This window comes from Lotus japonicus, chromosome 6 (genome assembly GCF_012489685.1).
Source record: "Lotus japonicus ecotype B-129 chromosome 6, LjGifu_v1.2".
NCBI lineage: Eukaryota > Viridiplantae > Streptophyta > Magnoliopsida > Fabales > Fabaceae > Lotus > Lotus japonicus.
In genome coordinates this window covers 46,381,804-46,453,892 of record NC_080046.1, presented here as the reverse complement: position 1 = coordinate 46,453,892, position 72,089 = coordinate 46,381,804, and the positions used below count along the sequence as shown (strand labels likewise).

General features: G+C 35.8%; 1 protein-coding gene, 2 long non-coding RNA genes and 1 pseudogene across 10 annotated transcripts; 2 read left to right on the top strand and 2 right to left on the bottom strand.

Moving 5' to 3' along the window:
• Positions 1–17,235: 17,235 nt before the first annotated feature.
• Positions 17,236–24,159, top strand: LOC130724498 (uncharacterized). Of its 8 annotated transcripts, none has more exons than XR_009014538.1 (8): positions 17,236–17,759; positions 18,265–18,349; positions 18,642–18,704; positions 18,800–18,889; positions 19,086–19,232; positions 19,330–19,441; positions 21,163–21,234; positions 23,432–24,159. It is a non-coding gene; the product is annotated as an uncharacterized LOC130724498 (long non-coding RNA). The 8 variants fall into 8 exon arrangements; XR_009014534.1 differs by having other exon boundaries at positions 17,236–17,776; XR_009014533.1 differs by having other exon boundaries at positions 17,236–17,780.
• An 875-nt stretch (positions 24,160–25,034) lies between these two features.
• Positions 25,035–35,844, bottom strand: LOC130725422 (disease resistance protein RPV1-like; annotated as a pseudogene).
• Positions 35,845–49,252: 13,408 nt separating this feature from the next.
• LOC130726737 (uncharacterized) lies at positions 49,253–51,348 on the top strand. Its single transcript, XR_009014970.1, has 3 exons — positions 49,253–49,357; positions 49,590–49,696; positions 51,129–51,348. It is a non-coding gene; the product is annotated as an uncharacterized LOC130726737 (long non-coding RNA).
• Positions 51,349–57,239: 5,891 nt separating this feature from the next.
• On the bottom strand, positions 57,240–61,486 carry LOC130725421 (uncharacterized). Its single transcript, XM_057576651.1, has 5 exons — positions 61,187–61,486; positions 58,804–59,792; positions 58,663–58,722; positions 58,493–58,549; positions 57,240–58,416 (listed from the first exon to the last, which is right to left on the bottom strand). The coding sequence occupies exons 1-5, from the start codon at positions 61,484–61,486 to the stop codon at positions 57,240–57,242; spliced, it is 2,583 nt and encodes an 860-aa protein (XP_057432634.1).
• Positions 61,487–72,089: the final 10,603 nt, after the last annotated feature.

The window sequence follows — 72,089 nt, the reverse complement described above, 5'->3', positions numbered from 1 at the left end:
GAGAGACAATCTGATTCGAATATGGCCTGTTCACAGCCAAGGTTTGCTGCAAGAAAAACCGCTTCCCTCAAGGCTAGTGCCTCAGCCATCAAGGGGGAGGTTGCTTGGAAGTGGGCTGTAAAGCCGTGGACCATGTTTCCCTGTGAATCGCGAATGATGATCCCAGCTGCTCCTTTCTTTGTAGCTGCAGTAAAGGCCGCGTCAGTGTTAATCTTGAGGTGTGTTGGTAAAGGCTTTCTCCAACCTTTTCTATGGGTGTTTCCCCCTGCTTCTTGGGAGCTCTGTTCCTGTGTACTTGTAGCGCTGGTGAATTCATGATGGTTCAGCATAATTCGGTTCCTAATCACAGAAGGATTGAGACCTACTCCTTGGAAAACAAACAGATTCATGGCCTTCCAAATTTCCCATAGAGTGAACCCCAGGTTGGTTAAGGCATATTGGAAGAAATCTCCCTGTGTCTCAAGTATCTCCAGGGTCTCTGCAAACCAATTCCCAAAGCTGAGGTGAGATTGGATGCCCGGAACTAATTGGATTTTGCCTCCAAACCATATAGGTTTGGTCCAATTGCACTTCAAGAAAGTATGAGTGATGGTCTCGGCATCAACTTGGCAAATTGGGCACAACTCCACATAGACTCATGTATATATAATAGCTAGCTAACAGTAGACAAGACAACTCGAAGCATAGGTGAGCAGCACCAGTCTTTGATGGTGAGTGGATTGTTATTGGGGGCATTGTGAGGCCTCCCTTTGTATAATAGCCAAAATGCCATGTGGGGGGTTTATGACCCATAAAAAAAAGTCCGGCAACCTTTTGATGTCAGCGATGATGGTCTTTAAAGCTCCAATGTCCTTCCTCCCACAGAATGCTTCGATGAGTGACTTGTTATCAAACTCAAAAATGACTCTTATGCAGTTGAGATTATTTGCTAAAACAACACCTAAACAAACAACTATCCTAAGCTAAAAATGAAATGGGCCGAGAGGCCCATAAACTACACACATCACTAAAAAAAAAAGTAACAAAACACTAAGTTAAGGTAAAAAGTTGCTTTGCTCAAAGAAAAAAAAGATAAAAAGTTGTCATTGACAAAAACAAAGGCAAAAAGTTCCCAACAACTCAACAAACATACACTCCTTTCTTTTCCCTATTTTTGTTAGTCTGATAATAAGAAAAAGAATTAACCTTGAGTTAAGCAGATTGGTTTTCTCAGCCCATTACAAACATACATACTAATTACTAACCTTAACACTGTTGTACCCTTCTCTATATCTTCTATCTTTTTTATACATCTATCTTTTATATTGAGTTGATGTACCATTTATACTTCCATTCAATAAATATTGGCTTATAAAAAAAAAACTAACCATAAATTACCCACATAAGCATACACTAAAACAAACACATTGACACTTATGAAGCACAAATTCAGACACGAACACAACATACACTAACAAGATAAAGTTTCTACATTTATCGATCAGGTTTTCTTCATCTATTATATATTAGATTATGTACAATGGTTTTGTTTTTCAACACCATCATTTCTCACTTTTTACACTCCACATCATCTTTTCTCTTTTTTAAAAAATGACAGTATGAAACCCAAAAAACAACAAAATCAATCCATATTCCAAACCCCACAAAATAACAAACTTAAAAAATGAATCAAACATTTAGTAGTTGATTTGATAGTTACAACACAAGTTAAGCATGTACCTGTTCTCCCCTGATGATCCTTGGAATCAAGAGGAACACCATTGGATGCTAAGCTCACAACATCATCCATGTCATCATACCTTGCAGCCTGTCAAAACACACCAACAAAACTTTAAATTTCAATAGCATTCAGTGCTTCAAAATTCAAGCACAGACACCACAACAAGAGTGGGTTACCTCAAGCAAGGCCTCAACGTTCATGAAGGGAACGAAGAGAAGGATGGAGAGTGAACGTGGTATCATGGAAGAATAAAAGGAAAAGTCCACGTTGCAGCTCCGTTAGTTTTTAAACGCCTAGCTGATGGAAGGGTAAACTTGTTGGAAATTGAGAGAAAAATTGTTGTGCCGTGGCAAGCCACTGCCCTGAAGCAAAATTTCCGGCGGACCACGGTGCAAATCCTAACTGCCGGTTTTGCCCCCAAGGGTTTACACAACTACGATCTAACCCGTGCACTCGAGGCCGACCGTATAGAGCCTTCACAAAATATTTCCCAGAATAGAGAATGATGTAGGAGAAGAGAAAGAGAAGAACACGTAAAACACAAGGAAGAAGATGATTGAATTTCTCCACCATCTCAAACTCACGCTGCACCTCTTCATATAGATCTCCTGGACAGTGTAACTGACGCAAGAGTAATAGGCAACTCACTAAATGGCAATAAAAGGATTTTATTGACCATTTAATTTCATTTTGAATGCTGAATCAATGGCCAATTGACTCTTGGAAAATGGAAACCATTGACAGAAATGCTATGCAAAATCAGTGGCGGAATCAGTGAATGATTTCACCAAAATAGGCAATAGGGAAAATTAATAAATGGCTCTTGAAGGCCATTATCCAACAATCCCTCACTAATGGCAGTCAAGTGATAGTGTATTTTCTAGGTAATGAAGAGAAGAAATTCTGGGCAATAAAAGGGTTTGAGCTTAAGTGTTAATGTCCATAGGATTGAATTAACACGTAGTGAAATGAGGCAATACCACATGTCCAGTAAGTGAATTTCTCTTAAACTTAATGGACTCGAGACAAGACCCCCACAACACACCCCTAACCTTCAAATTCTCAAAGGCTCCGCGATAATATATTTTTCAAATTTAGGCCTTTCATTCACCTTGGGTCGCTCATGAGTGCTCTAGAAAGATTGCCAAAGTCTTTCATAGAAGGTGGCCTAAACCTTCACACTCACGTGGATATATTAAGTGCGTCTCTATAGCACCACCCAAACAATGGGTTATGTATCAATCATCAGATGTGTAGATACATCAAGTGCGTCTCTTAGCACCACCCAAACACTGGGCTATGTATATGTTATGAGCTCTGCAGATACATCATGTATCAAATGAAATTTTAGCTCATAACCTCACATCAAGCACTACCGCACGCCATAGGGATGAGATGTAGTGCATAGGAGTCTTCGCATGACTTCGTTTGACCACAAATGGGTATCCACCACACGTTCCTCCACTCAAGGCGCTCATACCCCTCGACGCATCAATTTCCTGGTCAATCCATTTAAAGAGTCCACAAGATTCTTCTCACTTCTCACTCATTCAAGTGAGATTACATCATCTTTTATTAGGTGTCTAGCATGATCATGTCTCATCTGTGTGTCTCCCCTTGCCATTATAGGACCTTAGCTCCACTAGTTGCTGCTCAATCACATTAAATATTTATGATGAGTTCACCCCCACAATGGTAAGTCTGCCATTGATCCTCTCAGCCATTCAACTTCTTGACCTGCAATTTCAAGAGCTACAAATTTCTAATTCAATCTTAGTTTTGCCTACTTCCAAGACAATACGCCACAATCCAATGTAAATACATACTCACAGGTGAAACTCACCTCATCATACATGACACTTAGTATACGTCACAACAACTTCCAAAAATCAAGGAAAGTTTTTGAGAAATTTAAACTCCATCGTGTAATACATTTTAAACATCATACAAAATGAATGAGAGCATCATACGAAGGTTTAGCTTGCTTCACATCAAAGCTCTTGGTCTTCTTTATCGCAAATCAATTTCTATTTCCTTATTTTCATTTCAATGATCAAATAAGCTTCTCATGAAGCTTTCATTTCAAATTTAAAAAACATGAACACATCAACCACATGGAAACACATAACACACAGTACTCATTTCCAAATAGTTTTATGTACTCACAAGTTTAAGAAGGATCTACAACAAAATTGTGTTTCATCCAAGCACCATCAAACTTTTCATCACATGTTTAAAAGCACACTAGCACAAACACAAAAATACATTATTCACTTTAATTAACATCTCAAGGTTCAAAAATTATATTATACTTCATGATCAAGGATCTATAGGCAACACTGACATAAGCATAGTCAGTAAAGACAATAACAATGGTCTCTGCATATATATTTTCAGATTATCCAAACACCGTTGAATTTCTCATGTCATTGCTTTAGTACACACAAGCACATACACAAAAATGAATAATTTACATATATAACACATCATCTCTAGATTCAGTAATAGATTATCTGTTTGGACCGAGAATATATATGCACTTTCGTGAGTGTAGTAAAATAACATTAATAGTATGAACATCAATTCATTACCTTTAAATCTAGCTCTTCTACTTCAGGGAAACCACATTGCACTTTTAAGAATTTCAAGTTCTCATATGTCCAACGTGTGCACACAGCTAAACCATGATCTTTAGAATCATTTATCAAATCAAGACAAAGTCACAAATATAAGGCACTAATACTTGTAATTCCTTTATGTATTGTGATGGACAAATGGATGCAAATCTGATACTGATATTCTTGAATACCTCTTACATATACATTTATTTGTTAGATATCCAAGTCAAGTCATTGTTTACAAGAACTTTCTGCCACAGAGGCATATTAGATACTACAAGAAAGAGTTCTTAATATGACTATATGAGTTAGATACTCTTCAACTTCTCAAGCATATGATGTCAGTTTCATTGCATTTCTTTTCCTGCTTAAGTCCATCTCGCACACACAATACCCAATCAAAGCTATATAATAATTTCATAAAAGGTAAGTTTGAAAACATGTTTAGTAGGGTTGGGGAATGAGTATGCTCAAAGTATCCTTGACAAACTACATATGTGGAAATGTCTAGATTCACCTCAATTCAAAATTAATGCTTCCATTTCCAGTTTCCCTGTTAAAATACATCTGGTAGGGAAAAGTATTTCCCAGTCCTTGGAATAGTAAAAAAAACTTTATTCCATAAGTGGAAAACCTGATCACTGAAAATAAAACTCAACCAACATATTAATATCAATAACAATTGATAAAAGCCAAGAACTTTTCAAAGGAAAAGAATTGCACGGACGTAACATATGGGATTTAATTTATCAAGGGCAAAGTTTCATCTAATACAAGTGAAAATTTCCATCCATTTCCTATAACACGTAAGCCATAAATTAAAGGGTGTGCAAATATCAAAATAATGTCATCTATAATATTCCATGATACTATAAAATTCAGCAAGGTTAGTATACTCATAATATTATAGAATAAAATGGTACTTATCTTTCATATGATTTGCATCATTCTCACTTTTGTTGAGCAGTAGCTTCATCAGCACAAGAATAGAAATTTTGCTTCAGATTGTTGGAAATTGAGAGAGAATTTGTTGTCCTGTGGCAAGCCACTGCCCTGAAGCAAAATTTCCGGCGGACCACTGTGCAAACCCTAACTGCCGGTTTTGCCCCCAAGGGTTTACACAATTACGATCTAACTCGTGCACTCGAGGCAGACCGTATAAAGCCTTCACAAAATATTGCCTAGAATAGAGAATGATGTAAGAGAAGAGAAAAAGAAGAACACGTAAAACACAAGGAAGAAGATGATTGAATTTCTCCACCATCTCAAACTCACGCTGCACCTCTTCATATAGATCTCCTGGACAATGTAACTGACGCAAGAGTAATAGGCAACTCACTAAATGGCAATAAAAGGATTTTATTGACCATTTAATTTCATTTTGAATGTTGAATCAATGGCCAATTGACTCTTGGAAAATGAAAACCATTGGCAGAAATGCCATGCAAAATCAGTGGCGGAATCAGTGAATGATTTCACTGAAATAGGCAATATGGAAAATTAATAAATGGCTTTTGAATGCCATTATCCAACAATACTTTGGACTTTTGAAGAACACGAGGGGTACAAACGTCGAGAAAAATAGAGTAGAGGTACAATTTGCATAAACTTGAAACATCAGGGGCCAAAAGTGCTTTTAAGCCTTGATTTTTTAATTAAAAATTGTTAAATATTGACTGAAAGTTGAAGGGAAACCAAAACTGCAACAATTAGTAAATGTGAGGGATGTTGTAGGCAAATAAATTCCTTGAGGGACCAAAATTGTCAAATCGTGATAAGTGAGGGACTAAAAATGTTATTTTATTAAAATTGTGTAACATGTTATTCTATGGTTACAATATTACTCAGACACTCTTTGAATATCGACGATTTTAACTTTCGAATTTGGTCACCGTTAAAACTTTTCGTCCTTCCCATAATGTATTATGTGAAAATCGAACACAAAAATTCTTCCCAAAAACACTAAATTAACATTACAAAATGAGTTACCTCTCCTACATAAAACTTCAAAAATAAAACTAGGAAATTAAATTAACTAATCCTATGTACTAAAAAAATAATACTCCCTCCGTCCCTAATTATAAGCTAAAGTTGTAAAAATCACACTTATTAAGAAAGCCTTAATTGATGCATTGGTTTTCAAAAAAAATGTACAACTTTCTATGTTTACCCCTATTTATGATAACACTTTTTCATCATTGTACTACTAATGGTGGTGCTCCACTACCAATAAATGCAAGGGTGAATATGGAAAGAAATATTAACTTTTGCAAGGTTAGCTTATATTTAGTGACACAAAAAAAGTCTCAATGTTAGCTTATAATTAGGGACGGAGGGAGTAAAAATTAAGGCCTAGAACATGTGTGAGGTGTGTGTATTGACTTTCATAAAAGCAATTGGTGATAACTGAATTGTCCAGTCACGCACAAGGCACATAGCTCCTTGCAATTGGGGATTTCGCTTTGGCTCTGCCCCAAACAGCAGGGAGGCCAAGGTAGAGACCTGGTTCATCCCATGTTGGAATTTGGAAGATGCTTGGCATTTGATTTTTTAATTGTGCAGGGATGAATTTGCTCGTGGAGATGCCAGATTTTGCTGTGTTGATTCGCTGCCCTGAAACTTTGGAAAAAGGTGTTCAGCAATTCCACAAAGTGGTAAGCTTCTTGGTGTGTTGCCTTTGCAAAGACTAGAGAGTCATCAACAAAGAATAAATGTGCGAGACATGGGTCATTTGGGCTAAGGCGGATCCCTTGGATGAGGTTCTGATCTCTTGCACGAAGGAGCATATGAGAAAGAACATCCATAACAAGCACAAAAAGGTAAGGGATAAGGGATCACCCTCTCTTAAGCCTCTTTGTAGTTTGAAGCATATTTGTAGGATGCATTTCTGCCATGTGAGGGGTTTATTACCCATAAAAAAAAAGTCCGACAACTTTTTAATGTCAGCGATGATGGTCTTTAAAGCTCCAATGTCCTTCCTCCCACATAATGCTTCGATGAGTGACTTGTTATCAAACTCAAAAATGGCTCTTCTGCAGTTGAGATTATTATTTGCTAAAACAGCACCTAAACAAACAACTATCCTAAACTAAAAATGAAATGGGCCGAAAGGCCCATAAACTACACACATCACTAAAAAAAGTAACAAAACACTAATTTAAACTTCCATCTTAACACTGTTGTACCGTTCTCTATATCTTCTATCTTTTTTATACATCTTTCTTTTGTATTGGATTGATGTATCATTTATACTTTCATTCAATAAATATTGACTTATAAAAAAACACACTAACCATAAATTACCCACATAAGCATACACTAAAACAAACACACAAACACCTATGAAGCACAAAATCAGACACAAACACAACATACACTAACAAGATAAGGTTTCTACATTTATCGATAAGGTTCTCTTCATCCATTATATATTAGATTATGTACAATGGTTTTGATTTTCAACACCATCATTTCTCACTTTTTACACTCCACATCATCTTTTATCTCTCTTCCAGTCTTCCATCTAATAATTCAACACATTCAACTTTTACTCACTGCAATTAAAAAACATAACCCTATTTTTTGATACATCCAAAAAGGAAAAACATAATCATATTAAATTAAATGATACTCCCTCTGTTTCAAAACTATTGTAGTTTTAGTTTTTTCACAAAGTTTAAGAGTTCATTAATTGATGTTATAATTTGACTGAAACGCCCTTATTTAATATGAGTTATATGAAAGAGAGAGAATGGAAATCATTGATCAACTAATTTGTGAGAATTGTGATTGGTGGAAACAAGAGGTCGTACTTAGGAGATACAATATTAAATGAGGGCATGAATGGAAGAAAATGAGATAAAGTGCTTTGGATATTTAAAACAACAATAATTTTGGAACAAAACAAAAAAGCTTAAACTCCAATAGTTTTGGAACGGAGGGAGTACCGAGTATAATTCTGGAACATCAAAAAAAAAGTGAAACGCACACAACCTAGCAAGACGTGACCGTTAGTACTCTCTTGTGTTTGTTTGATAAACGCACCATATATATAACATTTATTACATATAAAGTGAATGCATTGCCATTAATGAAGAACTAATTTGTCTCTTGACAATAGTCATTTCATAGTGCTTCTTAAAACAGAATTGGTCTAAACCGTAATTTCAATTCCGGGATTTTATTCCCTCACTCTGACACACACAACACAAATCTCTCATTCTCTCTCTCCGTAACAAATTCAGGTCTCTCTCTCTGTTGTGTCGTGCGAAGCAAGAGTCATGCTTCACCAACTAATGGATTGCACAATACGCTTGATGTAACTTAGTTGTTATATTTTTTCATACATATTATATTGGGTTGAAGTACCCCTTGTACTTCATTTCACTATTTATATATTATATGGCTTATAAAAAAAAAAACCAACTAATGAATTGCAAAACCAATAGCCCCTAAATTATCCAACGTAAACTATGTGGAATGTGTGAGTTAAAAAATCAAGTGTGGGTAGATTTTTTAAGATAAATTATCATTACAGAGCGAGTAGTTAAATTTAGTAAAAAGTTGTTAAAATGTAGTAATCAAAAGAAATGAGTTTTTACTTTTTTTTTTTTATCATGAACCCCAAATTTAATGAACTATATCACCAAAATTGACTGTGAATTGGGGTCTTGCACACAACGCTAGGCTTTCAGCTTTCTAGCTACCTCAATTTCCAGCTATACCTTGTGGTTAGCTACTTCCTCGCATGAAATAATTACTTTCATTTTCCTTCTTAATTTTCTCCATTGAACCACTTAATTATATAGGCACTCATAAATACTTTATTTTCATTTTGCTTCTTACACCATCAGGTCACAAAATTATATTCCTTACTTATTTCTCTTCTCATTTTTCTATATATGGGTGTCTACACACAATATATAAATGTCTATGAATCAAAAGCAGAATAATAATATCCACCTAAAGATGAGAGTCATTGTGGAGATTACTACGTTTGGGTTCCCCGCCTCGTGAATTTTTCTCAGCATGGATGGGATGGGATGTGGAGCATTGCCTCTACCTTGCGAGGTCAACACTTGTAAATATAGTTGAAAATACAATAATACTCTCACGAATAATGGGTTTTATTAAAGACTTCACATTTTAAATGGGGTGAACGATTGATATAATATGTGAAGTGTAGAATTTCACAATTTTTATGAGTTGAATGTTGATATTTACATTTTAAATTGCTTATTTGTAGACGTTACATATTGTGTGATGAATTTAATTTAGTATTATTTAAACTTTATAATATATTTGTATTGAATTTGATTTAGTTGCGTTATCACTTCTACTTTTTAAATTTCTCTTGGATAAATTTAGGTATTTAACTTATTTTTGAATGACATGTTCAGTTCTTATGGAGACTCGTGAGGAATAGGGATGAGATACGAATTCACCCCGATGCGGGATGATGAGCGAGGAAGCACTCCCAACACCTGTCCAGCGCGAGTACCATCCCAAATTTGGATTGGGCATCACTTTTGCCGAGTAAAAGATCTACAAAAGAAGGAACCAAAGCTACCCTCACATGTATTATTAAATGCAATAGTATTATTATCTTTTTTTTATATCGAAAAGATAAATTGCACTCGCCAAGATTCGACCCCTGGACCTCTACTACCCAACCCATATGTCATCAGCTCCTGCAACTTGAGTTATCCTACGGGAACAGTATTATTATCTTTTACAAACATATTATTTACACTCTTATTTTTTAATTGAAGTGTATATTTTATTTCCTCGTTTATTTTTTAACAAGTGTTATTTAAAAAAACATCAATTTAAAAAAAAAATCAATTAATGTTCCCATAATTTTCTTTTAAGTGCACAGTTAATTAATATGAAGCGCGAGGATGGAGAATCTCTTAAGACCAACTCAAGATAGTAACGTGTGAGCATTTTCTTTAAATAATGTAGTTCTAACTTCTAAGGGTATAATGACCATTTGGTTGAGGGGAAGGTTGTCTAAATGACGCATGATAAAGTTTGGGTTAAATAACTTACCATCTAATCACATTGGAGATAAATAAGATGGAAATAAATTAATAAATAAAATATATAAATTCCAACTCACTTATCTCCAATGTGATTGGATAGTGGGTTATTTAACCCAAACCTTATTATGAGTCATTTAGACAACCCCGGAAAGAATATATTACGAATCAATCTTTAGTATTTATAGCAATAAATTATACAAAATAGATAAATTTTAAACTTGTCCAAATTTAGAAAATATATCATTTAATGTTACCTCCTTCGTTGAGGAGATGATACTATAATTATTAATTATTATAAAAGCATGCAGATATATTATGATCGGCGTAAAAGCATGCAGACAATTCTGGTTTTTGGCACTATGACATGTAGTTCATATTAACAAGCAGGGTGTATTTTCCGGCCGAAAATATGGGTGGAGCTAAGAAAGGATCCAAGTTATGTTTGGACTAGTATTTTGAAAACAATAAATATGGCTAAAAAAGGGAGTTTGTGGAGAGTTGGGAAGGGTATGAATGTCCGTATTTGAGATGATAATTGGCTCCCACATGGTCCATCAATTAATTGAAGGCATGATGTGGTGAAAGAGCTCAAACTTTAAATGGTAGCTGATCTTATCCAATTGGGTGGTGGGTTTTGGAACAAAGAGCTTGTTGAATGACTTTTTATCCAGCCACTGCATCAACGATTTTGGCGGTCCCTTTCCCTACAACCGACGAAAGACTTGCTTTTCTGGGCAGGCACGACTGATGGGTGCTACACGGTGCAATTTGGCTATGTTTTTCTGCAAAATTCGGATAGCCAAGCTTCTCCTTTTTCGTCAACCTTTGATGCCTCTAGTTTTGATGCGGTTCTGTGGCATAAATTCTGGAAGGCACTGTCGCTACCACGAGTAAAGGAGGCATGGCGGGTTTGTGTTGGAGCGATTCCGACGCGGCCTAGTCTTCGACGTTGGGGCATGGATTTGGATCCTAGCTGCCCGGTGTGTGGCCATGAGGAGGAGAACATTGATCATCTCTTCCTTAATTGTCTGATAGCTCGAGGATGCTGGTTTGGTAAGCTAAGCTGGAGGTGCGGGTGGAACCATAGGAGTTGGGCTTCATGGACTTCATGAGGGTTGTGTTGTGTGAGAAATTAAAGATGGTTGAGTTACTGCAAAGATTCATAGCATGACTTACTGCTTGTGGGAGCTGGCTGTGCAACGATTTTAGATCGGGTCTGCTCCTTGGATGTTTCCTCGTCGCCGGTAGTACGTGGGAGTGATGGGGTGAGGCTTGTGGATGGAAAAGGCGGATAGCTGGGATGATCAAGGTAAATGTGGATGCTTCTCTTTGAAGGGATATGTTTGCTAGTTTTGCAATGGTGGCTCGGGATGAGGAGAGGGAGATTCTAGCTGCAACTTCTTATTACTCGACGATGGCGGAGACTCTTTGTCTCCGATGGGCTATGGAGATATCTTCTCAACTGGGATTCAAGCGAGTGCAATTTGAGACTGATTGCCTGCAGTTATTCCATGCTTGGAAGAAGGGTGTAGGTCGTTCTTCTCTATTTTCAATAATCCAGGATTGTATGAGTTTTTTGAGTTTGTGTAATTGTGTTGAGTTTACTTTTATTCGTAAGCAGAGAAATATTTGTGCTGATTTTATGGCTCGAAACACCTCTACCCTTTTTTATTTTGCCGCAATAAAAAAAATACCTGATCGATTCGAACCCTCAGTGAATAATATAAGTAGTTTAAACAAAAAATTGTGAATTCAGCACAAATATGCTAATGCCTAATAGTTAATATTCTTACAATTTCAAAATAAAAATTCTTACCATTTGTTTAGAAATGCAGACTTGTACAGCAAATTTGGATTTAATTAGGATGAAAGGAAAAAAGTTGAGAAGAAAGTGGTTGTTACGAAGCCGTGGAACGCGCGTGTTATCACGTCCCTTGCAACGTGTGGATTTTGTGAATTGCCTAAGCAAGATAAATGCTGATACCTAGTAACCATGTGCAGCGTGTGGAAATTTCGTGGAAACTTCTCAATATGTAAATACCTCCTTTTTTTTTAAATTAAAAAAAAAAAGTAAATACCTCCTTTTTACTACATATACTAAATTGGATAGGCTTTTCAATGTAATTAAACTAATAAAGCATGTGTGAGTGGATGTGCTACGATTAGTTAATTACGTTCCAATTCTTGATTTACTATGAAAGAAACGTGACATACCATAACCATATGATGCATGGTGCTTTTTCAATTAAATGAATGTTGGTTTGTTAATAAATTTAAGTCTAGCGATAATTGTATGTATGAATTAACAAATCAACTAATAATTATTTAAACAAGTGATAATTCGAGAAAGAGTTTTTTTTTTCAAAAGGTATATGAGCATTTCCTTACTTGTTCCAGTGAAATCTATCCCGCTTGAGCGAGTTCCATATTAAAATGAGTTTCTCTCTAGAACTAGCTCGCTTATACTTCCTCCGTTCTTATTTAACTGTCCACTTTGAAGCAATTGTTTTGTTCTTATTTAACTGTCCATTTAGCATTTCAAGAGAACATTAAATGATGTTTTTACAACAAATGTCCTTGTCAGTACAATAAATGAGGAGAGATAACACATTCTATAAATGGTAAAATAGAAAAATAATCGTCATTTTTTTTCTAAAAATCAACAAAATTAATATACCCTTAATATGTGTGCGTCCACTCAAAGTGGGCAGTTAAATAGGAACGGAGGGAGTATGTGATTTGAAAATACTCTAACAAGTTTTGCTCCTTCCTGGGACCTCCGTCCTCACTTTGTGTTACCATTATGAGTTGGTTAAGCCGAGGCTAAATGTAAAATTAAGACAGTGTCGGTCGGAGCCGACACTAGATTCTTACTCTAAAGCAAGTCTTTCTTGTAGTGACACCTCACTCAAACATGTACTTAAATTAAACATTTATTAGAGTGTGAAGAATTACCACTCTTGAATTTTATAGTATGCTTGAATGTACTTCTTCTTCATTTGAATCAATTATAAAACACAAAATTACCTAAAATTGATTTTGACTTTAATTAGAATTGTAAGTGCTTTCAAAAAATAGTATTTTTTTAATATTTAATGTTAGCTATTTCAAATCAATGCTTCAATAATATCGAACATGGTTGTAGAAAGACAAAGCGTCCATTCTAATAACAATAAAGGAGACATCGAGCTCTTTGTTGACCGGAGTCGACAAAGTCAAAATAAACAAGGAGTAGAGATGACAATATCCTCCCGAAGATGGGATCCTCGCGAGAGTTGACCTGTTTGAGGCTCCGACCTTGAAGAGTTTTTCTATGCACCTACGAAAAAGGGGATAGAACAAAATTTCTCCAATAAATTTTTTGAAATGAGATGGGATCAATGTCTGTGCCTCATGGAATCCCAACTTGTGTATATAGTTGAAAAAACAACAATCCCCTTGTGAATATTGAGTAGGTTATAATAAAGACTTCACATTTTGAATGAGTTGAATGAATGATATAGGGCTTGTTTGTTTCTTGTTTTTAAAACAGTTTTTAGTTTCTAAAAACTGAAAACATGTTTGGTATGACCTGTTTTCAAAAACTGTTTTTGAAAACAGTTCTCATTTTCAGTTTTTAAAACTAAAAAACCAAAGCAGGTAAAAGATGTTTTTAGTTTTCAGATATCAGTTTTCTAAATGTTTGAAAACAAGTCATTCAACCCGCTTTCTTCTTATGAAAACTGTTTTTAAAAATTGTTTCTGAAAATTGTTTTAAGAACTGAAAAAAAAATATGCAACCAAACATGATGTTAGACTCCACACTTTTTTGGGTTAAATGTTGGATTGTACGTTTAAAATTGGTTATTTTATAGACTTTACGTATTGTGTATTGTGTGATGAATTATAAAACACAAAATTACCCAAAATTGATTCTGACTTTAATTAGAATCGAAAGTGCTTTCAAAAAATAGTATTTTTTAATATTTAATGGTAGCTATTTCAAATCAATGCTTCATTAATATCGAACATGGTTGTCGAAAGACAAAGCGTCCATTCTAGTAACAACAAAGGAGACATCGAGCTCTTTGTTGACTGGATTCGACAAAGCCAAGATAAATAAGGAGTAGAGATGACAATATCCTCCCAAAGATGGGATCTTGCGAGAGTTTCCCTTTTTGAGGCTCCGACCTTGAAGAGGTTTTCTCTACACCTACGGAAAAGGGGATACAACAATCCCCTTGTGAATATTGAGTAGCTTATAATAAAGATTTCACATTTTGAATGAGTTGAACGAATGGTATAATATTTTAAATGTTAGACTCACACTTTTTTGGGTTAAATGTTGTATTGTACGTTTAAAATTGGTTATTTTGTAGACGTTACGTATTGTGTATTGTGTGATGAATTTAGCTAGTGTTATTTGAACTTTATTAAATATTTGTATTGAATTTGATGTAGTTGCATTATCACTTATAATTTTTAAATTTATTGCACAAATTTATGCATTTTATATATTCTTTAATGACTAGTTCGATGTCCACGCAAGGACTCGTGGAGAGGGGATGTATGTGGATGAGAACAAATTCACCCCACAGAAAGGCTTGAGAATGGAGATCGAGATAGATGAGGGGTTTGGGGACAATGAGCAGAGAAACATTCTCCGCCTCTGGAGATAGATGAAGATTTCTTAAGAAAGAGTCATGAAATGGTAACGTGTGAGTATTTTCCTTAAAAATGGAGTTCCAAGGGTATATGAGGATTTGGTCGAGGACTCGAGGTGGAGAAAAAATATATTATGAGTCGATTTTTAGTATTTTTGGTTTATATATTAGAGTGGGTAGTCGTGTGGGTCTGCTATGAAACCGGCGTAATGATCTCATAATTAAGTAGTTACTTGAGGAGAAGACCTTGTTCATGAATGCAGGTTTTTAAAACACTCAAAAAAGTTTTTAGTGATTTCTATTAAGAAGTTGCAATAGGAATAAAACTATTGGACTATGGGAATGACTAAGATGTATGATTTTTAGATTGTTTGGTTAAATGAAAGTTTAATGAAAAGAAAAAAGTATGTTTAATGACATAAATATAAATATTTTTAACTAAAAATTAGATATAAAATATTTGTTTAAATCTCATTCTTAAATTTTTTAAAACTAACAAATATTAATGAAGCTATTAAATGTTCTCTCATCTTCGTTCCCCAGAAAAGTAAGAAACAGTGCCACTCCCAAAGTCTCTGCTTACTCACGATTCTCAAGAAGTTTAGCTCAAGCCAAATCACAATTCAGAATCTGTTGCAATTTCAGTTTGGCTGGAACTTAGCTCAGAACCGAGGTCTGCTTTCTGTTTGGATGGCCACAATTTGGTCACTTTGGTTGGCGAGGAACGAGGTGTTTTTTAGAGGGGGAACTCTGGATGATTCAACAGTGTTAGAGCTGATCAAGTGGAGATCTTGGTTTTGGAATAAATCAAGTTTGAATGAATTCGGGAACTCTCTGTTTGAGTGGTATAATAATCATGTGCCTTGCATTCAAGGGCTCTAAATTTGGCAGTGGGGATTATGGTTACGCTTTGCTATAGGTGTGGGCTTGGAGTTCCTCTTCAGAATTACTTATATTGTACCTTTGGTGGGGGTAGCTTTAGGTGGTTGGGCTTCATGCTGTTAGCATGTTCTTCCCTTTATCATGTATCTTCTATTTTCTCTTGGTTGTAGTCTTCTGGCTACTCTACCTCTCTCTCTTGTATTTGGGTTTAGCACCCCTTGTGCTAAAATTGAATACATTTTGGCTTATCTAAAAAAAAATTAAGAGTGTTTTTTATTACTTTACTTCTTTTTCTCTCTCATTCTTCATCGTTCTTTTCTTTCTTCTTCACCTCTCTTCCCTTTCCCTTCCCTCACTCTTGTGCTTGCGCATGGCCGCAGATTCCATGTTCCGCAGCCCAACGGAACCACCGGAGAACCCGTCGCACCGACGGAGTTCCCATTGGTCAGAGGGTCGCTGTCAGACCTTGGGATTGCACCGGCTGTCACCGGTCCTTCGAGACCAAGGCAAGCCGTGATGCTTGCCGCACCCGCCATGCGATTCAAGGCAAATCAAGGCTTCTTCTGTGGTGGAGGAGAGGCGATTCAAGTGTCTGCGGTGCATGAAACCGTTTGCCACGGCGGAGCAAGCGGAATCTTGCCACCGCAAGAAGGCAAATGCACGTCGTCGTTGAGGTAATTTACATCGATCTTTTCCATTTTTTATTTTGATTTTGGGATGAAGGGAAGGAAGGGTGAAGGGGTTTGGAGTTCCTTAATCTTGAAAATGAAATCAGTGAGCTCGTGATTTTGGAATCGATTTTGGAAATTGCTACAGTTTCTCAATGAATTAACATATTGACACTGAATTGACTCTTTTTTGAAACAATATATCATAGAATTGCTGGAAAATTATGAAATGTCTACTTTATCATGCTTAGTAATTAGCTTATTTATAATGCTGAAAAATAATTGTTTGTACTTGCACAATGTGTATGTAGTCATTGAATCAATTATATTTTACAGTGTCTTGTTACCACTGGCATTCAGTTTTATATGTTCATCGATTAAAATAAAATCAGTGAGCAGTTTGACTTGGGAATCAGTGAGTGAGACTTTAGAATATATCATAGAATTGTTGGAAAATTATGAAATGTCTACTTTATCATGCTTAGTAATTAGCTTATTTATAATTAATGCTGAAAAAATAATTGTTTGCACTAAAAAAAGCGTTATTTAGTGGGGGTTATTTAGCGGGGGTTTTAATAACCCCGCAAATGTCATCAATTTTTATTAGTTAAGGGGGTATTAATAACCCCCGCAAAATTTTCATTGCACTACCGCAAAAAAGGCTTACAGTGCCACGAAGCATTCCTCTTTCTCACTCTTGCGAACCAGTTTCCCTCCAATATTTCTCACCCTCGCTCTCTCTTCCCTTCTCTTTGCCCTCACTCTTCTTCCTCCGAACCCCTATTTCCCTCTGCTATCGACGGTTGCGGCGACGGCGTTTGTGGCGGCTGCGGCCACACTGTTCCCTTCCCCGATGAACATGCCTCGTTGCCCACTAGAAACCTATGTCGCAGCGGTGATCTAGGCCCCACAGATCGAAGGAACTCGCCGTTTCTCGATTCCACTATACGAGCACGATTGAGTGTTCCATCAAACCCTAATTCCCCTTTCAATTCCTATTTCTGCGCCCACTCTGCTTCTTATTGTTTCTTCTTACTATTGATTGTTGTGAATTTAACTGCTGAATTTGTTTGATTTGAATAATGTTTCTTCTTCATCCTCATTGCTAATTCCTCTAACTTTTTGTTTTGTAAGATTGCACTAAGATTTTGGCTCAGGATGGAAAATCAGTCAGTGTAGACATGGTACTCTCGATCTAAATGTGTGTGAGTGTACAATTTCATGCTTCATTGCTCTAATTGATTTACTTGTGCCCCATGCAACCTCTTTTTGTAGTAGTTATTTGAATACTGGAAGGGTCCTTACTTTGAAGTTGATGGGAACCTCTCTTGTTTGATAACATTGTATTGGATGATTTAGATTTTCCATTGTTCGTAAATATGTGGAGTGAAATTGTTTGCCTCATTTTTCTTGTGTATTTTAACTGCAAACTCTTCATCCTCTGCTGATGGCCATTGGGATTGTCCTCTTAAGTGGTGAAGGTAGAACTAGTTTGAGCTGATTTAGTTCATGCTTTCTTATTATTAGTTTGTGTCTTCTTATTAACAATGGTATATACCAGTTTTGCAACTAGGGGATGCAGTTTTATTATTAGTTTATGTTACATACCACTAGCCTTCAGGGTTATAACTTATAACCATCATTTTTTATGGTTTTCTTCTAATTAGTTACATTTTGTAAGTACCTTAGGTATTGGCAAATGAAGCCAGAAACAGAGCTTGGAGGTGGTCTAAATGAGGATTCTTCAACCTCACCTTTACCCAGAGTTTTTAAGGTAAGTTTTGGTGTTGAACTAGTCCATTATTAAGGTTTGTCTGTTTAGGGTTCTCTTATTTTGTTTCTAATTTAAGTTTCTTTAAATTTATTTGGTTTTTAACATGGCGTTCTCTTATTTCGATGCTAACCGATGAGTCTTTCTCCATTGATGTTTGAGATGCTTTAATGTTTTAGTTCGATTACTTTGTCACACCACATGTACATGGTTAATTTATTGCCGCTTAATGGTTAGTCTTAAAGTGACTGATGGAGTTAACTGAGTTTGGAAGCTAACATGATAATAATTGTAGGAACTGTGTTTGCCTACGGTGTGACAAGTAGTGGAAAGACACATTTCCAAATCAACCTATGAGGTTGTAAGTTTTTGCATTCTTCACCTCTCTTCATATCCTTGTTTTCTCTTCACTGTTGATTTCAAATGTTTCTCTTCACTGGGGTTTGCATGCAGGTTAAGAGTATTCAAGGTTGAGCTGATTTTGTTGGATTCAATCCTTTAGATCTTTTTTTCTCTGTCATAAGAGTTGAATTATGGAACAAGGTTGAGCTAATTTAGTTCATGCTTTCTTATTATTAGTTTGTGTCTTCTTATTAACAATGGTATATACCAGTTTTGCAACTAGGGGATGCAGTTTTATTATTAGTTTATGTTACATACCACTAGCCTTCAGGGTTATACCAGAAATATTGGTAATTGAACTTGGTTTCTTACTTATAATCTGTCTTTATGTGACTAGAATGTCAAGACTTGCCTCCCTAACTGCAGAGTAGAAACACTTAATAGTGAAGAGGCTCAGAATCTTTTACCTGGTGTGTGTTTACCATTCAACTCACGTTTCTATATGCCCAAAGCTCTTAACATCCGTTCTCAACACTATCTTCAGGTCAGTATAAGTAATGCAGATTTCTTTCTATTGGTTAAGTTCTATGTTTCTCTTTGTTTTTCAAGTTCACTTTCACTTACTTAGATAATTCTCTTAGGCACTTTTCCTAGCATGTGAGAATTTGGTGAAAGAATCCTCCACCCTTGACTCGGGTCAGAAACAGCTCAATTTACACAAAAGAGCTGTCCATAGACTTTCCGAGTTTGAAGGTCATAATTCATTGCTATGAGTTTTGTTCTTTTGCTGATATCTGACTGCTTTTTTCTTTTTCCTTGAAAGTGAGTGAATGGAACAATTTAAACTTAGTACTTCAAGAAAATTTTTTGAAATATTTTTGCTTGGCTTATTTTTTTAATAGCTTTAGCTTATGAGTCGCAATGTCACATTTGTAAGTGCTTTTCATTGTTCAAGACTATGTGTGCGTTTCGGTAAACAACTTAATTAAGTGCTTATAAGTTTAGGTAGTATTTGAGTAAGATTATGACCTACCTATGGTTTCATGATTTGGTCAGCTGATGTGTGTTTAGGTAGTGCATGATGTAAACTGGACCATTTTCGTTTTATAAACATGATGTTGATTATTTTTGTGAACTATTGGATTGGTATGGCTAAAGCAAGGAATTGTTCAAAAATGCTTCTGATCCTTGTCTTAATGCATTAGCTTCTTAGATATGATAAGATTGAATGAGGCTGACTAGTTCTGGGGAGTACCTTGATGATTTCTTCATTAATATTATCTACACTATTCAATGCCTTCATTAATCTATATAACTGGCTATTTTGGATTGGGGCATTTGGTTTCTTTTTGTGATGGTGCTTGGTGTGATTGTAAAGGTCATGTGTGATATTTTATGGGGATGGAGCTCTCATGTTGCAGCACTTTGGATGGGTTTTTCAACATACTATTGTGGCTTTTAGGCTGGTTCTGTTAAGTGCAGGATGCTGAAGTGGATTCTTACTTGTTGGGACTGTCAATATCTTTACTGTTTTATTTTCTTTTTGGCTTTTATAACTGGTTGTAGTCTCATGCTGCACTGGTTGTCAAGGATGCTGAAAGTAACCTGTGTGTATTTTATTTCTATATTATATACCCGTGATGCATTGAAGTCCTTCAAGGAACTGAAAGTATATATTCTTTATATGATAATCCAATTTCTAAATAGTCAACTACTTTATATTTCACAATGTATCAGGGTGTAAATATGGTTTGCTTCCATTTACATCTTTGCCTTTTATCTTGTGTTGGAATTATATATGCCAATAATCAGGGAATGATTTTCTTTTTAAATCGTACTTTTTTCTTTGAATTATACTTTAATACAGTAAGTTCGGGGATTGTTAAAAAGTAATAGGCCTGCTTATGTTGTATGACCAGCTTCTTTCAATTTCTAAAGTATAAGTAGATACTCATTGGCTTGGATAATGTCATTATACTTAACCTTTTTCTTTCAGATTGTAAAAGTCATGAGCACTTGGGTTTGATCTTCTACTGTATATAGTTGCTCCTGCATACTTATATGCTCTTAGGGATTGTTATAACCTAGAAGAATCAAAGACACTGGCCACTTACAAATCCTTTACTTGTTCTGAATGCTTCTGTTTACTGCTTAGAATCGTTCAAATAATCACCTGGCAGATATAGATCAGATCCAAATGGCCTAAGTTTATATAGCTGTTGTCTGTAGGACATAGAGCCCATTTGGCTACAATAAGTACTCTTTGGATTATAATTTATATCAAATCTTTAAGAAGGACTTAGAGTTAAATAATTTATCGACACTATTTCCCTTGGAAAGCTTGGGTAGGTCGTGGATTATGGGTTCAGCTGCTATTCCACAGATGCATATTGTCTTCAGTTATTTTCTAGTTAATTTATTTTATTTTCCTCCCCTGAAGTTTTGAGTTTATCTTATTCCAATTTTTATTTCAGAGATCTAGGCAGTCAAGGTTTGAAAGTTCTCATAAGCAATCAGATTAGTCTTTTGTCAGACTTGGTAAGCCTGTAAGTATCAGCAGCAAAATGTTCACATATTCTTATCATCTTTCCCACCATGTGGCTTATATATATTTTTTATGTCAACATGTACTGATATATACGGTTGGAAACATGATATAATTGGCTGAGGTCCATAAAACTTCACCTTGTTTTGAATTGCTCTGTTGTTGTTCATGTGTTCTGTGAAACTGCAGTTATTATTATGTTCATTAATTTTAGAAGTGTCTTGATAAGCTTATATAGACAATTAGCTTATGATATTATTCTAATATCCTATTTCTTCTTTAGCTTATCTTATGGTTAATAAGTAAACTCAACAATTAATGAGGTTAAAAATGTCCCTAGAATAAACTCTAGTAGTCAAGGAAGGTTTAAGGGGGGTTTAAAGCTGTAAATAATCTCTTGCAATTAGGGATGGCAGAGAAGCCCGAACCCATGGGCACCCGACCCAACCCGACCCGATTTTTTTGGGTGAAAACCCGAGTTAATGGGTTTGGGTTCGGGTTCGGGTTTTACCCAATTGCTGAAAGTGTTTTCGGGTTCGGGTTTGGGTTTGGCTAAACCCGCACCCGAACCCTACCCGAACCCGAACCCATGAATTTTACTTGTGGTTTTCAAATGTAATTGGGAAGTTTAAGGACCCATGAATTTTGTAATTGAGAAGATTAAGACTGTTGTTGTCTTTTTGATTGCTTATTATACTATGATTGAGGCACTTGCTAAGGGCCATCATGCTCTTCAAAAAAATGGTGGAGAATAATTGTCAGCCTAATGAATTTACATACGCCTAATGAATTTACATACAATGTGCTTTTTCTGATTTCGATTGTAAAAAGCAATGAAATTGTTAAGAAAGTAATGTTATTCAAGGTTAGACCGGGTTGCAACCGGGTCGGGTTTTATTCTTCGGGTCGGGTTTCCGGGTTCAATTGTTTGTTTGAGGTTGTGTGCGGGTGTGGGTACGGGTCGGGTGAACCCGAAACCCAATGGGTTCGGGTGTGGGTTTAAGTTCACCACCCATTTCGGGTGCGGGTGCGGGTTTTTGATTTCGGGTTTGGGTTTGGGTTTTCCAAAACCCGCACCCTACCCGACCCATTGCCATCCCTACTTGCAATTAAGGGAGGTTGAAAACTCCCGTTAAAAAAAGCTTATGGATATGGGAGGTTTAAAACCCCCGCTAAAAACCCCCGCTAAATTCATATGCAGGTACTAGGGTTTGCTAAAAACCCCCGTTAATAATTTGTGGGGAGTGTAATTTCGGGATTTTTCAAAACCCCCGTTAAGTGCAAAAAAAACCCCACTAAATAACGTTTTTTTTGTAGTGTTGTACTTGCACAATGTGTATGTAGTCATTGAATCAATTATAGTTTACAGTGTCTTGTTACCACTGACATTCAGTTTTACATGTTCATCGATTAAAATAAAATAAGTGAGCAGTTTGACTTGGGAATCAGTGAGTGGGACTTTAGAATATATCATAGAATTGCTGGAAAATTATGAAATGTCTACTTTATCATGCTTAGTAATTACTCCCTCCGTTCCTATTTAACTGATACTTTAAAGTTGTTGCACAAGTATTAAGAAATAACAATTAATGTTCTTGTTTTATTAAAATTACAATCTAACTTCCTATTATACCTATTATCTCTCTTATTAATTATACCTTTTCAATTTTCCTACCACCAATAAATGAAGGGTACAATTGGTAAAGTATAATTAATGCTCTCTTGAACTTTGTAAAGTGACAGATAATTAGAAACAGAATTCAACTAGAAATAGTGTCAGTTATTTAGGAACGGAGGGAGTAGCTTATTTATAATGCTTAAAAATAATTGTTTGTACTTGCACAATGGGTATGAAAGAACATGTTTAATGATCCTTGTAAATTTACTACCCATAATGTGTATGTAGTCATTGAATCAATTATATTTTACAGTGTCTTGCATCCACTGGCATTCAGTTTTACATGTTCATCAATTAAAAATCATCCTTGGACATAGATGCTTTAGAACTTTTGCTCATGATCATCCACACTTTACATTTTTTTTTATAAGCATCCACACTTTACATGGTTGACGCAAATCAGAAACAGGACAACATCATGCTTTGTATAGGTCATTTCTAGCACAAGGTTATTCAGTCTAATCTTGCGGTACTTACTTAATTAATTGTGATTCATTTTGATCGATGGATATGCTATTAGGCCTTTTGGCTTCATGAGTGGATCAGAACATGCATGAGCCAACACAATTTATTCCTATAAATGTTCTCTCATCTTCGTTCCCAAGAAAGAAAGTAAGAAACAGTGCCACTCCCAAAGTCTCTGCTTACTCACGATTCTCAAGAAGTTTAGCTCAAGCCAAATCACAATTCAGAATCTGTTGCAATTTCAGTTTGGCTGGAACTTAGCTCAGAACCGAGGTCTGCTTTCTGTTTGGATGGCCACAATTTGGTCACTTTGGTTGGCGACAAACGAGGTGATTTTTAGAGGGGGAACTCTGGATGATTCAACAGTGTTAGAGCTGATCAAGTGGAGATCTTGGTTTTGGAATAAATCAAGTTTAAATGAATTCGGGAACTCTCTGTTTGAGTGGTATAATATTCTTGCATTCAAGGGCTCTAAATTTGGCAGTGGGGATTATGGTTACGCTTTGCTATAGGTGTGGGCTTGGAGTTCCTCTTCAAAATTACTTATATTGTAATTAATCATTCAAGTTGGATTGTACCTTTGGTGGGGGTAGCTTTAGGTGGTTGGGCTTCATGCTGTTAGCATGTTCTTCCCTTTATCATGTATCTTCTATTTTCTCTTGGTTGTAGTCTTCTGGCTACTCTACCTCTCTCTCTTTTGTATTTGAGTTTAGCACCCCTTGTGCTAAAATTGTATACATTTTGGCTTATCTAAAAAAAAAAAATTAAGAGTGTTTTTTATTACTTTACTTCTTTTTCTCTCTCATTCTTCATCGTTCTTTTCTTTCTTCTTCACCTCTCTTCCCTTCCCTTCCCTCACTCTTGTTCTCGCGCATGGCCGCAGATGCCCGGTTCCGCAGCCCAACGAAACCACCGGAGAACCCGCCACACCGGCGGAGTTCCCATTGGTCAGAGGGTCGCTGTCAGACCTTGGGAGAAAGCATAACTAGAAGTCTGAAGCGTAGGTTGTAGAAAGTTTTTTTTTTAAAAGGCCATGTTGGCCGTGAATCTCCATTTTTTGAACATTAATTTCTAGTCTTAGTAAATTTCCTTAGGGTCGTCGCCTCAGTTTCAACTTAAAGATACGCTCAGCTCTCATGCTTCGAGCTCGGTGTCTTGTGGCCTTGTGGACTGGGCGAGACCCCAGGGTCCCTCGCCCAGGAGGCTCGACCTTAGGCATAGGACAGAGCCAGGTTCTTTGGGCCTTGCACCCCGAGGCCCAAATGGCCCATTAGGATAGATGAAGGACACGAAGGCCCAACCCCTTCCCTATAAATAGGACGGGAATGCCAATTGTAAGAGACTCTTAGCTCATTTGATGCAATAACAACTTGGAAATTCAGTTATTCTCTCTCTCTAGGCAGTTAAGAGCTTCTCTCTCTAAGATTCACACATCACATTCCACACACTCTTGGCACTAGGCCTAGTCTCTATGTTCTTGGCGAGAACAAAAGTAGTCTTTACCCAACAGCTTAAGCTTTTGACATAAGTGGTTGCTTAACAGAATTCTATGGTGTGGCTTATGTTTATGAACTTCTTTGTCAAGATAGTGAATTCAACTACTCAGGGTTTTTTGAAGAAACGACAAGTGAAACGTTTTGTGTGTACATTGCCTTCTTTTAGATGCTCTTGCGAGCAGAAATGTTGAAATTACAGCTCTTCCTGTGAAAGTGAAAGTTAGTCATTGAATTAGAGTTAGAAGTCTTATTAGTATCCGAGATTTTTTTTTTTCTGCATCTTTTAATTATAATCAGAAATTTGTTCTCTGAACTCTCTTATAATTTCTATAGCATATTTCAGTTCCTATCATGAACCAAAAGAGAAAAACTGAAAAACAACATATGTTAATTAACGGTTGTGAGTAAGAGAAAAATAAAAGATATGGTTCACAAAATCATGTTTGATTCAAAATTGGACGTACAAGCAACTCACGCATAGCATCTCACAGTCACAATTGAAAACACTCATCAAAGTTATGTAACCACTGAAAAAGAAAAAAAAATCAGCTTCTACGATCAAATTAAAGTAGACCTGGAAGAAAAGAACCATATAATGCTTGTCCCTAGATTTTTATTCTCACACGCAACCGGATCATAAACTGTGATTAACTTTGTCTCATTAGGAAAGGTAGCTTCAACCTATATTAAACTAGGATATTTGCCCGTTTCCGTGCAGTGCACGGACGGGTGATTTTACGATTTTAACATAATTAATTATTTAATTTATTAAGATGAACAAATTAATTTACATACCAATAATTTGTAATATTTATATTTATATACAGTGGTTGTTTAAATGACCATTGACAAAGTTTGGATTAAATAATTCATATTCTAGGTGGACCAATCACATTTAAGATAAGTAGAATATAATTTTTATATTTTATTTATTTATAAATAATTTTATTGGTTCATTGCGGTGCACAAAGATTCAATTTAACAATCTATCTCTTTTGTAAATTATTTACTTAAGTTTTTATCCTTTAAAAAAAACTTAAGTAAATAATTTTAAAAAAAAGTGATGATGGCAGTATTCATTTTTTTTTGTAAGAAGAAAATGATCTATATTCATTTTTTTAAGAAGAAAATGATCTATATTTTTTTTAAGAAGAAAATGGTTTTTTTTTTGACACGTTGATAAAGAGATATTATATTGAAGTTGTAAAGTTCCATCATGTTCAACACCACTTTAACAAAGTAGTTGGTTATTTTGCAGTTGCATCCCACAATTGTGACTTTGGTATTCATACATTGCTTTGACATTGGTCTTCCAGTTTTCTCCTCATTCGTGCCACATCAAAAGCACATATCGGATATAAGTGAACAATTCTAAAAAAGTAGTAAAATAAATATAGATAAGGATAGAAAAAAAACAAATTCAACGACATGTAATAGTCCATTCCAATAGATGGGTTGGCTTCATTTCTATCAATTCACAGGGTTGGAACCCATCAGCTCTCTGAGAAAGTAAGTATATGAATCCTTAGTAGAACTATATGAACTACAATTCGTAATTAATCAGCAACATGTTCTTGATATCCTCCTCGATCTCCCTCTCCAATCGTTTCATAGTTCCCTTGAAGATCATGTGTAAGTGCTCTTCCAGTATTGGAGGTCTCCATGGCAGCACCGAGACCTTAGCCAAACCACCTATGAATTCATTACCGTGCTTCTCGTTCGATCCCCATATATTCACTTATTTATTCTACACACGAGATATAGGCATAAATTACTATGGAGGAAAACAAAACAAATTCAAAAGGTTTATAGTAATGGAAACATGATGGGATAATATATAAGATAAAATTACATGAGCAAATGCCAATATCTTATACCTGAAGCAGCAAGAAATATCCTACAAATTTAAGCACCAAAATTGGTCATATAAAAAAAATTAACTCCACAATAATCTATAATGAAACCAAAATAGAAACAAAAACAGAAAGGAGAGCAAAAGGAGATGCAGTGAGCCAACAAATACCAATTCACAAACTAAACAAAAACCAAATTTAGAATTAATATGAGAAGCAACGAACATAGGCACATGAGCATAACAACAAAAATAATACACATGATAGAAGACGCAGGGTCATGGAAACCTCAATAATAGCAATGACATATAGCTAGCTCATTAGGGGAAAATAGTAGTAAACAATAAGAAACAAATATGACTCTTTCCTTAATGGTAGAGAAAGCTTCTATTTAATTGGCTGAATGCTTGAAGCAGGTGTGCCCAAATTCAAACTTGACCAATCAAGTTGGAGTGCAAGACAGTTGTCAGATTCAATATCCAGAGGGAAATCTTTGGGAAAAGTTCTATTTCTAGCAATGCCAACAACAATAAAATTCTTTGGGAAAGAAAAGGATGTGGTTATGGCTCCAGTTAAAATATAAAAAAGGACATAGAAGAAGTGAAAGTGTGAAACCTTTTATCAACAGACAATATTTCAAAGTTAGCACATGATCAAGCACAACCATACATATCAAAGCCAAAAGAGTAAAGGTAAAAGACAGAAAAAAAGGGGAAAAACCTTCATAATGATTAAGCAAGTAGGTGTAAAAAACACTTAAGGAAATCATGAAGCGCATGGTATATGTGGTGATGCCATGATCATTTACCCAACATGACCATAATCCCAATAAGCACCATCTAGAGCCAAAAGTTAGCTTCCAATGAAAGTACCACTTATGATATAGAGATTTGGTATTATTTTTGTCTTGCTAAATCTAGAATATTTTAGACCACTTGAAGAAAACTCATTCCGGAATTGTGCTGGTGTGACGGTGTCCACACAGCTTGTAATCCACACCTAATATAACTCCACCCACTTAAAGCGGTGTCATCAAATTGGGACATTTAGCATAAGAAGTTATCTTAAAAGAAGATCATAAAGAATACATGATTAACACATAATGGTATGAACATTAAACAAATCAAGTAAATAAGTAACTAATTAACATCCATGAATATTTGAAGCTCTTTTAAGATCATGAAAAGACTTGACAATGTTCCACAACATCCAACACTAATGGCCAGCTTTTATGATAAACAATTGACAGAGTTTGTACCATTAATAAAAAACATAAATCAATAACCATTGAGTCCTTAGTACGTGTTCGTTATTAAAATTACTCACAGAAGATGAAAGCAAAATAAGGAATATAAGAAAATGAGAAAGGAACTAAGATTTCTCAGCTCTGACTGATCAATTTTCACCCATTGTTAGTATATATCAGTAGAAAAACTTCATTTTGCTTACTACTATAACATTATGAGACTACAACCTGACATGTTAGGATGCGGGACCCATTCTCTATTGTGCTTATGCCATCTCTGTTTGCTCCTCATATAAATAAGAAAATAAATATGACTCATAAGGTACCAAATGGAAGCTTCTTCATTAAGCGTGACTGCTTTCTAAGAGTAGAGCGATTTAATGGGGTACCTGGGGAAGAAAGGAAGGAGAATCAGAAAGCAAAGCAATAAATTAGGAGAAAGGAAGGAAGGAAAAAAAAATAACTACCAAGTGGAAGAGAGTTGGTAACCAAGCTTGAGGGATAAATTTCAACCTCAAAACAGACAAAAATGTCGATAGATCAGATTAACAACACACCAAGATTACAACAAACAACAGAGAAACAAAGAAAGAAATAATAATCAACAGATTAACGACAATTAGTTATAATAATCAATGAAAGAAATCAACCTTAGTTAGAATAATTCATGTTTTTCTGAAACTTTCAGCATCTGACTAAGATAAATTTCAAAATAAACATGCCACTCTTAATCGAAAACCAATGTGGAAGAGAAAATGTGATGTGTTGGAGATAGGAACTTGCAATTAGAGGTTTGGAAATTATGCACTGTTATATTTACCAAATGAATAATTAAGTAAAAGCTGCTCTTTTTATGGACAGATAATTAAGAATCATTCATCATTTCATTAACGGTGTAATTAAACTACCATTGAGCTCCAAAATAATCACCATTGTCACTTCAGCACCTTTCGAAAGTCACTTCTCAATAGAGACGACAGTTACTGAACCTATCATAGCTAGGGAAAAAATTGTATGAACATAATGAATGAAATACACATGACATGTACACCACCACTTGCAATGATGTAGCCATTCGAGAGTTACAACAACTCACCGATCAAAAAGTCACATTTTCCCATTGTAAATTCAATATCAACTGAGTTTTTAAGAGAATCACTGGAGCCTCGGATTGAAAATAATCTTAAATTCACGGGAAGATGCATGGTAGGAACCAGTATTTAGGATAAGACAGAAGTATATAAACTAATACACCTTACCCTCAGCAACATCACCCCTGAATTTGCAGATCATTGTTTTTCAAATACTTGCCTCAATCTTCTGCCCCCGCAAACAATAAAAAGATTGGTCAGAAATAACGGTAATCATAATTTGGAAACACATCACAATCTCAATTAGAGGATCATTAATCGGACAGGGAAGTCAACCTTGGCACTGTGTTTTTTCTGTGAAATAAATGTACCTCTCACACATACTTGACTTAGAAAGACAGGGCAATGCAGAGCAAACAACAAAATAAACAGGAAAATTGAGTCGACTAAGAGTTGGTGAGCACCCTACAGCTCTAATTTGATAAATAGATACCCTCTATCAAGCACCACAAAGAGTCTTACACACACCAAACCTTTGTCTTCATGTATGAAGAGTGCATATACATTGACAATAACTGTTTAACCACTGTCTTTTTCATACATATAGATAATTATTATGACACTTGGCTTATTCAAGAAAATGGATAGAACTATTGAGACTTTAGACAAACTTAGCTTATCTCCTTAGAATTCCCCAATCTAACAATCCAAATAACACCCATCACCACTACTATCCCCTACTTATATTACTATACCCAACTAACTCTATATTGGTTACCGACTTAGTGATACAATGAAAATGAATCATATATGTTACACTTCTCTAAAGCTCCCTAAAATCTCCTTTCATAGAAATTAATGTGATTTACTCCAACCACACGTGCACTCATAAGATATGCATAAACTATTCACCAACCTAAATTAAATGGCTTTTCCTCTAAGAAAATAATAGATTTGAGCCAATACACTGACAACAATATTTAACAAAAAAAAGTGCCAGTACTGCAACCCAATGAACAAAGGATACTAACCAATGAGAAAATTCAGATTCCCCCATTGTTGCCTCAATGTAAGTAGAGTTCTTGAGTGATAAACAAATAGTTGGAATCACATCAGAATGTTTCTGCAGTACTCTTGTTCTATGATTGAAGAATATCTTGAACTCATGTTCAGTGGCACGAAAAGCTCGAGTTTCCTGAAACACCAAAATAAGTTATCTTGTACACATTATCCTATGAAAATTCACCCTTGAACTTGATAAGATAGTTCTTCTTAATGTAAGCCTCGATTTTTACACCCTATACACCAAAATAAAATGCCCAAGGATGAATTAAAAACTTGCTACACCTAAACATAATGTATTATCAGAAAAATCATATACAAAAGTACAAAATAAAAGAGAAAACCTCTGAATCAACCAAGATAAGACTCAACGCATATGGTTTGGAAGGCTCACTAACAGGAAACATCTCCCACTGACGAAGAACACGAACCTTAACTTTCCATGTATCCTTTGCCAGTTGTTAAAATGTTGAAGGGGATGGAAAGGACCAGCAGTAAAAGCCATTAGCAATGTAGAGATATAAAGACAACATAGAAAGAAAACAGGTTAGACTAAGAACACCAGCAACACCACACAATAGAAGTATTTATAGACAACTACAAATTAGAATGGATTCCAAGTAAATTGAAATAGAAAGAATCATGCTTGCCAATAACAAATTAGCTGGATTACTGTGCATACCAAACCTCTCGAAATTAACTGACATAACAACAACCACCTGACAATAATCCAGCAGCAATGGCTTCTGATACACCTCTTATACTGACGATGAATAGTATACAAATGAAACATTTACTCCAAAAATCTATTATCCTCCCTTTGATCTCCACCTAACAGAAGCAAACTTCAAGAAATGTATGTCACAATGACGAAATTTTCGAACAACCCATGTCAATACAACTGTCAAACGTAAAATTTAATCATTCTCCTTCTTCCAAACTTTCAAATTTCCTCTCTTCTCAAATATCAAATTTCAAATTTCAAATCTCATCTGAAATCTCATATCTCATATCTCAAACAACACTAAAACCTAACATCTGCTACAGTGACGGAGCCTGCAACAATGCAGATCAATCGCAGACAACAACCAAGGAAACACTCTTCTCCTTCCTCCCATACTTCTTCAACGCAAACCGTGATGTCATAGATAGATAGGGAAAAAATATATGAACTTCTTCCATAATAAAGAAAATGTCAAACTGGTGGGTTAAAAAATTATGCATAGTTTGAAATTTAATCATAGTGACAAAAGAAAGAATGCCATTAGGGACAAATTAACTAAACTAATGACTTTTTTTCATGCACGCATTGTCACACTAAGATATAGTGAGATGTATACCTGAACAACATTCAAGAGATGTGGAACTGCCGGAAGAACTTGTGTCCTATTAGAGATGCGGGTCTTAGTTCACAATTATTACTTATAAAAACATGAGTCATTCATAAATTGAGAGAAAACTGGTGGAGGGAGTGTAGAAGAATAAAGAGCATATGCCTTCAAAATTAGAATCAAGTAACAAAATTTGACAGTATGATGATACCTGCCCAAGAGATGTTTCCAAAACATGAACTATGTCCTCGGTAAGCCATAATTTACTGCATTTTCCAGGCTCTATTGTTGATTCCAGCCTTACGATTTCTCTGCCCATGTCTTGAATTAAGTCATGCACTTTTACACATGCACCCACTTCCATCCATTTTTATGAGAGATTTGTCATTCAGCACTTGCATTCCATTTTCCGCATTGAAACCATGTAAGTATAGTATTTCTTTGACATATCCCATTTGGTAAGAGTTGTAGAAACAAACTATGTCAAGAAAAATAACCTTCTCATCTTCCTCCAAATAATCATAGCTAACTTTAAGTATTTTATGGATGTCTTTGTGAAGAATTGTTTCATATTTATCCAGTGCAGATTTCCATACACTTAAACTTTTGCTAAACAAGTAAGAGCCTATCTCCTCCAAAGTAAGTGGAAGGCCTTGAGCATAAGAAACTGCTCGTTTTGAAATATCAGAGCATAGTCTGGAGAAATTTTGTTGTCTTTGAAGGCATGCCAATTGAACAATTCAAGTGCTGTTATTACATCATTTAATTGTTTCACCTCTGTTTAGGAGAGTCACGGCGAAGACCCATGGGGCAAGGTCGAGGGAAAACACCAAGGAGTTCTTGGACAAAACATCTTAACCCAAAACCTTAAGGCGTTAGGTTTATTGGTCCATCTCCTTATAAACTCTCCCTCTTACCTTGACTTCTCCGATGTGAGACTTGACTCTAACACTTGATTCCAACAATCTCCTCCTCAATTGTGAGTCCCTCAACCACATCACCCATGGTCCTCCCGTCTGCGGAAGCTATCCACCTTGCTCAACACCCTGTTGCTTCACTCCTCCATCTTGGCATCCATCCACTTCTCCTTCCCTGGCGTGGCCATCGCCTCTTGAAAGTAGACAGATCTCCACCTTGTTCCGTGTCTTTTAGATCAATCGGTTTCTCCTCTCACAATGACTTCTGCAATCCTTGTTGACCTCCCTTCGCAACAGAAGATATTCAACCTTTCTATGGTTACTAACCATCGGCCCCTCCGCAGAAGTTATCCGGCCGTTCCCATGGTTACTAACCATCTGCCCCTCTGCGGAAGTTATCCAGCCGTTACCATGGCCCCACGAACCATCGGCTGTGATACCACTTGTTGGGGAGAGTCACGGCGAGGACCCGTGGGGCAAGGTCGAGGGGAAACACAAAAGAGATCTTTGACACCACATCTTAACCCAAAACCCTAAGGTATTAGGTTTATGGGTCCATCTCTTTATAAACTCTCCTTCTTACCTTGGCTTCTCCGATGTGGGACTTGACTTTAACACTTGATTCCAACAATCTCCCCCTCAAGTGTGAGTCCCTCAACCACATCACCCATGATACTCTCGTCTGCGGAAGCTATCCAATTTGCACAGCCGTTCGCTGCCAACGGAACCCGCCGCCGCCACACTGCTAGGAAGACTTTCGACACAAGGAGTCGTAACCATGGCTACACCAACCATCGGCTCTGATACCACTTGTTGGGGGAGATAGGGGAGCTCATGGGCCGAGGAGCAAGACATCAAGAGATATCGACGCCACATCTTAACCCAAAACCTTAAGGCATTAGGCTTATGGGTCACATCTCTTATAAAGTCTTCTCCTCACCAAAACTTAACCAATGTGGGACTCCAACTCCGCACTTGAATTCTCAACAATCTCCCCCTCAAGTGCGAGTCACCTCCACATTATCATGGCCCCCTCCACGAGGAAGCATATCCACCCTTGCACTGTCGTTTGCTTCACCGTGTCAACGGAACCCGCCGCCTAGCCACACCGCTAGGAAGACTTTCGACACAAGGAGCTGTAACCATGGCTACACCAACCATCAGCTCTGATACCACTTGTTGGGAGAGATAGGGGAGCTCATGGGCCGAGGAGCAAGACACCAAGAGATATCAACGCCACATCTTAACCCAAAATCTTAAGGCATTAGGCTTATGGGTCACATCTCTTATAAAGTCTTTTCCTCACCCAAACTTAACCAACGTGGAACTCCAACTCTGCACTTGAATTCTCAACAACCTCATATAATTTCACTACCCCATGAGTAGCCAGAAAATGCTTGTCCCTTGTTGTGATTATGATCTTGCTGCCAGAGCCAAAACAGTCATGTCCTGCAAGTACTTGTAACTGCCAACATCGACAAGATTCAAAAGAACCTTCTTTTGATGAAGCCTCTTCTTTATCATTGACATTCCTCTGTAAACATCTCCCACTTTGATATCCTTCTCCCCCAATACTTCAGAAAGTTGTGTCTCTTGAAGGTGTGCCGGACCATGATTAATAGCCCCTTGTCTTATGTCTTTAAGACAACACAAACCTTCAAACTGATCAGCAATCAATTTGTAAACCACGCGAGCAATTGTCAATTTACCGATTCCAACTATCCCATGAATGCCAACCATGTTGACCTCCTCAACAGAGCCAAGTCCTAGGAGAGAAGACACCACCGCTAGCACTGGAGACTCCAGCGCAACCGGCTTATCAGCAACATGTAAAGGAGTGCGATTAATCTTTTCAGAGACCTCTTCCACAATCTTCTCAATAAACTTGTATTCTGATTGAGACCTGCACATTATAGAAACACTTTTAAATACATATAAATTGGAAAAGAAGATTTAAATGTCTTTACTTCATTGACTTCAATAAAAAACTAATCAAAGACATGTAAAAGTTATTGTACTTTACACTATTAAAGCATCTTTAATGCAATGTTATTAATTCTTATTTTGGAGTTAAGAACTAAGAACTAAGAACTTTACCATTGGAGGTGTTGATATGGACTCCTTAGTTCTTAAGAATAAGAACTCAGTTCTTATATAAGGGGTTTTGTTTTTTGAGTTCTTAGCTTAAAATATTAATTATTTCTCTCTCATCCAAATTACTTTATGAGTTTTATTTTATTACTTTATGAAAATAAAAAGTATAAATAATATGGTTGGTGAGACCAAATGAATAGTGGTAAGAACTAAGAACTAAGAACTCATGGTTGGAGCAAAATAACTTGAGAGTTGCTTAAACACATGTGGTAATACGGGCCCACATAAATAGTGCTAAGAACTAAGAAATAAGAACTAGAATTGAAGATTAATAACGTGTTTAGATTTGTGGTCACACATAATTCAAAGTACGGTAACTCCACAAGCTACACTTTATAGCCTTTCCGTATAAGTGATTACGGGACTTCTTACTGCAGAACCCAACACGCGAAGTGTTTGCTACATCTAAACTCTCACCTCCTATTTCTTTTGCCTTGTATATTGATATGAATATCATTAGGCAAACAACAATAAAGGGGTACAAAAAAGATGTGTCTATAAAAAAGGATGGTGTGAGAGCTACGTACCCTTGTTGGAAGTGCCAGCCAGACACATTTGCAGCTTGACATAAAGCATCCTTCCATTTTTTAACCTTGCCCTTGTCATCTTGAAACCTCTCTCATGTTTTGCCAAAGCATCTTTATAAGCCCCACTTTGGTGGTGAACTTGTGAAGGATCCAGACCATAAAAAACCGGCCAAAACAACCGTCCTTGCGCCTTGTAACACTCAAGGATCATGACAAGTTGATCCAAGCAATGCCTCGAGGATGCATAGTTCTCAGAGAAAACCGAAATGAAAATCCTGGACTCTTTGATAGCATGGAGAAGGGCTGGTGTGACTTCTTCTCCTTTGTTGAGCCTTTCATCATCAATGAAGGTGTGGAGCCCAAGTAAAGGTCTATCAGTTTTCTCTGAACTGTTTGATGAAATGACTTAAAGAGGAGCCAGCCAACTATGGTTTGGCTGTAGGACTTTAGGATGATAGAATGCAGTGTTTTCATTCCAAATTGGTTTCGTTTCAGTGTTATGATCGCCAAAAAGTACTTCTTGTTGGTCTACATGTGATGTGATTATTATCTCTTAGTTCAAATTTCCCTCTCAAATATGCTAATTTGTGTGTCCAATGTCCACTACTTCTTTTCTTTTGCAGAACTTCTATCGGCTGAACTGGAGAAGAGTAGAAATCCCTGTTAACGATCTTCCCCTATATTTATATGTCAAGTTTTTTTGGTGGGTAGTTGGCATTATGTACCAAAGCAGTGCAGTCTCAAGAGTTTGTCACTATTACGACTTGGCTGCAACCCAACCTATTTATCATCGTTTGCTACTATGGATGAAGACAAGTATGTCCGAGCTGGCTGTTTGAAAAATAGTTAAAGATTTTGTAGCTCCAATAAATAACAGCTGAGTATATGTTTTTTTTCATTGAATGGTTTAGAGATATGTAGAGTTCAAGATGTGCCTTGAGTGAAATGTTGTAACTTTTCAGAGAAGCAAGCCATAATCTCACTGTCAGAACATATCTAGTAATGCTAAGAAATCCAAGGTTGTCCTGAATCTTGACTATATATGTGCCCTCTAAACAAACATTTTGGTTTTAACTTTTCTCTTTGAATGTCCCTTAACTCTCCACCAGAGCAGACTTGTCATGCCAACTGTATCTTGTTTTTATTTTAATCAAAATTGGAAATGCCTATATTTGATAATTGACTATCTTCAGCTCTTCTAGCATTCTAAGAAGCATAATCAACTCTTTGCTTCACTGTTGTGTTACTTAACAAAGATACAAGTTTATAACATTTTAATCCTGTGTTTGTATTTGAGATTTAAAGGTTCCTTATTCTCTGTACTCCCTCCCATCAATGTATCAGTCATAGTTATATGGAGTGAATTGTAAATCGAACTATTCTTTTACTCTTTTCTCTGGTGCTACATGAGGGGTATCCTCGACAGAGCTAGTAAAGCAGAAGAAAAGAAGTATGGAGATTTCCTGAGGCTGGTAATAATCCTCTTTGTCTTATTGCCACTTCCAGTTCCCATGTCCCTTCTGTCATTTCATCAATACTTTCCACATTCACTTGACAAGATGACAATAGTGTTCTTCGGTTTTTGCTTTTATCTTATTGTTTCGCCTTCATATTTCAGGTGTATGCAAAATTGTTTCTCCAGTTTCTGCCTCTAATCCAGCTGCTTTAGACTTAACCAAAGAGAAAGACTTCAAGTTTGAAACAAATGTTCAGCCTCTTTGGCTTTCTAAGTGGAATGCTAAGTATATCATAACGTTTTCTGTTAGAGACTTAGAGGCATGCAGGTAAAGTAGTATAGTATTATGTTTTTAAGGTTTTATACCACCTGAATGATGAAAAATAAATTAATTGTACCAGAATGATACATATCATGAATTTGAGGTTCTGGCAAACAAGGTATTTTTTAGTAGGTTTTGCAGTTTGAATGTCTTTCTTCTTCATATGTGGAAAAGGAGTTCTGGCATGACATGATGCATGAAGTAAAAGGAATAGTTGAATATGGATTCAATGTTGAGGGTAGTGCCTTTTCAAGTGATCCTAATGACAGGCTTGGAACAAGCAAATTGAATTTGAAGGTCTTGTTTTCACACTCTATGCATGCTCCATTCTTCCTAGTGTTTTCTTAACATTTGTGCAACTACAACTTATGATAAATTTTGGAGTGAGTATGTGACCCGATGATTATCATATTCTTTCATTATTGAGTGTTTTATCATTTATGTGAGCATAGTCTACCAATGTTTACTCGTGTAATCAATCTTTAGTGTATTTGCCTCAACTGGTTCTAGTTACACTCTGATTATACAACCAAACTAGCTATATGTAAAAAAAGTTACATATCTATCACTCGATCTCTCTTTTTTTTTCTCTCTACTTAACGTTATATGTTAACATTGGTAATCCTAATGTGTGTTTTAATGTTTTCTGGGTATAGGGTTCAATTTCTTTGAACCAGCAGCAATTATATCTGCAGGTGCTATATGTTGCTGGTGTTGGGACCGGTTATTTTATACAGAATAATTGTATAAATCCTCTGCTTAGAAAGGTTTACACACCTGACCAGGTGGGGATCCCCTCATGGCTGAGCTAGCTGCTCTTAGGAGTGGGCTTCATCTTCTTTGGGAGAAGAACTACCGAGATGTTATTTGTGAGGTTGATTGTGCAAAGATTGTAGAGGGGTTATTAGAGATGGCAGGATCCAGTTTCATGAGCTTGCTTCAGATTTTAGGGAGGTCCAGCTCCTTATGCAACGAGACTGGCGTGTTCAGCTCCATCATATTCCTAGGACTGCTAATGAGGTAGCAGATTGCCTCGCAAGTTTGGGGGCGGAGCTTCAACGCCCGTTCACTCGTTTAGAGGACCCTCCTCATCAGCTTGCTCCCCATCTTGGTTAGGGACTTGTTAGCCTTGTAGTTGTGGTTTAATTTTCCGAAGAAAAAAAAGTTTTTTTTATTGAGATATTTGAAAACAATTTTTTTATTGAATAGTTTTTTAATTGAGATATTTGAAAATTAATTATGTGGCTCATTGTAGAAGTGAATTTTGAATTCGAGTGTCTCATTGATTAGAATGACAACTCTACTCTATTAGATAATATGGTGGATTAAATTGAATATATGACTTAAATTGTGGGAAGTTGTCATCATCACTCTCTCATCTATCTATCTATCTATAATTATATAGGAATTGTGAAGCGCGCAATATAGCGCTGCCACATCATCATTTATACTTCTAACAACACTGTCCAGCTCAGCAATTTTACATACGTGTCACTTTCAATTCTTCTCAAGGATTCAACATGTAGCAAATAGAAGAGCATCGACATTCTAAACCACTAAACGTTCTCTTCTCTGAGGAAACCAAACGGGTTCACCTTCTCTATTTTCTCAGTAATGCATCTTTCATCTTTCACATTCTCTCTGACCTCCCCATCTCTAACAGGATCCACCACAATTTCACATTAACAAGTGGACTGGGCGAGACCCTAGGGTCCCTCGCCGAGAAGTGCTGGCCTAAGGCGAGGAACGCATCAGGGACTTCGACCTTCGTCCAGGAGGCCCAACCGGCCCATTAGAATGATTTAGAGGCGCTAGGCCCAACTCCCCCAACTATAAATAGGGGAGGGATACCAATTGTAAGGGACTCTTGGCTCATTTGTGAAATAACAAGATTGAAATTCAGTTATTCTCTCTCAAAAGCGGTTACGCTCTCATTCTCCTTAGGAATCTCATATCACGTTCCCTACACCTTAGGCACTATACCTCATCTCGATGTTCATGATGGGACATTTGGCGCCGTCTGTGGGGATCGGTAGATTTTGATTCCCGGACTACGTGGATTGCAATTGGATTTAGAGAAGTTCGATTCTCTGTGTGAATTTTCTTCAGTTTTCAGTTTTTCACTTCAAGTTATTCGGTTCACCAAGATCGATAGAGACACGTCGTCGACGACGCGACGAAGATCAGGAGCGGCGGCGGCGCCGGTTCGCCTCCACGGCGTGTGAGAGGCAGGCCGCGACGCGAGCAAGTTCGCCGTGAAGAAACCGATCAGTTAACTCCTCCTCCACCACCTCCACCTCCTTCTCCAACGCCTCTGTTACCTTCTCCGCCAACTTTACCGGAGCAGTAGAGATCACCAGCGCACTCACCTGGAGCTTCGAGAGAGGAGAATCCGGCACCTCAGGCACCGATCTCTGGCCAAGACTAGAGGCGCTTGATCCATAGTGTTGATGATATACGGCAGCGAAACGATTACTTGCCAGAACAGCTAGAGTATTATCGGTCCGAGCAGCAGGATGAAGGGGAGCGCGAGGCGGAAGCCGTGACTGAATTCGAACCATTCTCAGCGGCAGTAAGAGAGGTTGCCATACCAGATAACATGAAGAATATTGTCCTTGAGACATACAGCTGGAAAGCTGATCCCAAAGAGCACCTGCTATATTTCAACACAAAAATGGTAATCAGTGTCGTTTTCGACGCTGTGAAGTGCAGGATGTTTCCAGCTACGTTCAAAGGCACAGCCATGGCGTGGTTTACCACGCTACCCCGAGGATCCATCACTAATTTCTGTGACTTCTCATCAAAATTCCTCGTCCAGTTTTCCGCCAGTAAAACCAAGCAGGTGACAATTGAGGATCTCTACAACGTCCACCAATCCGAGGGCGAGACTCTGAAGCAGTATGTAAAACGATTCAACGCAACTTCAGTCAAAATTGAGGAGTCAGAACCGCACGCCTGTGCGCGTGCCTTCAAGAACGGGTTGTAGGCGGGGAAGCTGAATAGCAAGTTGAGCCGTAAGCCAGCTTGGTCCATGGCGGAGATCCGGACGCGAGGAAACACCTACATCCTGGACGAGGAGGATGATGCTTTCAAGCGAAGGCGCGCGAAAAATGGAGAAGGACGGTGAACAGAGGGACACTTCGCCAGAAGAAAAACGGAATAAGGAGAGGGGAGAGGGCAGCAAAAAGCGAGAAAGGAAAGTGAGGACAGGAGAAAAGGCTGCGAAGGAGCCATTGTACCCTAAGAGAGAAAATTTTGAGTGCCGCAGACCGTGGCATCAAGCTGACCCTCGCCGGCGAGAGGAGTCGGGTAAGAGTCTTAATGCACATTTGACGAAGTTGCTTCGTGAGGTCAAGGCAGCCCACGCGGTTGAGGAAGGCGAGAAAGAGACCGACCCGCCCCGAGCAGCGTTGGATAAAACGAAGTGGTGCGAGTATCACCGCTCAGCGGGCCACGACACGGGAGATTGCTTTACCCTGAAAAACAAGATTGAGAGGCTCATCCGAGCGAAACGGTCGCAGATGAACGACCATGGCGATCGGTGGAATGGAGAACGGAAGCAAGGGAACCAGTACGAAGGGGGCCGTCAGCAGGATGACTGCAGGTGAGACGGCCGCTGACGCACGCCAACCGCTGACAAAAAGGAAACACTGGCAACAAGGAAGATGGGGGCGGAAGAAACCTTTAATAAAGACCTTGAGCCGCCAGTTGGGACAATAAACACAATCGCGGGTGGCTTCGGCGAGGCGAAGGCACGTGAGAGCAGTGACATCAGTGCAACAGTATGAAACTCCATTCGGTTTCCAGCATCCAGATATTGTGATATTGTCGGCATATTTCGAAGTGATCAAGACACACAAAGACGATCCACTGGTTGTAATGATAAGGATCAACAATTTTAATGTGCGGCGGGTTCTTTTGGACCAAGGGAGCTCTGCTGACATCATCTGTGGAGATGCTTTTGATCAATTAGGATTGACGAACAAAGATTTGATGCCCTATACAAGAACGTTGGTAGGCTTCTCGGGCGAGCAATTCTGGATACGCGGATATGTAGATCTGGACACAATCTTTGGTATCGACGATAAAGCCAAGCTACTCCGCGTAAGGTATCTTGTATTGCAGGTTGTGGCATCCTACAACGTCATCATTGGAAGGAATACACTCAATCGCCTCTGTGCAGTAATTTCGATGGCATACCTGGCGGTGAAATATCCGCTGATAAGTGGAAAAGTGGGATAGATTGTAGTTGATCAAAGGAGGGCGAGAGAATGTTACAACAACTGTCTCAGCTTGTATGGAAAGAAAGGAGCTGGCGAGGGACACAGGTGTCATGAGGTTGAGGTCATCCAAGGTAATCAAGGCAGACAAGGGGAGTCGAAGCAGGGGATTGACAGGAAGATAGCAAGATCAGGGAGCAACAAAGGACAGGTAAGGATAGATGGCAGGACGGGCAAGGATGGACAGTTCACAAACGCTCATGTAGAGGAGCGTTGGGCAAGTGTAATCGCAGATTTAGAAGCGTATAAATTCAGCAGGGGGGTGTTGGAGATCGAGCCTAGGCTCACGGTTTGTCAGGAGAGACGCTTAAAGAATCTGGTAGAGGACAACTTTGACCTCTTCAGCTGGAGCTCAAAAGACCCAGAATTCTGGGAACTGCCGATGTCCAGGAAACCGAGTCTCTCGAATTCAGGGCGAGATGAGCAAATGGGAAAGGGAATCACGATTCAAGAAATAGACCAGCGAATCGTCCAGCAGGGCAGCGGCGAGAAAAGAGATAACAAGGCGCGCGAGCGGTCTAAGGACAAGAAGAAGGCGAGGAAAAGGAAACCAGTGAGTCGTCGCCCGGGTAAAGCAAAAAGGGAGTCAAAATATTGGAAGCCTGTGGGTTCGGTAGTTTTCAAGCCAGGGACGTCCAAGCACGACAAGCAGAAGGGCAAATGGGAGAAGCTCCTCACTATCATGGGGCGGGGCATGGAAGGAGGCCAGCCCAAAAATAACGATGAGTGGCTAGCGAGCACATCTGGCTCGAAAGATGTGGTGATGGGGATGATACTTTGACCCGAGGGGCAGGGAGCGGAAGCGCGTGGAAAGTAGGGCCGAGGACGCAGCAAAGGAAGCAAGAACAAGGACACAGCAACAAAACCAAAAATTAGGACTAAAAATAAAGATGTACTCTTTTTCTCCGCCACGGGAGTTTTTTTAATGAGGCATCCCTCCCATGTAAATTTTTTTACAAATCAAATACAAAAGGATATTCTCAAGTAATACTCCTAGCTTGACTACAATACGACGGTCGTTCGGTGGGAAAAATTCCCCGAAGGTGGCGATCCCAACACGACCTTGATGTCTGGGGATTGCTCCGGAAAGTCTGGCGCGAATCGCTGACCTCTCGTTGGCGATGTGTGCGGATAGGCTCCTTGTCCGAGGACAAGCAGTATATCTCAAAAGTCTCCCCGAAATATGGGCAAACGAGACCTCCCCGAAATATGGGCGAGAACAAAAACTAGGCATAAGTCTGGGTAAACCTATATGGTCATTGGGTCCCTAGCAACCGTAAGCCCTCGCCGGGATAAAACCGGTGAGGCCACACCTGCTCTTACGGGAAATATTGGTGTGAAGGAGAAAGCCTCAGTCCAAGGCTGAGCTAAAGTCCTAGTTTCGCTAGCACACATTCAAAATCGCTACACGAGCACAAAATGCAAAGCCCGAAGGGCACAAGGGCGCGAACGAGGAGAGAAATGGACAAACGAAATCGTAGCAAATCTTCATTAAATAACATGGGGTGATATTAATTACAAAGAAAAAAAAGGTAAGAGAAAAATCAATACAAAATATTCACACTACATTAACGTCTTATGTTTCCCTTGCATTTTCGGCGGCCGCAAAATATGCAGCATTGAAGCCTGGGAGATCGTCAATCCCCTCATGAAGATATTGAACTTGAGCTTTGGCGAGGAAGAAACCACGAACACGCTCTTCCACGGCCTCAGCAGCAGCCCTGGCCGCCAGCCTTGCCCGGAGAGTCTTGGCCTCAGTATCTGCACGGTATTCCGCGTCCGCAACAGCTTTGGCCTTTGTTTCTAATTCAGATCTCACCTCGGCGAGAGATTCGTTCGTCGATCCTAACTCACTACGAAGGAACTCGATCTCTTTGTCTTTGACAAGGCAAGTAGCCCGGCCCGCGGCCATCGCCTCGGCCTTTGCCTTCATTTCCTGCTGCAAATCGTCCCGCTCGTCCTCCAGTTCCTCTGTTCTACTTTCACAAGCGGACAAGTCAGCCTCGCGATAGCTCATCTCGATACCCAAATTGTTCAGTTTAGTCATTTGGGTCGCTACCTGGGTCAGCAACTCGTCACGTTCGCCATGCGCTTTGAGTGTAGCATGACGATAACCGTCAGCCCTCTGACTAAGCTCTTCAACTTCTGCGGCTGTGGCTGAGTCCTGTGACATCTTGGCGAAGAGACACCCCGCACGCAAAAGGCTCGAGATGGCTTCTCGCGCCACACCATCAAGGTCAGGATTCTCAGTTCCTCTCATGCTGCCAAGAAAAGGGCCAGTTAGCATAAAGTCGACGGGGGAGGGCCGCTGATTTGAAACAAAGTACGTCTGCCCATCAACAATCGGAGGGTTTGGTCTCCACTGCCGTGACTCATGGTGGGAACAAGGGAGGCCCTAGGTAGGCTTGCCCCAACTTGATGACATGAATGGTCGGGAGAGAGGGCCGTTTGGGGAGCACCAGAAGGAACATCTTCAGAAGCATGCTGATCAGCGATGACTTCCTCAGGAAAAGGCGGGGACTCCACATCGCCCGTGGGGTTTGGCTTTTCCCCGCTCACCAAGTCTTGGCGAGGGGCAGATGTTTCGCCAGCCCTGGGTCTCTTGGTTTTCTCCTTTTTCTTTTTTGACTTTTGAGGCGAGGGAGTCGCAACCCTCGACTTTCCATCTGTGCCAGGAGCGACCCTTTTGGATTTTTGGGATTTCCTTGTTGGGGAAGGATGGCCAGCGTCGCCGGTGGACATCAGAGCCAGCTTGTCAATCTCCGGTGGAAGGATCGAGTCTGGCATTGGCTCACCAGACCCCGTGGCAACGACATTTGGGGCCGTCACGACCGTTTCAGAAGGGGCCGCACCATATCTTCTGGTTCGTTTCTTTAGAGGGGAGGGGGCGACATCGGCATCAGCATCCGCGACAGCGCGTTTCCTCTTAACCCCGTTAGTATTAAAAACGGGAGGAAACTCAAGTGAGTCAGCAGCTAGGGCGCGCTTGAGCGCGACTTCAGTGAAGTTCATCCCTCCTAGAAATGAGCGGAGGGTGTTTTTGCGAGCGGCTTCAAGCAGCTGTGAGCACTCAAGGCTGGGGAGCCCAGCGAAAAATCCAAGGATGGCTTTATCCTCATCACTCAACGATGTGTCGGACGGCGCTGGGACGTCGCAAGGACTCTCGGTCCAGTAGAGAGGGAACAGAGCAGTCCCGTCCCGGCGGGTGAAAGCTTTAGGGTTGGTGGGATGTACGAGTATGCGGAAGTACCAGCGCCCAGATCCCTTCTTGACATTGCTTTTGTAAGGGTAGAGGCGTTGTCGGCCCGTACGAGATTTCAGAGAGACCCACCTAGGAGTTGGAGTCTTCAGGGATTTTGGCTCAACGCCGTAGAAGTAAAAGAAGTGAGAGGTTTTTTCTTCGAGGCCGACGGCGTCGCAGAGAATCTCAAAGCACTGAATGAAAGCCCAAGCGTTCAAATGAAGTTGGCTTGGGGCAACATTGATTTCCCTCATAACCTGGCAGAGGAAAGGGGAGAAGGGTAGTTTGATCCCCAGGTCGAGGAAGAAGTACTCGTAAACATAAAAAAAGCGGGGTTGCTTCACGCCTAGTTCGATCGTGCGGTGCTGCCAGGGACGGCGGATTTCCAAGCCCCGACCAGTGATGAGGTCATCTTCGAGGGACTTCTCGCGGCAAAGTCCGCCGGCCTGGCTGGCTGTCTCGGCAATAGACTTGTCGGTGGACTGCTCCGAAGGTTGGCAGATGGCCTCCTGAGTGGGGTCTCGAGTTATGGACTAGGGTAAGGTGGCGAAGATTTGATGCCAGAAAGCATTCTTTTCATTTACCATAAGGGGAAATCCCCCGAGGGGGGGGAGGGTTGACCGGAGAAGAAGATGCGGGAGCGGCGCTGCGGGATCGAGAGGATCCTTTGGTGCGGCGTTGGGGAGTCATTTTTGCTGGGAGGAAGGATAAAGATGAGAAAGGAAGAGGGTGCTAGTTTATCGATTTCAGCAGATTGTAGGAATTCCAAAAGTGGTGAATAAGTGAGGGAAGGAGATTTTAAAAGTTGGGATAAGCAACGGTTGAGAAATTGTGCCTCATTATGGCAAAGGTGGAATGACCACTTAAGGGTGTGTGGCGCGGATTTCGGGAAACGAAGGCAGCGCATTAAATGAAAAGTCACAACGGTTGAAGCTCATTGGTTTGAATTCAAATTGTCAGGCTTTACCACGATTTGAATGGACGTTTCAAAGGTAGTGGTTGAGATTCCCTGGATTTGCTGACCTTTGTGTCACCTCAGGGCGCAACGCGTGGCGCAGGCTCGGCACATGTCAAAAAGTTACGACTCAGGGTACGTGCGCAACTATGGCGGGGCGAGCAAATCCAGCATTATCGCCGCAAGCTCGCTTGTGGACTCGAGTCGCCGGGGAAGCGTGACGAGGCGTTCAAAATTTTGAATTTTTAGGCTTTAAATCACCAAGCCATGTTGGCAATCGCTCTTTATTTCTGTGCCTTATGTTTGGCATTAGGTAGTTTCTTACGTCCATCGCCTTGTCACTTTTGTTTAAAGACACACTTAGCTCTCATGCTTCGAGTTCGGTGTCTTGTGGACTTATGGACTGGGCGAGACCCTAGGGTCCCTCGTCTAGAAGTGCTGGCCTAAGGCGAGGAGCGCATCAGGGACTTGGGCCTTCGTCCCGGAGGCCCAACCGGCCCATTAGGATGATTTAGAGGCCCTAGGCCCAACTCCCCCAACTATAAATAGGGGAGGGATACCAATTGTAAGGGACTCTTGGTTCATTTCTGAAATAACAAGATTGAAATTCAGTTATTCTCTCTCAAAAGCGGTTACGCTCTCATTCTCCTTAGGAATCTCACATAACGTTCCCTACACCTTAGGTACTATACCTCATCTCGATGTTCATGATGGAACAACAAGCCTCCAATTCGGCTCCATAAATTCCGAGGTTCCCTTCCATTCGATTTTAGGGATCATTTTCTTCTCTCAAGTTCCTATTCCCTAACCCTAATCAACCACCTTATTTACATTTTAGACTTTGGAGAATGCGGAAATTGTGGGTTTGGTCATCACAGAGCAATATGTTGAGAAGGTGAATTCATGTATAATAAACCCTTTTCAAAATTCCATTATTTTTAATCTTATTCTAATTATTGTCCCTAATGTAACGCCCCGATTTCTCGAGGGTCACTTTAGTAACCTTTTTCCAAAAACGTGTGTAAATTTTCGTCGAAATAAAACCTTTTAATGACAGTAAGTAAAAGATAGAATAAATTCTGAATAAACTTCATTTTATTAATAAAAGCTTTGGAAGCGTATAATGATTCTTTCAAATTAAAACATAATGATTAAACTAGTATTCGACCGCTCCCGAGCCAACACGACAAGAAGGTCTCTAGGTTAGGTTCGAACCCTATAACCAAACTCAGCTCACCCCCCAAGTACAGACTCAATTATCACACTCAATACCCGACTCATAGGCCGCGTGCCCTCCAAGGCCTCCTCCAACGCTCGCATCATATCGTCTCGCATCCTCTGCTCTCGCCAATCCCATAGCTGAACCATCAATCGCGCGGTCGATGTCTCGAGCCTTGCCATCGTCCATATCAAGCAGATATAGGGTCGCATCTCGACTGATCACACGCATGCTTGTTGTCTAGGCGTTAAGCGCCCCAAACAACAAACAGCAAACAAGCAAACAAGCAAGTGTCAACTTCTAACACACACACATCATAAGTAGGGTATACTACCCTATCAATCACAAGTTCTTCACTATGCTAACATTCACAAATATGGGAACTATATTAAGTTCTAAGGTTCTCAAGTATAGGGAACTATCTCATAATTCTAAGTTTCACAAGTATAGGGAACTGTCTCATAGTTTATTGTTAGTCAATGCTCGTGCACATGCATGCAGCCGCTTTGGATATCCATAAGCCAATCCTTCATGGAAAGGCTGGACGAACACGACTCCACGATCGAGGCTGGACCTCTCCAACGCACCGCTGCCTAACAGCTTGATGATCGGGGTTGGACCTCTCCAACGCACTGTCGTTTGACGTTGGTTCTTATTCAGGGCCTCCCTTGAATGTCACCATCGACTAGCCCAATCCAGGTCACTAGCCGTGGCCAACCAAGCCCAATCCAGGTCACTTGGTCCACAATGCATGCCATGCAAGTCAGTCATCATCACTAGGCCCTAAGCCCATCATGTTCATCTCTTATGAACAACATATCATCGCATAATAACTTGCATGCATAGCAATAAATATAGCTAACACCCTAGGCATATAGGTATGTTCATAATAATACTAGCTAACATTTATTGCATTATCATCATATAACATATCTAGCACATATATCATCGATAGTCCTAGTATCATGCTTTCTAACAATCACAATCAATCATAGCCGAAGTGCCCTTACCTCAAAGGTACGCTTTCCTAGAAGTCTCGGGTTGCTCCTTGAAGCTAGGTCTACACTTGGAAATTTCCTACCAACGAACGGACAGAGTAACGTTATTAATCGGACAATCGAATCGATCATAAGTCCATCCCCTTGTTGATCACGAAATTCCCCCCAAAAACCTTGCAAATCCAAAATCATTTCTTTCATAAGATCAAACATTCTTTTCTAAAACATTTTGCTTGAAGATCATAAGAACACTTGAAGAACTTTCGAAGAAAACATAATTTTTGCATAGATTCAATCCACCCAAGATCAAAACCTCCTTTATAAAATCCTGTCTTTGAAGGTCATAAGAACAAAATAAGAACATCAAGAACTTCTTTAAGAAAACCCTCAAATAGATAAACATTTCTAAGCAACTTGATTAAAATCATTCTCTTATGGATTTAGCAGATCAGCTTAAGCTGCAACCACAGAGCATATTGAGAATGACCTTGCTCAAGGCTTAGAAACTAACTAACTAACCTAAGAACAAGAAAAATAAAAGAAAGACAAGAGAGGGAGAGAGAGAGAGCTCACGCAAATGCAGAGGAGAAGAGAGCTCTTGGTGTGAAGAAATAAGAGGGGAAAATGCTCTATTTATAGTGAGGGGTGAGAGCCAAGCATTAAATGCTTTTCTTTCTCCCCAAGGAGCAGCCCAAACCCACGAAATACTCAGCCCATATTGGGGTTTCTAGAGCTTTCCAAGCTCCCCATATTCAGCCCTCAAATTTAGGTTTATTTCCTAATTAAACCCTTAAGAAAATAGCATTTAAATCCCTAATCATTTAAAATAAATAAATCTGAATCACAAGGTTTTTCAATCAGATTTGGAGAGATCCCTGAAATTTTAAAAAAATTAGAAATCAATCCCCCATCAATTAGAAAGTCAAAGAATCAAATCCCTAATATCTCTCCTTCATAAAACCTAGCTAAAAGAGGAAATTATTTGCAAAAGTATTTTCTTTTCTTCCTCTACTAGGTTTGGCCGACCACACACACCTCATGCTCAGATTTTTCACCAAAAAATTTTAAAATAATAATTTAAATAAAAACCTCAAAATAATTAATGCATTAAATGCACAATTTCCCTCCTAAATGCATCAAAACTTTAAATTTTAAAAATAAAAATCCTTATCAATGATTTTGGTTCCAAAAATTCGTGCTTCAGCTCCATGATGCCTCAAAATATTTTTCAGAATTAATTTTGATTTTAAACCATAGGTTAAAATTATTTAAATGCATTTTATTTAAATAAAACCCCATTTTATTTAAATAAAAACTTCAAAAATAAAACCAAGAAATATTCTCTCTTAGAATATTCTTAAAATCATGCGCAGCACCTCCTCATAAGGTGCGGCCCACGAAATCGTCTTCGTCGACTCGATTCGCCAACTCATCGCTACTGTCGGGCCGATTTTGACCTAAAACTCGCCGTCGCCGAACCCTAACAATATTATAGTCAAAACGCTCGTATCGTTGCATACATAGATTTCTAGAGGTTTCTAAGACTTAATATTGCCTCTAATAATCAATCACCTTTTAAAAAGACATAAAATCACACATAGCTCAAGTAATTCACAAAATATTATTAAATAATATTATTAAAATAGTATGCCCTAAAACCGGGTCTTACACCTATCATGTTTAGTGTTCCATTTCAATGCATAAAGGTTTATACTCAGATAGATCAAAATAGAGGAGTAAGAGTAGGAGAAGCTTTAGTAGCTACAACAAGAGTATGTTTTTGAGGCGCCATGGAAATCGAGCCAGTCATCACCTCTATCTCTCTCTGATCAGGTAGGTAATCAATTCCGTTCCTCGACCTTCTACCATTAAATAGCAAGTTTGATCTGCATGATTATCCCAATTTGATGCCTACTGGAACTCGAGAAATTTGTGCCATCTTTAGTTTGCAGGCACCAAATTTCAATTGCAGTTAAGATCTGAATTGAAAACCATGATTCCTTTATTTGGAAAATAGCTTGCCATTTGTTATTCTATCCCTATCATCATATTAATTTCTTTTCAGTATGCAGGATATAGTGAAGGAGGCTGAATAGGTGATTCTTAAATTCTGAATGTCAAAGGATTTGTTTTACTATATATCAGCATTCAACTGTTCCTCAAGGAGTTTTGGTGAGCTTTTTATGCTATCATTCTATGGTCATGAAATCCTTCCAAGTGATAACTGTTTTGTTTCAGTCCATAACTAAATTGGGAAAAAAAAAAACTTCTCTCAATTGTGTAACTAAATTGGAAAAATACTACCCTCAATGTTATTGCAATTTGAAATTTAGTATGCCAGTTGTTAAGGACTTTGGTATATATTTCATAATGGTGTTTCTATGGCAAAAATATATTAATGTGGTCATATAACTTCTGATTTTTCTCAAGCACACGCTTTAGACACCCGCCCCCACAGTGTTTTGCACATACCTGTGGGCGGAGGAGGAGAGGCTGAGAGAGTTGTGGCTTACCTGTTCTATTTTCACTCTCTTGTTATCCCTTTATTTGAAAAATAGCTTAAGATATGTTATTATGTCACTATATATTAGTATGGTCCCGTTTTGGAAAACAGCTTAATTGAGCGTTTATGACATAAGCGATTATTCAAAAGCTATTTTAAAAAATTTATTAAAGTAAATTGAAAATAAGTTATATATAAGCATAAGCTCTTTTTCATAAGCTATCCTGATTAGCTTATGAATATAAGCTCAAAACATTGACATAAGAGCTTATGCTATCAGATAAGCTCAAATAAGCTCTTCCAAATGGGACTTATATCTATTAATTCTGAAGCTCAACTTGTAGAGTTGCCACCTTAACCCTATTCTTCACAATATTTTCGCCATGTAAGCATCTTTTCTTAGTTGTCACTTCATTCATTTCCCAATCTTCTTTTTACTGGACCATATGTTAGATAATTATTAGTCCTTATTCTATCATAGCTGGTTTTGTATTTTGCTTAGGCATATGTGCTCAGAAATATGAAGTATGAAGGCATCCCTTCTTAGTAACTTCTTCTAAACCCACGTGTAAACCAAGGTGTTTCCAGGGCAGCCTCCTCAGTGATAGGAAAGCAGAGACAATCTCTAGCATTTGTGCTGCTCTTTTGTACATGCTCTTTCGTGCAACAATATAAAGGAATTTATGTGTTAGTAGTTAATAGTAGTGAGTGATAATGGGATGTGTATATTTTATATGATCTACTATGTTTGTGTCAAAAAATTGACTTACCGTGGACCCTTTGAATGGGTGGAGTGATATATTAGTCTGTGTAAGAATGCTCACTTTGTTGTTGACTAGTCTCTCCATTTTGTAATGTGTAGCTTGTGTTATTCTCAACCAAAAGCATCTAAGGACAAAAGTTCTTTTGGGGCATCTCATTTTTTATGGAATAATGCATCTCACTAATAATATGGTGTCGGCGTTTTAAATATTGATTGACTTAACATGGATCCGGTTTTTGTATTAGAGATTGATTGAATTGTTGTACCATGTCATTTCTTTTGTTCTGTTTTTTAAGTTTGCGGAACTTCTCTTTTACATGTTCTGTCATTATTTGCAGCCGAAAGATTTTTAATTTGGTGCAACAAAGAAGGAAGTGATGGTCTTTGCTTTGATTGAGAGACTGGTCTTGCAGAGTTGGTTAGGTGCATCAAAATCCTTTTTCACATTGTCAAGGAGTTTTACCCTTATATAAATTTTCTTAATCAATGATCAATTGTCTCTAACAGTCTCATATTGAATTGTAATATCTTCCTCTGTTGATGATACTCCCTGTAAACTGTAATAGAAGATAATTCTTGCTCATAGTGGAATTGAGTATGTATAATTTGTTTGCAAATTAGTTCTAAACTTAGCATAACTAAATAGTTTTACAAAACCTTTTAACACTATTTGCATTTGGATTTTTAAAATAATACATAGAAAGTAATTAAAAAAAAGAATACCTAACAACTTTTTAAAATTTTTTGAACTTGTGTAGATAGTCAAAAGTTTTGGGAAACATCTAGAACTTCCACATTTTTAGTCTGGGAGTCATCATAAGCTTAAGCTTATCATGTGTCAAACATCTAGAACTTCCACATTTTTAGGTACATGTGTCAAGCATTCAAAATTTGAGAAAATTTAAATATAAGAACTTGATAATTATATACACTTAACCTATGCTATATATTTTCAAAATTTGAAATATAAATTAAAGAAAAAAAATAACTAAAAAACAACCACGGAATTAGTTATTAATTTTTTTTTTGACAGAACGGAATTGGTTATTCTAATGATACTTTTGAATTAGTTTTTTTTACTACTCTTACTCCGTTATTGTGGAATAGTTTAGTTTTGGAGACAATAAATACAATAATTTTGAATGATAAATCTCATGAGCCAGACTCAACGCACCTGGTCATAGATTCATCCATCTTCAACTCAAAAAAAGAGGGAAATTCAAAATACAAAACAATTTACAATATTTTTTTTTTAAAAAACATTCATTATAAAAAAAACTACTATCACACTTCAGAATTCACGTTCTTCATCTCAAAAATTCTCACACAACTTTCTCTACTTCTCCCTCCTTCCTCTTAATCATAACAAACCTCATATATCAGATACAAAAGCAACATGTTCCTTTGCTTTATGGTCTAAGAGATTTATCTTCTATATATATTTCTTTTAGATTCTAATTTTTTTTTTTTGCAATTTCAGATGGGGCTAGAAGTCGTTCAACACAGAAGATATGAAATCTTGAAATTTTAAAAAGGTAAAATTGAAACTCTATGAAAAGGATTTTCATGAATTCTGTTGTTATTTTTCCATCTGTGTTGTGTTGTTATGTGATGGATGCCCTGGCTGATGATGGTTTTTCCCAACCCTTGAATCCAATGACCTTAGGGACTCTTCTACTTAAGATGTTGTATTTTTATTTTTACAGATACACGATGAGACTAATGTTCATGATGGAAAAGAAAAGGATATCGTGGTAGAGGAATTCAAGCAAGGTTTTGCTCTCTTTGTTTGATGTGGTCACTATCAGTTTTGTTGTATAATATGTCTATGTTTTAACTCTTTATATTTTGTTTATTTATAGATTTCCTTTTTTGAAAAATTACAACCTGTTTATGTTCTTTTCATATCATGAAGGACAAATTCATGCTTCTGTGTTAGAAAGTCTTGATAAAAAAGTTTGAAAGGATTCTTAGGGAAGGATAAGCCCCGCAAATTATACAAGTCAGATATAGTTAAATTTGATGTTTGTCATTCAATTTTTTAATCTTTTTTACATCAATGTTGATAAATTTATGTTGTTTCTCACCTCTTCCATTGGCTACTTCATCAGTTTCATCTCTTAAGGTTTTTCAGTTATGAATACATGTAGGATTTGATATTTGTTTTTTCAATTACTCATTTTCATCTAAATTTTGTTCTTCTTCTAACTATTTAGATTTTTGTAGTGAGGATCAATTTTTCTTGTTATCCTAAGCAGATTGGATTGATCATTGATGTTCAATGTAATCGCTATGCAATTGAATTTTATCACTCAATTTGAAATTATTGTTGTCCAAACAATTTCATTACCTTTCATTCAATCATGTTAATTGAGTCTTATTCTAAAATTGAACTTAATTTAGTAATTTAATAAACATCAGTATATGAGTTAGAATTATGGATAACTGGAAAAAAAAAATGGTTCTCACATAACAAGTATAGACGATTCAAAATTTAAAAATAAATCATATTCAATTCAAAAAAAATTTCAAAATACAATATAAATAATTTATAATATAATTTCAATATTTTAAAAAATTAAATCATTGTAGAAGTATATATATATATATATATATATATATATATATATATATATATATATATATATTTATCGCAAGATAATTTTATAGGGAAAATACTTTCACGGGGCGTAATATATATTAATAGTACTCACAAGAGGAACAATTTACTTGAAAAACTTCGTGTTAAAACTAATGATTTTTTAAATATAATTTTAGTACTTTTTCATATTTTTAAAAATAAATTTAAGAGTGAATATATAAAATGGTATAAAAAATTGATCATATGATTAGAAAATATTAATATTTATATAGCCTATTATATTTTTTGTTAAAATGATAAGGTAAAGAAAGCTCTCATGGAGAGAAATATTTTACACGAATTTAAATTCATATTTGAAAAAAAGAAAAAATACTAATGAATACTTTTTTTTGTAATTTATTTCAATAATTTTTGGAATGAATATTTATAAAATAATGATAGTTTTCACGGGGAGGGATATTTTACATGAAAATAATTTATTATAAAAAATATTAATAAATATTTTATAAGTACTTAATGATATATTATTCTACTTTTTTTTTGTAAATTTTCTAATAAAAATCGGAATATATATGTATGTTTATATATATATGTATACATATGCAAAAGTTTTAAATAAAAGGAAATCACCATAAATTAACAGTGATAGAAGTTTTCGTTGGTTTCGTTGCACTATAATTTGTACGATCCATCATTATCCTTAATTTTTTTTTTAGAAAAGAGAATCACATTAGATAAAATAAAAGAGTCTTGGAAACATAGCTCTGCCAAGTAAGCTTTAAAACATAGGAGTCATAATAACAGAAAAACAAAGACAGATTCAAAACAGAAAAACGACAAAGGAACTAATAATATAAATAATTTATCATGAATTTTAAAAATTGTTTAAATAATTTTAGGAGTAAATATATATAAATGTATGATCATATAATAAATTCAACAAAATTATATATATAATAACATGGTAAAAAATCTTTGAAACTTGAAAATTAAAAACAAAAATATAAATAAGAAAAGATCATCCAACATGAATTGTGTGAGGCATAGTAAGGTGAATTACGAAGTTGATTTTTTATGAGAGACAATGAATCAAATGAATTTCCTCTTAAATTGTGGTTGATTGGTGCGGTGATCAGGGTTCTCCATGCGATGTGAAATTTAGGAAGGTCAAGATTGGTGGGTTTTCAATTTTTGGGAAAAAGGGTTTTAAGTTGATGAATGCCGAAAAGAAGCAATGGGAGAAAGAAAGAAAGAAAAACCGCATTCTAATTTGATGTTAAGCGTGAATTTTGATTTTTTACTTATAAAGCTATGGCGGCGCTTTGTCCGTCGCCATACACTAACAAAAAACTTTTAGCGGCGGATCATAAACCGCCGCTATATACGATATTAACAAAAAAAAATTAAAAAATCTGGTGTGGCTATAGCCACATCAAGCCTACACATGAGTCCGCCCATGTGGCCATGATAAACTGGGGCAGTTTGAAGGAAGGGAAGAAGCTGCAGCTTCATTTCAGAAACACACATTGGCTCTCGACTATCCTCAAGATCAGGATGATCCTCTTATCAGCACGTTTTGAATGTATTGGATACGAATTCTGTTTAATAGTAGCTTAGCTACCAAATTATAGGGATGTAATATATTTACACCCACTTTCTTTAAAAAAAAATTAAATTACAATAATTTGTTAAAATCATTCAGGTAATTTTATTCCATAATTAATTTTAGGCTTAAATAAACTTTTAGTCTCTAGAAAATACATTTTTATTGTTTTTCATCCCCGAAATTTTTTTTGTTTAACATCCTCCCAAAAGTTCATATTTTATTTTTAGTCCTTGCCTTCACATTTTTTCATCAAATCCTTTTTTTGCTCCATCAGAAATTTTTTTCATCAAATCTAAGTGGAATAACCACAATTAATGTAAGAGTATAAATGAATAAACAGAATAATCATTTAACACAATAACTATTTAACCTATGTCATGTGTAATTTCGTTTAGTTTGGATGAAAAATGTGACAGTAAGGGCTAAAAACAAAATGTTTAATTTTGGGAGGATGTTAAACAAAAAAAAATTCCAGGGATGAAAAACAAAAATGATGTATTTTGCAAATACTAAAAAGTTATTTAACTTAATTTGGCTAACAAAAATGATGTATTTTACAAGGACAAATTTTTTATTTAACTTAATCTTAAAAAATTTGTGAAAAATCTCCCTGTGGATGGCGCGGGTCGAAATACTAGTAACTAAATAGTTTTACAAAACCTTTTAACACTATTTGCATTTGGATTATTTTTTAAGGAGATAGTTTTAATGGTGTTTGCAGTGAAGTTCTATTATACGTTTTATGTCTGCATCCTCTTTGTCTAACATATGTACTTTTTTTACTCAAAAAGAGATCATTTATTTCTCTTACCTGTATGTCAAATACAAGTTGAACTTAAGTGCAGACTTTAAGGAAAAGGCTTCAGATATATGATTGAGCATTTAATACATCCTTATCGATACCAATTTGATTAAGCAATCTATATTGATGGATGAATGCTACACAGTTAGTTTAATTTGTTTGACAATGAAATGAGTTTATTACTACTTTATTTTTAATGCATTTCTTTTGCAATTTGTGCTTTTTGCAACAAAAAAGTTCTAATGGAGAGAGCCCTTTAACACTGCAACTATTGGAAATGTTTCTGGCTTTTGATCCAAAAAAACAGGCCCACTGTCGAAGAATTTTGTTACATCTACTCTACTGCTTTCATTTGCTCTTAAATGAATTTTAGTTGTACTATAGTCTATTTCTTGAACTTATCTTTCTCATTTGAACAATAAAAGGGCTCGTGGATCATAAACAGGATATATAGATGTCTTTCTCATTTGAATTCTTGCTTGAGAATCATAAATGCTTTGGTGTCTCATGACACTGGTTGATCCTTACTTCAATGGACATGTAAAAGTAGAGGGAACCATCCATAATTTCCATTAGTTATCTATAGATTCAGGTCAACCAAACACAAGTGCCGGTTGAAAATGAAAGGTAACTCAACTTATGTCTTTTATCAAGGACATCTACAAGTAAAAATGAACCAATTTTAATATTGAAATAATTGTATCCGCCTGCGCGTTAGGTCTTAGTCTAATTTTACACTACTTCCTCTCATTTTTGCATATAATAGAGAGTTACATGATGATGATAAACCAGGAGAAGTTTTTGTTTTATGTTTGTGAATAAGGGATTCATTTAACCAAAGAGGTTAATGTCTTGTCAACGATAAATCATGCACTGTAATTTGCCATCTCAATTTTGTTCTATTTATCCATCAAAATTCATGTTTTCCCTTCTACCGATAAAATACAAATCTGGTATTTAAATAATAAAATAATTAACAACTACAAATAACATTAACAACTTTATAGTTTTCTTGTTTAGAGATCGGTTAGGGTGAAGATCAAAATATTAAGTTTTTTGTTTTTAAATAATAAAATAATTAACACCATATAATATTAACAACTACAAATAACATTTTTTTTTCTGTTACTACGAAAGACAAGATAACATAAGTTGAAAACAAAATATAATATTATATTCCAAATAATTTGTTCAATCTGTCTACAATTGCAACTTTAAAAAAAAAAAAAAAGATAAATCAAACTAGAAAAACACAGCAACAGCAGAAAAAAACAGTGATAGGAAAACACAGAAAACAGAACCAACAATATCAGTGGATAGGCCACGCCAAACTCAAGGAGCAAGTGAACATGGAGGCTACAGCCTACAGGTCTGGAAGATGATGTAATATCAAGTGCCAGCAAAGCACCGGGAGCCAAGAGAGCAAAATGTCTTCACGTCTACCACCTTGGTTGAATCCAGCTGCTATTAAGTTTTTCTTCCATACAATGAAAATCCACAACTTCAGAGCTTTCAAATGTGTGGTAGTTACTTGATTCTAATGAATAAAACACAATGTTTTTGTTATAAAATCTGGGAAAATATATTTTATTTTCCATTCCAGGAATACTAGCCACCGCAGAAAACGATTGATTACCAACAAAAATCATATGGTTTCCAAGGCTTTTAACTCCTGTCCATGTCTTTTCAGACTCATTTAACTTGAAAACTCGAACCCAATTTTCAAAAGGATTCTCAAATACAAACAAGAGACTATCATTAGATTCTACTAGAAAGCACTTGTAGTAGCCCCTACATGGAGCATTAAGCTTTTTATATTCTCTCCAAAATATTTTTTTTTTTCCTGCTAGTTTAAGAATGCCCAACTTTCCATTCCTGCTAAGATAATAGAATGCTTCATTATGGAAACAAGGGCTTATGTTGGTGGAATGAAAATGACGACCTCTAAAAATGGATTCTTTCCATTTACCTTTCCCAAGCCAAGTGGTGTGTACCGTTGGTTGGTAAAAATCTTGGAGTTCAACAACTACACATTTTGAAGAGGTTGGAGGATGTGAGAAGCCCATCAACGGTGTATTCTTCCATACTTGTTTTGGTGTAGGTCCATATTGTTTTGATGCAGGTCCATATGCAAGTTGTTTCACTTCTTTTGTAAAAGGATTGAAGAAAATGTTAGAAAATGTGTTTACTGACAGAAGTAGCCAACCATCTTTGGAGTAGCAAATTTCACAACCTCCTTGGATATCTTCGGGCATGTTAATGCTATATTTATACTTAATTCCATGGTTTGGGTGCACAAAAGTTAAAACTTCTTCTTTCTCAAAGTAAACAAATAACGGAAAGAGTGAAAGATCATCAAAACTTGACGCTGATATGTGAGAGGGTGATCTCCATTGAAGTGGCGGTGCTCTTAAATGACGATAGTAACAGTTGGTAGCTCGAAAATGCAAATAATCATATGCATCAAGATAGTTTGCAACCATTTCGACTATATGAAAAGGTAATGCATCAAAGTTAGTAGCTCTATCCCGTGTCTCATCTGAATGGACTGTCGCACTACTTTCCCCACCTCTAGTTTGGTTTTTTCCTCTTTCTTCTTTGAGTGCATGGGTCATCCTACATAAATAAAATATGATTCGTCTTAATTTAAATTAATTTTAAGATGTATGAAAATTAATGGTAAAACTCATACCTTAGATTTGGCCTAATTTGAGTTTTCCCTACTTTTTCCTTTGGTGCAATAGTCATCCTACACAGCATATAAATAACACGATTCATTTAATTCAAATTAATTTTGAAATATATGAAGATTAATTTGTAAAACTACATACCTTTTTTTTTTAAATAAAAAAAACTACATACCTTATTATACCTGCCCCAACTTGAGTTTTTATACCTTCTGTTGTGGGTGCCAGAGTCCTCCTATACAATGTGAACAAAATACGATTCAAATTAATTCAAATTAATTTAAAATATATAAAAAACAATTGTCAAACTCCATACCTTAAATCTGGCATAACCCAGAATGATTTTGCGGGAAACCAATTTTCTGGGAAACTTGGGAAAGCTTTACAAATTCTGAGACTATTGTCTTCAAGGTTGAATATATGAACAAATTTGTTGTTCATGGACGTGAAATAGATAAGACCCCCTCCACCAGGATTGACTCGACGAGCAAATGGTAAATCCTTATCGGATAAAAAGAAGACCATGTCTTTGATGCTTTTCACCCTTTCCCATATCATGTGAGAAAAATTTAATTTGTGAACCGCTATGCCAAAAATCTTATTATACTCCATAGATATTTGAATATGAAATAATTCATGGTTACACACTAGCAACTGGCGTAGACATGGGAAGGTATGTGGAAACGGATCTGGCAAGTAAACATCTGCAGAGTGTATTTGAAGGCCATTAGGAGGTTCAAGCTTCTCTATTATCACCAGAAGACGAGAGTATGACACTGCATACAAGCGACCATTGAAGTAAACAGGGCTATAAAGAAACGGGTTATAAACTACACCATCCTCCTCCGGCGGTGAAGCCCTCACTAAGTCTTTTCGGTAGTCTACTGCAAACCATTGTTTATCTCCAACTTCACAATAGAATAATATATTTGGACCGTAACCATACGCCTCATGCGGGAATAAAAATATGGAGCAAACTTGATCTGTTTCAGTTGGGGAGCACGACAAAATGCAATTGCGAATTCTGTTCTCGTGTTTCAGGGATGGGAGATGAATCTTTTCCTGAAGAAAAGGATTCCAAAGTAATAGTTCCCGAACCTTTTCTTTTCCACCTTTCTCCAAAACACACCAACCACCATGTTGCACGGTCAACAGATTTGCCCCACTCAACTCTGGAATACTTCTTGAATAAGTTTCTGTGGGATCTAATATGCTGCGAATGATGGCCAGGTTGTTGTGAACATAAAGAAGCCAAGGGTAAGATTGGGTAGTAGGCGGAAGAAGGCATTCTGTTTTATTTTGTCCCTGTGACAGAAATTGAAATTATTATGATCAAGAAAATTGGAAACAGACAAAATAAAAAGTAATAGAATAGAAAATTGAATAAAAAATGAATTCTTTTGCTTCCTTATGTAACCAAAAAATAATAAATTATTTTGTCATAGAAAATTACATATTCACCCTTAAATTAATTTAAAATATCATTATATCATAAATGTTATCTTCCCCTTTTACCAATTTACCCTTATTTTACAAATAACCCTAACCCCAAGCTTCACCCATGGCCACTAACACATCCACCTCTGTCAGTGCCTCTAGCCCCCACTGCCGCTCTCACCACCTCGGGTCACCACTGTTGACGTGGCCGCCTCCGTGCACCACTTTTGGAATCCAACAACAAAGTCAAATCCAAAAAGTGCAAGCGGTATAAAACTTTCCTGCAACACCAAAATCAAGCAATGCATCCAATGGGTTATTGGTGTTTTATGTACTAAAAAAGGAGAGGAAAAAAAACTGCTTTGGTTTTATGTACTATAAATTCCTCCAAAACTTACAAGCATCAATGAATTGAAACAATGCAATCAATCAGATCAGGCGTCCTTACCTTGTGTGTTAATTTGTATTGATGGGTGGGTGGCGGAGGGCGGCGGTTTCCTCATCACTACGGCATGGAGGAGGAGAGCTAGGTGGGTGCCGGAGGGGCCAGAAGATTTTGGGTGGAGATTTTCTAGTCATTGTAACTTTAGGTGTTTTATATAAAAAACTATAATGAAACATATGGTGTACCATGTTGAGCGGAGCAAGGAAGCGAACACCTCTGGAAGATGAATAGCAATCAAACAAATTAAAACCTTATCGTATCAGTACACACAATTTATGTTGGTGATTTTCTATACATCACCAAGTGCAGCCTCCTTTTAAATAATGATTGAGTTTATCACAACCTCATCGTATCTTATCATATCAAATCTATAATTAAATAAGATACATATTTGGATTAGTTTTTGGAGTCAATAGATAAAAATACGGTGAAAAATTAGATTTTGTTGTTTTTCTTCAAAACTAGATGGAATTAGATTGTGTTATTTAAAAACAAGATGATATGAGATGTTTAAATAATTGGTCACCCTTTTATAACAGCTAACAGGGATTGCTACATCCTCATCATATCATAATATCAAATACATAATTAAATTAAATAATTAAGATAAAATAAAAGTTGATTGAGTTTTATTAGGATTCAACTACGGAATACATACAATTTTTTATTTTTAAAATTTCATCAGATACAAATATTATTAAAATTTAGATTGTGTTTATTTTTTTTGTTACAAAGAGGAAAAGAAAAGAGAACACAGCTAAACAACTACATCTTGACAAAGCAAAGGAACCACCATCGACTAGGGAAGCTTCCAAACCTTCCAATCCCAGCCTTCTCGCACCGCTAGCTTTGCCAATGCATCCACAACCATTTTTTGTTCCTTGGGAACCGGAGTAACTGAAACACTCAAATTCCTAGCTATCACTTCTCGAATTAAAAGAATCACCGCCCCATGCCAATAATTCTGGACATCACTATTAGTTATGACTACCTTCTGCACCTCGGAGCAATCCACAAAGCAATTCACCGGGCGGAAACCAAGTTCCCAAACGTGCAGAAGGCCCTTTTGCAGCGCTAACAGCTTGGACTTGAATGCATCACCCGCACCCTGCGCCATGGCAAACCCTGAGACCCACCTTCCTCTGTCGCCGCGGATCCCTCCTCCACCCATTCGGCCCAAGTCTTGCTGCTAGCTCCCATTAGTATGGAGCATCACCCGATCAGTTCCATAACCGCCACAGGACCCTGCAACATCGCACCACCTCCCCAACATTAGAACTCCATGGTATCAACGTGAATTCTTTCCAAGACCTCTGCAGGCTGCCAGTGATTCTGCTAAAACACAAAACTATTAAAAATACAAGATGCGATCGTTTTTCTATAGAAGAAAATGAGATCTTTAAAATCATCAATCAATATCAATATCAATCAATCAATATATATTAGAAAAGAAGAACTTCTATCAGGCAGATTTAATGATGTGTCATTCTCACGTTAATTCTTAGTGACATGCCATTCTCACGTTAATTCTCAGAAAAAAAAAATTCACGTGTCATTCTCAGGTTAATTCGCATAAAAAAATACATTTTTAAATTTTAGATTTGATTAGGATTTAGGTTGTTTATTTCTTGATTTTATCTTAATTTATTTTTTATTTGCTTTTAGAGTATTAATTAATTTTTATGGTATTTTCGGATTTTTAATTAATTCAGAATTTTATGAGTTTTTATTGTGATTTGCTAGATTTTGATAATTTTTATCTATCTTTATTTAGTACCTTTTTTAATTTTAGATTTGATTAGGATTTAGGTTGTTTATTTCATGATTTTTATCTTAATTTATCTTATTATTTATTTTTAGAGTATTAATTAATTTTTATGGTATTTTTGTTGAATTTTCAGATTTTTAATTAATTCAGGATTTTATGAGTTTTTATTGTGATTTGCTAGATTTTTGTAGTTTTTATCTATCTTTATTTATTACTTTTTTAAATTTTAGATTTGATTAGGATTTAGGTTGTTTATTTCTTGATTTTATCTTAATTTATCTTAAAATTCTTAATTAAATAAAAATCCGAAAATTCAATAAAAATAACATAAATTTTAATTAATACTCTAAAAATAAACTTTTTCTTCACCTAAAATTTATTTCCATAACAAATCTTGAAACCGATTTTTTAAAGGTAATTTTAAATCTGAGAAACTTTTTGATAAAATTTTAAAAGATTTTCCTTAATCAATATCAATCAATCAATATCAATATATATTAGAAAAGAAGAACTCTCATCAGGCCAATTCGATGAGGTGTCGCTCCCAGATTAATTCTCAAGCCAATTTAATGACGTGTCGCTCACAGATTAATTCTCATTTGATTTAAAAATATAAAAAAAGCATATATGTACATTTTTATAATAAATAAAAGAAAAAAAATCCGTGAAAAAAAAATCATATATAAAAAAATAATTTTTTAAGATTTTGTTTTGTTTTTATTGTTATTTGTTACATTAGTTTATTATTAGTCTTATCTCATTGAGATATAATTTAGATTTGTTTCTCTATTTTAGATTAGTATCTATTTAAATAGTTAAATAGAGATGGGTTTAGATAGATTTAGTTTCTTTCTATCTCTTTCTTAGATTAATAATAAACTAAATCTTAACAGATATTCAACATAGTCCTTATATGTCTTTGACTTCTCTGCATTTTTAGGACTTTCTTCTTCCTCATCTTCTCTATTCGTACAACTTGTTTTGTTCCCTTTTTATCGACAATATTTTGTTTTATTTCAGCTGCTTTATGCTACCTTTAATCCATGGAGACTGCCTTCTTGATTGAATGATTGACTTTTACTTAACTCTTGACTGAAAAAGAGTAAATGTGTTTTGATTCAGGTTCGGTGTGGGAATGTGCCTTCAAGCTATCTATTTCAAAGACCATGAATGAGGAATAAATTGATTGAAGAGGTAAGCTAACATAGAAATAGAAATCGTTTTGTGTTTTATGTTTTTGATATGTTATTTGAATTGTGATCATTGTTATTGCTCACCTTTCTTTTCTTGGATTTTCCTTCTTTATATTGTGGACTGCACTCTAGAATTTAACAACTTCAGTGTTTGTTACTGGAAACATATGCATGTACTTTTGTTGTTTAATCAACAGTGATATAGTTCACTGACATACTATCATCTAAAGTTGCATACTTCACTTAGTTATTCCTGACCCTATTTTATTAATTATAGCATCGTATTGACTGTTGTTTTTAATAAAATGTATACAAATTGAATAATTCAAAATACTTAGTGTTTTTTTTAAAAAAAAAATTGTATATTGGAAAACACAAAAAGTCGTTTGAATTAATTTTTTGAATAGGTAACTGGATTTAAATTTAAGGGATTTATAAAAGAAAAATCACATGTTGACCAAAAATATGAAGAAAAATACAACAAGTTATCCAAGCACATGTAGACCTTTTTAAATTTTAGATTTTATTAGGATTTAAGTTGTTTATTTCATTTTTTCTTGGGTATTTTATTTTATTTTGAGAGTACTAATTAGTTTTTATTGTATTTTTATTGAATTTTCGGATTTTTATTTAATTAATGATTTTATGAGTTTTTATTGTGATTTGCTAGATTTTGGTAGTTTTTATCTATCTTTAATTAGTACTTTTTTAAATTTTAGTTTTGATTAGGATTTAGGTTGTTTATTTATTGATTTTATCTTGATCTTTTATTTTATTTTAAGGTTATTAATTAATTTTTATGGTGTCTTTATTGAATTTTCGGATTAAAATACTTTTTAAGGATTTTGTTTTTATTGTTATTTGTTAGATTAGTTTATTATTAGTCTTATCTCATTGAGATATAGTTTAGATTTGTTTCTCTATTTTAGATTAGTATCTACTTAAATAGTTAAATAGAGATAAAAAAATATTTTTTAAAGATTTTGTTTTGTTTTTATTGTTATTTGTTAGATTAGTTTATTATTAGTCTTATCTCATTGAGATATAGTTTAGATTTGTTTCTCTATTTTAGATTAGTATCTACATAAAAAAAAATATTTTTTAAAGATTTTGTTTTGTTTTTATTGTTATTTGTTAGATTAGTTTATTATTAGTCTTATCTCCTTGAGATATAGTTTAGATTTGTTTCTCTATTTTAGATTAGTATATACTTAAATAGTTAAATAGAGATAGGTTTAGAGATTTATTTTGAGAGTACTAATTAGTTTTTATCGTATTTTTATTAAATTTTCATATTTTTATTTAATTCGGGATTTTATGAGTTTTTATTGTGATTTGCTAGATTTTTGTAGTTTTTATCTATCTTTAGTTAGTACCTTTTTAAATTTTAGATTTTATTAGGATTTAGGTTGTTTATTTCTTGATTATATCTTGAATCTTTTATTTTATTTTTGATTTATTTTGAGGTTATTAATTAATTTTTATGGTGTCTTTATTGAATTTTCGGATTTTTATTTAATTTATGATTTTATAAGTTTTTATTGTGATTTGCTAAATTTTGATAGTTTTTATCTATCTTTAATTAGTACCTTTTTAAATTTTAGATTTGATTAGGATTTATGTTGTTTATTTCTTGATTTTTTATTAATTTGTCTTATTTTTATTAAATATTAATTCCAGGAAAAGGGAGCTGATATGGTGCTGAGGGTCCACAGAGCTACCATGGACACGCAGAGATTTGATGGTTGCTAGGTGAATTTGGCAGAGTTTCTCATTAGCTGCGGACTGCGGTTGTTTCTATATTGCTTTCATTTATCACCTAAGAGAAGTGTGTTTACTTAAATTTTCAAACTCATGTAAGGTTGTAACAAAAGGGGAAATTAATCAAGGACTGCTAAGTTAGTTAGATGTTAGTATAGTAGTTACTTAGTACTAGGACGAGATGAGTTATAAATATAGGGAAATCAAATTAGAGGAACACATTATGTAACATTATATATCTCTCATTAAGTATGTTCTTTCGTATCTGAAAATATTGCTAAAGTATGGTATTGAACATGTCTTAAGCACAAGAGAAAGTTCTTCGTGCAACACATAGATAAAAAGTGATTGTTTGAACGTATATGTCGAAATCTAATTCCTATGAGTGGTAAATAAAAAATCAATATGATGTCATTACTTTTTTCATAACTTTTTAAAAGTTTTAAAAAGAAATAAATATAAAGGCATGATAATTTGATGATTAAAATGTGTCGTGCGGAGATTAGAAAACATTAATACATATATGGTGTATTTTTGTTTAAGTTAAACTTTAGGGTTAAGAGTTCCCACGGGGATGAACATTTTACATGAAAATTCATGTAAAATTAACAGAAAAAGCTCATACGGGGCAAAAAGCTATAAATAAATCAAGGTATTGATCCATGCCTAAAACACAAGAGCAAATTTCACCGTAAAAACACTAGAAATATTTGTTATGGAAATGCACATAATTTTCTACTGCTTATCTTTCTGAAACCTAAAAGCGGCTGTTGTTTGTATCTGTGTATAATTTTCAATTGATATGTTACGTGAGATTTTATTTTATATAAAAAGTACCATTATACTTTTTTATACAATCATTATATTCTAAACTAATTGATTGATATTATCTTAATAGAAAAAATTTAATATAACTAATTTGAGTATTGTTTTCAAAATTTTAAGAGTGTATATTTATATATGCATATAACTATAATAATTGGATAGTAAAAAAAGTACTAAGAATAAAAAATATTAATACATATGTACTATAAAATTATGACCTAAATTTATTAGTGCTAACAAATTAGAGTTACGAGATCTCACGGGGAGGAACATTTTATATGTAAAATGAAAATTTGTACGAGTTAAAAAAATAAAAATTCATTTTTTCTACAACTTAAATGAATTTTTAATAATTTAAACAATAATTATATATTTATGTATTGTTACATATCTAAAACACAAAAGCATTACCCTTTATGCAACACGAGTACACATCTTCACAAACAAAATTCAGTTATACACTTATACCGCACATATGCAAAACTTAAAGCTTTTGTCTTATGCTTTTTAAATATCTACATCTTTATATTATGATTGTTCTTACATTCTTAGCATCTTAAATATTTTATAATTTAAAATATTAACCGATGTATCAAATACAATAAACAAATTCCCTGTGCAACGCGCGGGTAAAAAACACTAGTAAAGAATGATAAAAATATTTGCGATCGTTTTATTATTATTTTTCATAAGAAAATTAGATCTTTACAAGTTGTGTTATTTTTTTTTACGGGAAGACAAGTTTGCATTAGAAAATATTTAGAAGAATGTCTGAAAGAATATACAAGATTGGTTACACGGAATACTATCTTTTTATATTATAAATTAAAATGTGTGGTTTTTTTAAAGTAATTGTGTGGTTTTTATACATAGTACTAGTCCTTTTACCCGTGCGATGCACGGGGGATTTTAATTCTTATTTATTGTACGAAAATTTTTAATTTGTGTTATGTTTATTTAAAAATAGTTTATGAATTAAAAGGACAAAAATAATTTTGAATATAAGAAAAATCGAATTTGTAATTCTTTTCGATGAAGAATGTGTTTGCTTTTATTTTGTAGTTGAACAACTATTTTATTTATTCTTGGGTTTTGTGTTTAATGTTGCACTATCTAATTTAGTTTCTTTTAGAGGAAAAAATTTATTTTGTTTCCCTGCGTTGCACGGGGTATTCTTTATGTTTATTGAGTTAAAATTTAATAAAGTATTGTTATCTTTATTAGGTTTATAAAAACAAAGTTATGAATTAAAAAATTAAAATTAATTTTAGATGTAAGTTTACTTAAATGTTGTAGTGTTTTTTGTGTGTCACATGTGTTTGTATTTGTTTTGTAGTAATGTAATAATTATATTAATTTATGTTTTTTACGTTTATTTTAATGTTGAACTTTTTTTTTGATAGACAAATGTTATTTGTTAATTTTTAGTAAATTAGTTCTTTTATCAGGTTTCGAACTCTGGCCCTTCACCCTTCAATACCCTTCATTTCCCTTAACTCACCAAGTGAAATATCCATCCCACCCCAATGTTTTTTTTTTTAGAAAATGAAAGGTATATTATTAATAAGAGCCTAAGCCAAAATGAGCTATAGGCAAGAACCAAGTACAAACCCAGTCAGGTGATAAGACTAAAGCATGAAAATACATCCTGAGCTATGCTAAAAACCCACCACCAACCCACAGAATGACGAAAAACTCCAAGAGAGAGTCTCATTAAAACCTTGTTTGGAAAAACCCAGTGGGATAAAAACCAAGCAAGGAAAAAGAGTACCGCAATCTTGGGGAAGTCATTCTGAACTAAACAAGTAAACATGTGACAGCTCAGTCCCTGGACACATAAATTCGTTAAAGCAGCCAAAAACCCAGCCAATAGTTGGTACAACAAGTCCGCAGCAACACCAAATTAACATCAATAACGGCAAGGCAGCCAAAACAGCAACATCAGCACCAGCAAAGAATTTCGTACAACAACAGCAACAACAGCCATCCCACCCCAATGTTGAACTATTTAATTTGGTCTTTTATATAACAATTTAATTTTTTATTGTAGTGAGATGAAATATTATATGAGTTTAATGGATGTGCATTTCAATGTTATCCAATTATTGTATGCCACGTGGGATAAATGATTATATTTTTCATTTATTTTAATTAAATTACAATTATAGTTTCCGATGTGACAGAAAACAATTGGATGTTTGTGTAAAAAAAAGTTTACACCAACGATATGTATCTTCCCTTTTCTCATATTATATATGAGCTGATAAAAGAAATTGAATAAGTAAGGATTATACTAATATTTTTTTGCAAATAGAATGATTACTACATTGAGAATGTAACTTGACATTTTGATTGATCCGCTGGCTTTCCCGAAATATAAGAAAAAAATAGAATAAGTCAATAATTAGTATAATGGGATAAATATATTTGGATTTGTTTTATATTTATTAATTTAATTTTCTCATTCATTAACTACATGGAGCAGGAAGGTTACAACTCTTTTTGTTGTAACAATTTTTTTTTACAGCAAAAGAATTATTAAATATATTAATTAATAAATTTGTGCAAAGAAAGTCATGGTAAAATTCTCATTAGTATAATTTGATTCAACCGTTTAATAAAATCATAATCACAATACACATCTTATCCTTAGTTTAATATTTATATGTTTATGAAATCCAAAATAATTTACCATGTCCTATAGAATTTTGTAAATGATATTAACATTTTAAAGGTTAATATTATTTATTATATTCTATAACCCTAATAAAATTATCATGCATGTTCTATGGATTTCCGTAACTGATATTAAACTTTTTAATGAGTGTGTAAATAATATTAACTAAACACCAATAAAATATTTAAGTGTAAGAGAATGAGTTAGTAAAATGTTTATTGTTGAATTCATATCAAATTTAATTTAAAATTTCAAAATTAATTGCTAAATAATAATATTAATATTTATTTATGTATTGTATAAATATGACAATAATTTTCCATTTCTTGTGAAATTCTGTAACCGATATTATAATCCTCAAGAAAATTTATCATGTCTTTTGAAATTTCGTAACTAATATTTTATTTTTATCTGATGTGTAAATAATATTAACTAAACAGTTACCAAAAAACTAAGTGGGAGTTAGTAGAAATTTTATTGTCGTGTGCATTGATTTATTGAATTCCCATCTTACCCTCAAAGTTGCAAAAACTTCACTTTTATATAGTTTATAGAAATTACAATAGAAAAATACAAAATTTTTATTAGGGTACGGTGTACTATTCTTGTTTTCTCATGAAGCAAAAAGAGTATCTTTTTTCTTCAAACATCAAATTAATTTAACCACTCTATCCTTATAATTAACCACAAACTAATGCCATTTAACCAACTAATTAATCACTTACAAAAAATGATATAATTTACCGTTACCCTCTCAGAGTATGATAAAATATGTCTTTCAATTTATAAAAAAAAAATCTCTCTTCAATAATAAAGTTGTATCTTTGTCAATTCACCATGAATAACGCAATTAATATTGAATATAATTGATACATTGTAATGTTGGCTAGACAAATTAAGAAAGCTCAAACTTTCTGATGCAATAACATGATGTTTGTAGCATACCCTTAAATTAAGTTTAGCAAACAACACTTGAAAACAACATATCAAGAAAGTTGAGGAAAAAGAAAAGTCATATACGACACTATTGTTGTCCTATTGCTCAGAATCATCCTTTTCTTCTTCTTCTTTCTCTTCATTCTCTTCCCCCCACTTCGTCCCCTTCAATAGGAGTTGTACCACCTGGCTTAGGTCTTTCCCTTTCTCACTCATGTCAATATATGCATTCAACAATAAATCAACTTGTGTATTGAATGGCCACAAACAAAGAAGAAAAATAGTTAGACTTATAAGAGAGTTAGTGGAAAGTTAGTACTTGTAATTGTTGTAGTGGAAAGGGTTAGTGGAAAGTTTTTATTGACATTGATATCAAATTTAATGTTTAAACTGTCAACTTATTTAGAATTAATGTCTTGTATATATCCTAACTAACTAATCATGCCCTCTGGAATTCCCTAACTGACATTAATTACTAATATGTAACCACTAAATTCCTCAATAACCACATATAAATGAAAAAGAAGATGTCACATTTGACCTTATTAGATAGCTCTTCCAAAATGAGGGCATTAAAACTTGTAAATGTATGAATGGCAATTCTTGACCATTAAAAATTAAAATGAACATCTTTTTAATAGAAAGTAGAAGAGAGGTTTCGTAAATAATTAGGAGAGAATCAATTGAGATAACAGTATGAGGAGAGAATAAAATGAATTAGAATATTGAGAAACTTCTTGAGCCCGGGGATACTTTATAAGATTTCATTTTTGAAATCATGCACCCATATGAGGAATAAAATAAAGAACACAACAACCTAATTTGAAAAATAAATTGTAGAAAAATAAGTCTGATCTCTGAAGTCAAAACGCAGAAAGAAGGTGAAAAAAAGAAAAAGGTTCTTACCACAGTTGGAGAGAGCGAGCTTGCCCTTCATCGTTTTCTTCCTTTTCGCTTCGTTTTCTCGAGACGGATATGTTGGGAGACAAAACCCCATCATTAATCAGATCTAAAACAAAGATGATTAGGATAGAAGATCGCGGATCACATAACTCGAATCACGAATTCATTGATAAACGCCTTGATTACTTGGAGTTACTACCATCACATATTTTGAAAACAGCTTCTGAGATGCAGAGTGATGGTACCAGGGAAGGGGTAAAGGTTTGCATCCAGATCTGGAAGGTTACCATCACAACAAATTAAGTGACCTCATTAAATTTTTCATCATCATAAGTCATAACAATATAAGTTAGCGTTTGGTAGACAGGTTGGAACGGAACAGAACAGGACACTTGGGTTTTGTTCTGTGTTTGTCATGTTTTTAGGATGGAACGGAATGGGACAAAGGCTTCAGGAACGAGACACTTTGGTTCCTTGGAAAAGGGTGGAACGGAAGGGAACAGAACGAAACACCCTTAAAACTTTTGCAAGTTCAAAAATACTACTCCATCCGTTCCTTATTAACTGTCCACTTTGAAGAAAAAATTGTGTTCCTATATATCTGTCCACTTAGAGCTTCAAGAGAGTATTAATTGGTGTTTTTCCAAGAAATGCCCTTACAGAGACAATAAATGAAGAAAGATAAAATACATTCTAAAGTTTTAAATATGAAAACAAATAATACTTTTATGAAAATCAACACAACTAATTGTTTTCCTTAATTTGTGTGAACATTCTCTTTCTGGACAGATAAATAGGAACATAGAGAGTATTAATTTATATTTAAAATTTTATGTATATAAGCAGTTTAAAATCATTTCTAAAATTGAAAGCACTTATTATATTTATAGACAAAGTTAAATGAAAATCTACTTTGTCAAAAAAATCACTTAAAATAACATCAATTATTTTTTCAAAATAAAATCACTTTTTGTAAGCAATGATAAACGAGCCAATTAGAGTGCGTTTGATTCAACTTATTTTGGAAAAATCACTTTTTAATAAAAAAAACCCTTTTAAAATCAAAAAATCACTTTTTGTGTTTGTTTCACCTACAAAGCTTTAGAGCCAAGAGGCTCTTTAAGAGATCATAGTTTTAAATCTAAAAAGTAATCAATCCAAGCGTGTTAAAGATGTAAGCTCCTTGAAACACATACAGGTTTTGGATCCGTGGCTCGATCGTCTAGAGCAGAGTTGCTGGTTGCTGGTTCTTTCCTTGAAATGCAGCGGCAAAGTCCATTGGTGGCGGAAGTCATGGCGTTGCGTTGGGGACTCTCGACTGTGCTAGATACGGAGATTGAAGAAGCTTGTTTTGAGGCAGATTCAGCACAAGTAATTCAAGCTATGGTGAGCTCGAGGTGTCCATCTGAGATTGCTGTCATAATTCAAGATTGCAAGGTTTTGCCTTCTCAATTTAGGAACATATAGGAACATAGAGTTCTTAAATGTCAATAGACAAGCAAATAATGTAGCTCATACTATAGCTTCTCTTGCAGTTAATTATCCATGTAATTTGGGGTGGGATGATCCTCCTTCCGATGTAGCTAACGCTCTTTTTGTAGATGCGGCTTTTTCATCTTAATATAATGCGCTTTGAGCCTCAAAAAAAAAAAGATGT

Excerpts from the sequence above, each read along its gene's own strand:
- LOC130725421 (XM_057576651.1), bottom strand. The coding sequence starts at position 61,486 with ATGGCGCAGGGTGCGGGTGATGCATTCAAGTCCAAGCTGTTAGCGCTG. Across the intron at positions 58,723-58,803 it reads TGGGTTATGCCAGATTTAAG|GAGGACTCTGGCACCCACAA; the intron begins GTATGGAGTTTG and ends CACATTGTATAG. Across the intron at positions 58,550-58,662 it reads GTTGGGGCAGGTATAATAAG|GATGACTATTGCACCAAAGG; the intron begins GTATGTAGTTTT and ends TATGCTGTGTAG.